Below are 72,089 nucleotides of genomic sequence, written 5' to 3'. Positions count from 1 at the left end.
TAATCTATGTCCTACCTTGGTATCGGGCTTTTATATAGGCTTTAATATCATTTTTTTAATGATAATATTATTATGTATTTCTCTATAAAGAAAAACTTACAAAATTAGACTTTTATTATTTTTAAAAGTCTAAATATGTCATTTTTTTATAATTTATAATACAATATCATAAATTATAAAAAAAATGTAAATACACGACTAGGGCAAGGTTCTTGCCTAGTCTAGAGCAAAGATCCTTGCTCTAGATTATTTCTCTTAATTTAGAACACAATGAGATAAAATCTTTCAACGATTTTTTTATTCGTTTGAATATTATCATAGGTACGGAAAATGATAAATTAGTCTAAACAGTAGACTCCGAGCAGTTAAATTTCTTTTGAAACCTATTATATATATTATCTATGTCATAGATAATATATATAATATTATATATTAAAATATAATATAGATATAATATTAAAACACAATATGTTATAATATTATATCTATACAGACCCGTTCTATTGGGGGGTCAGCAGGGGCATTTGACTCCCCCCCCCCTCCTCCAATAATTTTTCAAATAAAAAATTTTGAAGTTAGATTTTAGAAAAAAGCAAACGATTACAAATTAAGATATAAAAGAAAAAAAGATAGAATAGACCAAATTTCTTATCCGTATTTCCGGCGTAAGTTCCTTTGACAAAAATGTGTGACCTACTACTATTTAACCTACCCAGTAGAATTGCCCCAACCCCTAGTATTTCCCCCCCCCCCCACTGGCCCCCGGATCGGGGCCAAGGGCTTTTTTTTGAAGAAAAAATGAATTAAAAAAAAAAGGTCCCCCCCCCCCCCCATATAACTTTTGTTCCTACAGGCCTGCTATATTATAGTAGGTATTAGGGGTCGTCCATAAATTACGTCACGCAATTTTTTACCATTTTTGACCTCTCCTTCTCCCCTCGTCACAACATCTTAACTCATTAGTTACTAGTCGTCAGTAAAAGTAGCAGTGGATAAGAATAAAATATTGAGAATACAAATTTTTGATGATCTTGTTTCGTTCTGACGTAATTACAAAATATTGAATAATAAAAAATTATAACGGGGATGGTAAATTTTTTCCGCAATTAAACAATGAAAGGATATTAACTCTTCAATCAAAAAATTAAAATAAATAACACCGTTGAACTTGTATGAATATACTTAGCCAAAAAAAATTCGCAAAATAATCAGTTGTCTTTCCGTAAAAGAGGTTATATATCATCTTAGAAACCTGCTCTTACGCAACCTTCCCCCTATTTGTTTAAGTATGTAACGCTCCTCTTTGTAAGAGGTGCGCTACATACTAAAATAGTATATTTTAAATGTGTTGAAAAAGGATGTTTTACTAAAAAATTATAATAATTTGTAATGTTCAAGTCTCTAAAATTATACATTCTATATATATATATATATATATATATATATATATATATATATATATATATATATATATATATATATATATATATATATATATATATATATATATATATATATATATATATATATATATATAATCTGTTAATATAATTTTTTTATAAAGCATAAATTGTTTGTTTGACTATTTAACTCTATACTAAACACACTTTTTTATATAGCATAAATTTATGATTAGATTAAAAAAATTTTTAATGTTGTCATCGGTGCTGTGGCTTAGCGGTTAAAGCGCCTGTCTAGTAAACAGGAGATCCCCGGTTCAAATCCGGGCAGTGCCTTCTTTTGTTTTCTTCACCACCAAATTAATGAAACTATAGGTAAATAAAATTATATTAAAATTATTTACTAATTAAAATAAGACCAGTCAAAGCAAGGCGGCTCTCAAAGTAATTATTTGCATTAAATACTAAAAACTAGACGGGAAGTTTTCCATAGTTGCACTATGCGTCGCGAAGCGGAAATAATTAAAATTGAAAAAAATTTTCAATTTTAAATATTTTAAATATTTTTTAACGGAAACAAGTTAGCATTAGTTAATAAAAAAACGTTTATTTCAAATTTTGTTAAGGGGGTTGCCCAAGAAACCAACTTTTTTTGACCCTGTGAATTTAAATAACAAAATTTTGGAATATATAAATGGCCTTGACCAAAAAAATATTTTAAAGACACCAAACTTTTTTTTGCCTCGATTACTCTATTTTATCACTTAAATAAGACAAAAAAGTACAATATTTCAAAACACAATATCTGCAGATATGAACATGGTAACTACATCAAAACTTCAACATAGCTTCACGATGATAGTAAAATCCATTTGTCATACCAATTTTTTGATTGACTCATTTAGTCAAAAGTTATGCCGCTATTAGTAAAAAGAGTGCTAAAGACATAGCATTATTTGTATAAATGTCACAAATTAAGAAGTTATTTACCTCAACAAAAGAAAAGCCTATGATGTATGGATTATATATAATATATGAGTATTTCCTGAAAATTTCAACTTATTTCATCCATACAATCTTGAGATATCATGTTTCAAAATCTTAAAAATGATGTAAAACCATAAACATGAGAAAATCAAGTTTTTGACTAAAATAATAAAAAAAAGGTATTAAAAACCACCAGCCACATAAAATTCACACTTTTCATTCTCATTCTCTTAATCCATATATCCTTTTTGACTGCTCTTAATTTTTTTTTCTTTGTTTTTTAATGATTGGACTAGATTTAAAGATTCAACTTGTTTCTCCGCGCAGCGGTCTTGTTCGTCAAGGTTCGTGTTTCGGAGTTATAGAGTTGAGAGAGGGTTATAACCACTATTAAGTAACCTCCTCATCTGTAGTGGCCTTCTCGGCCTTCTCGGAGGTTAATAACATAAAAAAAAAAAAAATAAAAAAAAAAAAAAGATCGACTTTCCATTCTTGCAACACGTTTGCGATCTCGTGCAATCAATTTTTTAGCGGTTACCTTTCCACGTAAGCCAAAATGTCTCAAAACTGCATTCACTCCGCCAAACCAGTTGAGTTAATTGAACACTCAAATGTTCGTCTTTCAACGAAAACATTTTTGGGACAGCGAGTCTATACAACTGAGTTGAACGATTCATTAGTGATTTGAGTTTGGCCGTGAACGCATTTGTTCAATAAGTCATCTTCTGATAAACTTACGAAGATTGGTTTTAAAAGGCAATGAATGGGCATTGGTAAATTTATGGTGTTTTTGAATGTTTTTGTCTTGTTAGTCTTATCCAACTGCCATTTGCACCAAGAAGTGTCATTGTATGGACACATTCCATACCACTGGTTCTCATTGGTAAACGCAGTACAGTGAAACAACACTGAGCCGATTGCTTTTTTCATGGCATAGATATTTTCAAAGTTGTTTCTTATAGTTTTTCCATAATATGTTTGCATAGAGTTGATTATTTTTTCAGTCAACTTCCCCTTTCCTGATATGGAATTCGTTGTACCTTTATGTAATTTCACAAGATTTCCAAGACAAGTACCTGAGCGCTTATGAACATGCACAGTACATTCCAATTTGAGAGGTGTTATACCAAAGTCTTTATAGGGATTTGCTGCTATGACTTCTTTAAAAGACAAAAAATCTCCATCTCCTAAGTATTCTCTGTGAGTTAAGTTATTCTTTTCCACAGAACGTTCAAAGATTTCAACAGCACCAACTCCCTCCATAGCTCCAGATAACTTAACATGATTAATATTGCATACAGTTCTGCTTCACATCTTTTATAACCTGGTGACCTTTTTTGTTTCTCCCACAGAAGGCAACCCTTACAATGTTGGAAAAAGCTAGTAAATCTACGACTTTATCTTCAACGATACCAGTAACAAATCCATTGAGAGATGAATTGCCTCTTTTCTGCCACGCTCCGTCTATTTTTATACATTGTTGTGTTGGACCATTTGAAGAATCTTGAAGATCGTCTGCAGCTTTTTTCATGCTTTTTAAAGCTGCATCATTTTGACATTTTGGACAAGCTATTTCCGAAATAATATTTTTGAGAACAGAAAAGTTAAAATAAGGATATACTCCAAATGATTCTGAACACCCATATTTAATTTTTTTGCACTTTGTGCAAAAAATTTAAATATGGGTGAAAAATTTAAAAATTGTTTTGGCAGAAAGATCAATTTTTTCCTGTTTGCTAAACTGATTGGGAGGAGCCTTTCTTTTAACTTTTCTTGCATTAGTTTGCTTATTTCCATTGGCCATTGTTATATATTTATCTTTAAAATAGTTAGAAGTAATAAAAAATACAAATAAGTCATTACACCTCAATATACATTCATAAAAATCTAATAAATAATATATTTTATGTTGCATCACGTTGCTTAAAACGTAAGATATTCATTCAATCAATGACTTTTAGTTTATTAAAAACCATAAAATCTAAGATACACCACAAGACATTACGTTCGATACGGAGTTAAGGATTATCTGAGAGATAAACCCACGATATTTGACATTTCAAGAAGTTACAAATGAAGAAAAACGTGAAAAACAACAATGCAAACAAAAACCTTATATACCACTATATAAAAATGAGAAGAAAAAAAACTTTATATAAATTGAACATATATGATTTATATACCATTTTAAAGAGGATAAAATTCTGCTTATGAATAAGGTTTTTTTTTTTTTTTTGAAAAAATCAAGATTTATTTCTTGGGCAACCACCTTAAAGATTGCCTTTTTAAGTTCGGGATTTTCAGCGGTAAAAAAACCCGGGTTTTCCCTAAATCTTTATATTACATACGATAATTTCCAAATTCCCCCAATTTTTTTGTATATTATCAAATAAATGATACATTTTGTAAATTAAATACCAAGAAAAGAAAAAAAAAATGTTTGGATTATTGTTTTTGTGTGTCCGTAAATATTAATTGATTACACCATATTACTACAGAAGTAGCCAGTTTTTTATTAGTTATAAATTTTCTGCGATTAATAGACTTTTTAGAAGTGAAATAGTATTCTTGCTACCTCTATAGTAATATGGTATAATATCAACTCATTGTAGTGGGTTTTATTAAAAACTGTTTAGTTAATAAGTATAAGAAACAACACTATATGCGGAGCGGTACATTTGTTCCTAGTCTTCAAGTTATAACTTCTCAGTATAAGCGTGGTTTAATGTTTTAAAATGGTTACTTTTAATCTCAGCAAACTTTTGTTTGATGATTTCCTACAAGGCATGTTTTCATAAGGCATTTTCAAGGCAAATTTTCTTAGATCTTACTGAATGCAAAAGGCTCGTATCCTTAATCGGCGCTGATTACAAAATAATCATAAAAACACTGGCCCTTAGACCTAAATTGAATTTCATTTTGTCAATAGATCAAGAAAAGGCGTTTGACAAAGTCGATCGTGCGTTTCTGCTCCAGATTCTCCAAAAATTCCATCTCGGAGAAAATTTTGTATCCTTTATTAACACCTTAAATTCAGAAGTTTCGGCATCTGTTCTGAATTGCGGTTTCCTGTCGGCCTCTTTTACTACGGAAAGAGGAGTTAGACAAGGTAACCCCCTCTCTCTTTTGCTGTATGCTTTTGTCTCCGAAGCTCTTGCTTTGGTGATCAGAGCAGACAACAGAATAGAGGGCCTCCCATTACCAGGAACGCCGAAACCCCTTAAACTACAGCGGTACGCAGACTGTTCGAACTTTTTTGCCAGTGACATAAAATCTGTCCACTATTTTTTCTAAAAAGTAAAGCTGTTTGAAAAAGCAAGTGGTTCACTGATCAATGTCTCAAAAACCAAGGGTCTCGCTCTTGGGGTTTTGATCCTAAAATGTACCCAGAATTGGACAACATAGAATGGAACAAATTTTTTTTTTTTTTTTTTTTTTAAATATATCATTCTGTTTATGTAATAAGAAAATATAATTACAAAGAAACATTTACATACAAAAAAAAGTTGATTTATAAAAAACAGGCAGGGGCTCAAAGAAGATATGGATGACTAAAGTCACCACAATCTTTTCATAGAGCCCCTATGCGGGCTTTACAAGTTTAAAATATAATAAGGTTGTTAAAAATGCTATGTACAATTCCAATATAATAAAAAGATAAAAAACTTTCATAAGTATTTACATTTAAAGAAAGAAAGTAAATAGTATCAATATAATTTTAACGATAGTCATTTAAAAATACTGACAAATTATTTTAAAGATAAAAAATGAGACAATCAAACAAAAAAAATAAAAAAAATAAGAATAATGGAATTCGATGTTCATTTAGAAAAATTAAAAAATTATTTATAATGTTTAAAAATTTAATTTTATTTGAAACTTGAAGGAGTTTAGTGATTTTACCGTATTTAAATATTTAGTTTTTTGAAATGTGTTCCATAGTTTCGGTCCACGGTATGCTATTCCATATTCAGAATACTTGCTCCTAATTCTAACATTTTTCGTAAATTTATTATTAAAGGTTTTTGGAATCAGGCTGTTATTATATTTATACATAAAAATTTAGTGTTGGTAAATATTAACTTCATATATACTCATCATTTGCATGTCTTTCATTAGTGGTTTTGCATGCATGTTTTTGTAGAGAAAATATTTTTTTAAGTTTTGTTGGTTGAGTACTAGCCCATGTAATATTGGAATAGTAAATAAAACAATGTATTATGCCAAAATATACTAATTTCAGGCTTTCTGATGTTACATATGGGCGAATAGAGTACATCAAACCAATTGTTTTACTAATTTTTGATTGGATATAATTTATGTGAGGAAGCCATGATAAATTTTCATCAATAAGAATTCCTAAGAATTTTATTGACTCATTTTTTTCGATTAGTTTATCATCTAAAATTAAATCTGGTAATTTTAAGGGAAGGTTTTCCTGTTGATTTTTTATGGAATAGAGTATACTTTGTTTTATCTACATTGAGTGACAGTTTATTAGCCTTAAACCATTCATTGACATTCCTTAATTCATAATTCATGTCAGAGTAAAGTTGCCTAATGTCACTGTTCGATAAGAAAAGATTTGTGTCGTCAGCAAACATTATCGCGTTAAGTTTTGCTGAACCATTATGCAAATCAAAAACAGCAAGGGACCAAGAATTGACCCTTGCGGAACTCCACACATAATTTTTAGTTCACCTGATTTCTTATTAATAACATATTGTTTTCTTTCAGTGAGGTAGCTTTTTAACCAACCATAGATTTTATTTATTACTCCAAAGTGTTTAATTTTTTCTAAAAGAATGAGGTGATCAACCGTATCAAATGCTTTTGATAGGTCAATAAATAATCCTAGAGTAAAGTTATTGTTTTCGAATCCTTTAGTTTACTATTCTATGGTTTACTATTTCAATTATTGCGTGTTCAGTTGAATGGGTTTTTCAAAAACCAAACTGTTTTGTGTAAAATAAATTATTTTCATTAAAATGGTTATAAATTCTATTATAGATTACACGTTCGAATATTTTGGAAAATACGAAAGATACAGGTCTATAATTAGAGATTTTGATTGATCATTGTTTTTGTAAATTGAGCATAATTTTGCCAACTTTAGTGCTTCAGGGAAAATACCTTCATTAATTGAAAGTTTTATAATATGGATCAAAGGTCTGGAAATGTAATTTTTGTTTAAAATAACTATATTACTAGAAACGTCATCAAAGCCAAATGATTTATTTTTTTTAAGAAAAGAAAGGGCTGTTTCATATTCTTTAAGAGGAAAGTCGCTATCGTGAAGTATTACGTCGTTTAACAATTTAACATATAACTGAAATGAGTTGGGTGTGGTTATAATTTTTTTAGCAAGGTTCGGGCCAATGTTTGTAAAGTATTTATTTAACTCATTCGAGATTTTTAAAGGACAATAAATAACAGTTTTATTGATATTTATTCTTTGAGGCAGTAAAACCGTAGTTATTTTGTTTCTTCCCATTATATTATTAATTACATCCCATGTTTTTTTTTACATCAAATTTGTTTGTTGTAAGTTCTTCACTATAATAGTTTTTTTTAGCTTTCATGAGAAGATTTTCGTAAAACCGTTTATATTTTTTGTACATTTTTTCATCATCTTCACTACTGTTTTTCAAAAATTTATTGTAAAGTTTTTGTTTATTTTTTGAACATTTTATTAGAGTTTTATTCATCCAAGGATTTAGTATTGTTTTTTTTTTAACTATTTTTAATTCATATGGGCACGTTTTGTTATATATATCAAGAAATGTTTGTAGAAAAATATTAAAAGGTTTATCTGTATTATCACATTTAAAAACCTGATTCCACGTCTCTTGCTTTAGTTTATTAGATAGATTATTCTTATCAATTGTTGATAAGTTGCGTTTTTTTAGAGTTATAATTTTAGAATCCCCTTTGGATGTGACATTTAAAAGATTTATTTTAATGTATATTGGGAAGTGATCACTAATGTCAGTTTTAAAAATACCTGTCTCAAATGACGTTTCTATATAATTATTAATAAAAATATTATCGATTGCAGTTGCAGAGCTTTTTGTTACCCTAGTTGGTTTATTTATAACTGATAAAATATTACATTTAAAAAGCATATCAAAAAAAGATTTTGTTTTTGAAAATTTTTTATAAGTCAGAGCGTTCAAATTTATGTCACCAGCAATATACAAACTTTTTTTTTCTTTATTTGTTTTTAGGACCGTATTTTTAATAAATTCTTCAAAACATTCAATTTTACCACTCGGCGGTCGGTATACGCACCCAATTACAATGTTTTTGTTTTTGTCACTAATTATTTCAATGAATAGACTTTCATAATTAAGATTTGATGAGCATAATTTATTTTTTATTTTGTATGAATATAACTCTTAAACATATATACAAACGCCTCCTCCGTTTTTATTACTTCCTCGCGGTTGACTAATTAGCTTATAATTAGGTAATTTGTAATTAGAATTAGAGTCAAGTGTATTTTCATGCCAAGTCTCTGTAAGGGATATGATATCAAACGTGTAATTGATAATATTTAAAAATTCTTTAAACTTGTCAAAGTTTTGATTTATGCTCCTAATGTTTACATGTAATATAGAAAATGATTTTATTTCTTTTTCCCTCTTAAATTCATAAGGATCAAAATACGGCGTTTTCATTAAATTCCTTTGAATTTCTTGAAAAATATTTGTTTTATTTAATAAATTGTCTTCAAAAGGGTCAAATTTTATATTTACAAAACCTTGTTCAAAAACATTATTCGAATCCATTATTAAATATAGTCAATATGAAAGAATTTACCTATTAATATATTAATAAATAAACTATTCACCTTGAAATATTAAATTTTTTGTTCTTTCAGAGTTTTTTTGTTGAAATTCATGGACAATTAGTTTATTATACACAACTTTAGCATAATAACCAATTTGTCTATGAATTTTCGCCTTAGCGAATAACTCTTTTAGAACTTTTCTAGTTGTGCTACAATAATCTTCATTAATAAAAATATTGGTACCTTTTAGCTTTGATGCGTTATCAGTGATCGTTTTTTTGTCCTCGTAGTCATGCAGTTTTATAACAATTGTTCGTTCGCGATTCTCGTTCGAAACTCCCACTCTAAGCGCTCGTTCTATTTTGATTTCTCTTTTGATATTAAGATTTTCAGCAAATAACTTCCTTACTTTTTCTTTGGTTTTTCCCAATCTTTTTCATCTCAACTCTCAGGCAAACCATCAATACACAAATTGTTTCTTCAATTTCGATCCTCTGCATCAACAGATTTTAGCTTTAGGTTGTTGTTGTCTGTCGAAAATTTTCCCTGTATTATCTTTACGCTGGATAACTCTTCTTTAACTTTACTAATTTTTTCATTTACACTTTTAACCTTATTGTCGCAGACATCACCAACGAATGTCAAGCCAGCTTTGATATCGTCAAGATCCTTTCTTACTTCTTGAATGTTTTTTTGAACTGAATCAAACTTTATATTAATCATTTTAAGTGTTTCTGTAAAGAACGACAATATCGTCTCTTTTTGTAAGTTCTGCAGTTCTCTCACCATTACCATTGAAACAATATCAGTATTGCTCATTTTAATTTAATTTTGATAAAAAAATTCCGATTTTAAAGATAATTAAATACTAAAAACTCAAAAATACTAAGACTATTTTTTATTATTTCTTACGCTGCAAAAACACGTCCGTTCACAAAGAAAGCATGCCGCAAAACCACAATAACACCGGTTTCAAAATATTAGGTGTTACTTTTTACACCAAACTGAGTAAAACTACCAATTTCAACTGGCTAGTAACTCTAAACAAAGTAGAAAAAAGACTCAAGTTTCTGGGACTACGTACTTTGTCACTTAGGGGAAAGACTATGTTGATAAATACGCTAGCAAATGATGTCAAAAGTGTGGTTTCTGGCAAACGGGCAGCCCATTCTTGAATGGGTAATAGAACGTCTGCACAGAGCCATTTTTGAAAATCTGTGGCAAAAGACCAATTTAAATTCGGTTAAGAGAGAGACACTTTTTTTACCCGTCAAAAGCGGGGGTCTCGGAATTTTATCACCAAAGGAGCAAAGTCTTGCACTTCGCCTCAAAACGCTCTTTCAACTGAAAGAATGCAGACAGTGCTAAATCCACGAATATTACTACTTTTTAAAGCATTGGTTGGCAAGTTTACTTATAAAATTTACGAACCAAAACCAAAACTAGAATTTTTTTTTAAGGCAAAACACTTTTCCAAAACACTGGGACAACAAAACGTCTCAGTACTACAAAACAACAATTGAAATATTAGGTAAAAACGGACCCCTGTTTAACATCCCCCTAAACTCAACAAAAAATTTTTGCTTAGAGGTGACAAAAACAAAAAAACAGTCGTGCCAGAAGAACTTTTCAGGAATAGTTCAACAAAACAACTACGCCGTGGACCGAAATTTGGAAAAAAAAACTTTACCTCCCACGCATGCCATCCGACACAAAATATCCTCTTTCGTTTTTTTACACAACAGTCTACCTTCTGCGGCCTTGCTTGCCAAAAGCACAAGGCAACAAATCGTTAAAAATAACAAATGCAAAACTTGTGGTAAAATTGAGGACAACACTCATATCTTTACCTATTGTCCTCCTTCTGTTGAAATATGAAAGTATTTTTAAATTTGATTTCCTCGATTGAAACAGCGAATCTATCGGAAAAACTCTACTTCGCAGTTGCTGTTGACACTCAATGACCATCATGAGTGCAATATGGAGCAGCAGATGCCACCATATGTTTAGCAACACAAAAATTTACCCAATGGCAGTGATCAGGGTAATAATCAGGAACATCAGAAATATTATTACTTTGAAATATAATTATCATGTCCATATTAACACTGCGGACTTTTTCTGTCAACATTTTTGTATAAAGAACGTATTTTTGCAAGTAGAGAATGGGAATCTAAAACTAAACATATGAGCTAAAATAAAACAACGTTTCGAAGCAAGATCTGCATGTTTAGTAAAGATTTCCTCTTCTCTGCAAATATTTTTCTTTTCTTTTATACAACAAAATTATTGTTATTTATGATTAGACAATCACTGCTAGCCCTTATTTTATGATATATAATTTTAACATATAAGTGTTATCTGTAGTGTACGTAACGTAAAGTTTGTGCAAAATTCCTGTAATTTTTTTATTTCTTTTAATAAAAATTATTGTTCTTCAAAAAAAAAATTTAAATTCTCGATTTCTTTAAAAATAAAAAATACAAAAAAATAAAAAACAATAAAAATACCAAAAAAATATAAAGTCAAAAAACTAATATAACAATATAAATATATATTGTTAACAAATACAAATAGAGCCATGTATAAATTATGAAACAAAACAGTGTTAAATATTATAAAACCTTTTGTTATAACCTTATAAAAGCAGAATTTTATTATTGTAATTTAAAGTAGTATATAATGTTATTTCATGCAGAAATAGTTATTAAAAAATTGTAAGTATTTATTATTTTGTAATAAAAAATAAAAATATTAAAAAAAAAAATTTAACTAGTAAAAATGTATTTGCATGTGCTATATTTTTGCAGTCCACGTTTTTATCACTTTATGTTGGTTATACTGTGAGTTTTAACATTTTTGAAAGTCTGCCTTTTTATTAAATAAAAAAGTTGTTTTCTAACTAAATGTAAAACATCAAAAATCAACAAAGGAAATATCTCTTGTGAGTATAATATGTTCTATTTATTAAGTTATTATTATTGTTAAATAAGCTATGAATATTAAATGAATATAGGATAAATGAGGAGGAACAGCAATTAATAAAAAAATCTGATTAAACAGGGTAATCAACTTATCAAGCAGAGTGAGCGTAAACTAAAAGAAGGTGGTTAACTACTTCACACTTATGGATCCAATATAGGTAGGTATGCATAGATTTATATATCTCCCTATATATATATATATATATATATATATATATATATATATATATATATATATACATATATATATATATATATATATATATATATATATATATATATATATATATATATATATATATATATATTTATATATATATATATATATATATATATATATATATATATATATATATATATATATATATATACATATATATATATATCGTCTGTATACAAGGTAAATACACCAAGTCCAAAAACATCATTTTGAGATACTGAACAAATAAGTTTTTTGCGTAATAGATGAGATACCCTTGTCTACTGACGATAGATATATATATATATATATATATATATATATATATATATATATATATATATCTATATATATATATATATATATATACAGCGGTGGCCAAAAGTTAAAGACCACTCATTTTTTTTTCAAAATTTATTTTTAACCTTAGTATAATTTTATTTTGGAAAAAGGTATCAAAAAAAGAAAAACATTATTAGAAAGAATTTTTATTGTATTTTATATTTATTATAAAAGAATTTATAATTTTTTTACAAAATAATGTTAAAAAATTAAAAAAACTGACTAGTAAAAAATATAAATGGGAAAAAAAATTGGACAAAATTTTAAGACCAGTTTCAAAAATATTTCAAAAAGCAATAAAAAAATAATTTAGAAACGTGTTGTTCCTCCATTTGTTTTCAAGCACTCTTGTACTCGTTCTGGCATTGAATTCATTAAAGTTTTGATTACTTAATCAGGCACATTTTTCAAATGATGAGAGATAGAAGATTTCAAATCTTCCAAATTGTAAAGTTGTTCTTTACCAAGCTTGTGATCAAGCCACGACCATAAATTCTCTATTGGATTCAAGTCTGGACGATTGGCAGGCCATGGAAGCACTTGAATTTTATTAGAATTGAACCAATCGCTAACAACATGCGCTTTATGACACGGCGCATTATCTTGCTGGAAAATAAATCCATCTTGCAACTGCCATAAATCAATGCTAGGAATAAGCTAGTTTTCCAAAATTTTGATGTACCTTTCTTTGTTGAGTCTACCATCGAATAAATGAAAAACGCCAACTCCACAGGCACTCATACAGACCCAAATGCCTATTGAACCACTGCCTTGTTTTGTTCATTTCAAAATGCATGATTCATCGAACCGTTCGCTTGGAAGTCTACGCAACATTACGCAACCTTTTCTATTGTCTACCTCAACGTTCATTTCATCACTAAAGACCACACGGCTCCACTGATCTGTTGACCAATTTTTATGTAGTTTGCACCACTCTTTCCTGGCAAATTTTTGTTTTTTATTTAAGCGTGGTTTTTTTGCAGCAGCACCCCATAAATAATTTAAATTATGGAGGACCCTTCGCACAGTTCTAGGGCTTGCTTTCAGACCATTTGACAGTGTCCATTTCGTAGACAAGTCTGTAGATGATGCTTGTCTGTTTTCTTTCATTAATCTCACTAACGAACGAACATCACGGTCATTTGAAATGTCATTGCGTCCAGTCCTATGACGATCATTAATTGACCGGGTCTCTTTGTATCGTTGAACTATGTTAATAATGCAAGAGTGAGACCTTCAGAGCTTTTCTGCTATTTGCCTGATGCTATAGCCTTCTTCTTTTAATACAAGAGCCGCGTATCTGTCTTTTTCTTCGGTATTTGCACGCATTTTTGCAAAATTTTTATATCTTTGTTGCAATTCAAAAAATAAATGTTTATTTGATATTGAAACTCAGGTTTCCACATTTTATTTTATAGCCAACGTAATAAGCAATTAAGACAGTTAAAAAAAATAATGGATTATTATTTTTAATAACTGCAAATTAAAGATTTGAAAGTGGTCGTTAAATTTTGTCCAATTTATTTAAAGAAGATTTATAAGTACTCATCAGTTTTTTAATAAGTTAAACGCTATTTAATTAGAATTAGATTAAAAAAATTATACCACTTTAATCCGTATGTTTTAATTAACAAGATATTAAAAAAAAAAAAATTAATATGTCAATTAGAATCTTCTTAATTTTAATTTAAAGATTAAGAAACCAACTAAAAAATGAGTGGTCTTTAATTTTTGGCCACCGCTGTATATATATATATGTATATATATATATATATATATATATATATATATATATATATATATATATATATATATATATATATATATATATATATATATATATATATATATATATATATATATGTATATATATATAGACACACACAAATTGTTTTTACTATGCTTCACAAAAGCAATTCTAAGTTTGACATTTTTGTTGGTGTTGGTGGTGGTTGGTGTTGGTTGGTGTTGGTTGGTGTTGTATTTGCTTTAATGTATTTTTTTTATTATTTATAGTGTACCACAAGAGCACCTAAATAAGAATAAATAAGTTGTTTCGAGACTTACTCATTGACATGAACAGCATGATTACAAAACCAGATAGATTTTCAATCAAAAATCTTTGTAATCATTACTAATAACATTTTAAAAAACCATACCTTTGTCACAATCTGTACATGTAATTCATGGTACATCTTTTATTAGGTATTTTAAGTATCTTCCAATAGGTTTCTCTGATAGTGCTATTGAAGCCAGAAACAAAGAAAGCAAAAAATGCACGATTTAGTCATGCACGTCTAACTTTCTTGGCAGAAAACACTAGAGATACAGTTAATTATTTGTTTGTGATATTGATATGTACTTCTATTGAGTGTTTATTTGAATGTTATACTGTTGTTAGTAGTTAAGAATATTTTTATTAAATTATTTTTGTTAATTTTTTGAGAAACTTTGTAAAATACTAAAATTTTAATAATTTTATATTTAATGATATTGTTTATTATTAAAATGTGTTAATGATATAGTTTACAAAATTCTATAAAATATCAGTGCCTACTGTTTTTTGAATTAAAAATATCCGGACATAAGTAATTTTCCGGATTAGTCAGAAATTAGTCCGGATAAACCGAAAAAAATACTGTAAACTGTTTTATTATGAAAACCGGATATTTTTCTTTTAAATATAGAAATATAAACAAAATTTCGATGTCTTATGAAAAAATCAGCTCAATATGTTGAATGCTTCTTTATTTATAAGCCTATTTCCTCATTTTGTATTTGAGCTACGCATAGTGAGTTGATTGGCTCAGTGTTTTAAGTATATTATCCTCAATTAAAGTTTTAAAAATTGCTCTTTTAAGTTTTATAACTGTAACAATTCTTTTAATATCGAAAGAACATCGGCTTTCAGGAGGAGAGTGGTGTGTGGGTGGGTGTGTGTGTGTGTGTGTGTGTGTGTGTGTGTGTGTGTGTGTGTGTGTGTGTGTGTGTGTGTGTGTGTGTGCGTGTGTGTGTGTGTGGAGGGGAAGTGGGAATATTTTTGTATTTTGTACCACATTTGCATCTCCTAAAAAATAAAGGTTCTTCATTTCTAAGATATTTTAGGACTTTCATGTTGAAAGGGGGGATGCATACCCCCATTCACCCTGGATCCGTCCCTGAATTTTAAGTTTGATTTTTCAACAGTCAATTATAAATAGATTTGCTTTGTTAAGTTTGAGTTTTCAACAATTTTATTATTAACAGGTTTGCTTTTTTTCGAAGGAGAATAGTTGAAGTATCTTCTATTTTTAAAAAACGAATGCAGACAATTTTTACACTATTTTTGTTGAGATTAAAGCTGGCGACTTTTACCCGAGTACCGCCCAATGGTTAAGGTCTGGCAGGCACCCACCCATTGGTTAATTTTAACGTTAAATTTTACTTTACTTGTTATTATTTTACTAACTTTTTAGTTTATAGTTTTTATATAGTTTTTATTTTGTCAGTGTTTTTAAGATGTATTAAAATATTAACTTTAATAATGTCAGGAAATATTTAAATGCAATACTTTTCCTGAAAATGTGAATCAGAAAGGAAAAAAAAAATTTTAAACGGCTGTGTAAAAACTTTGTTATTGTTGACAATAAACTGATGTATTGCAAAAAAAGTATTAGCAAAGTGAGGAAAACTTAGTTTATGGAAAGAAGTTTTTAGTTAATTTAAAAGGTTTTACTCGAATAAAATAAAGTAGTTAAACAATATTTTGAATTATGAATTAACACAACATTTTTAAATTCGAAAATATATAGCTTTAAAACTCAAAATAATATAAAAATTTAACACTAAAAATTTTTTTTTATTGAAGGTGATTGTGGTAATAGATCGGGATTTACAATTAAAAATTGTTAAAAAAGTCCATGAAGGTCTTGGAACTTCTTAGAAAGCTTTTGCATTAGCCAGCCACTTAGGCATTTATGTTGTGAGAAAGCAAATTTCTTCAAGATTTTTTTGACAGTCAATTGTGGGGGATATCACCAAACATGTAGCTAATGTAAACGATGCCAAAAAAACCTCTAACAAAAACCTTAAAGTATCTCCTGCAAGTTATACAAGTTGGTGTAGATTTACAAGTTGGTGTAGATTTACTAAAATTACCTAAATCAAATGGATTTAATTATATAATTGTTCTTATTGATTAACGGGTGATGCGGAAGTTATCGGACAAATCCTAATTTCATTATTTGAGCATAATAATTAGTTTTTGTGGTTTTATGCGTAGGCATAAATGTTCTATAAAATATAAACTTTATTATTTGAAACACAATTATTTAAAATGAGGTTAAATGCAGCTGAACGAGAATCTTTTCGAAAGCGACTAAAAATGTTTTTTGTAAATAAACCTAATATAAAAAAAAAAAAATCGTAAATCATTTTGATTTGCTTGAAGTACAATATATGATAACCTAAAAAGAATTGAAACTGTTCAAACGTTTTCTGATAGAAAACACCCTGGTCGTCCGACATCCTGGACTAGAGAAAAGAAAGCCGAATTAACGAGACTTGTCAACAATCGAAAAGGGGTCAGTCAGAGAAAAATAGGTATTAAATTCGGTGTAAATCAATCGACAATTGGTCGTCAGTTAAAAAAAATGAATATTAAATATAGAAAACGTGAAAAGACTCCAAAATACACTCTAGAACAACAAATAAAGGCAAAGAAAAGAAGCAGGAAACTAATCACAAACCAACTCTATAACACAAAATCGCTTCTAGTCATCGATGACGAAAAATACTTTTGTTTTGCAGGGGACAACATGCCTGGAAATTAGGGATAATACACAAACAACAAAAAGACATGCCCAGAAAGTGTTCGTTTTATAGAAAAAGAGAAATTTCCAAAAAAATTGTTGGCACAGAAGGTTTATGAGGGAGATTGGCAAGCTTCAACAGAGCAAGTTTTGATTGATCGCATTAAACTAAAACTACAAGAAATTGATTTAAACTTTTTACAGTCGCATATGAAAGGCGTCAGAGCAAAATTGAGAATGGTGGTGTTTTTTCATATAAAAAATAATATATTTTTATTAAAAGATAAATGCTTTATTTAAAAAAAATATAATAGTAGTTTGTTTTTTTATTTATAAATAAGTTATTGACGTTTTTATTTTGTCCGATAACTTCCGCATCACCCGTTACATATTATCGACCAAAACAACAGTATCAGTAGAGGTCTTTCTCTATATAGTTATTTGCAGGCATGTTTGTTTTCAAATACAAATTAATGACTAAGGTCAAGAATTTGTAAATTCAGTATCCATTGCACTACATGATATGACAGGCGTTTAGCAACGTGTAACCTCTGCGAACCATCCCCATTCCAATGGCCTTGCGGAGAGACAATTAAGACAATCAAGTCAGACAATTAAGAAAGCAATTTAGAAATGAAAATGTTAAACGTTGGGCCTCAGTTTTAGATGGAATCCTTTTTGCTTTACGTTTTAAATTGCACGAATACCACTTTACCTTATGTATAACCAACAACCCTGTCTTCCAATTGATGTAAAGTACACAAAGGTACTCAATGGGGATAATTTCAATCCTGTATACGATAAAGAGGTTTTGTAAAAGTTTTACAAATAAAAAGAGGACTTAAAGAAAAAGCCATGACCAATATTGTTTGTTCACAAAAGAAGCAAAAAACAGACCATGATGGAAAGCATACAACAGCATCAAAATATTTTGTTTGTCAAAAAATACTATTGAGAAATCTTAAAAGCATCATCAAATGACGTAGTAAACATCATTTGATAAGTTTAAAAGTCATTTCATTCATCTTTTAAGTTTAAAATCATTAATCGTATTATAACAATTTAACAATATTAACTTGGTACGTGAAAGCAGAACTTTTTTTTTTTTTTTATTCTTTTATTTCTTCATAATAACTATTTCAATAAAATAAAAGAAAGAAGAATGCAAATAAATAAAAAAATTACAAATTTTGTTACATATAAAATAAGAACGCGGAGACTTGCAGAAGATCAGATGATCTTGTCATCAAAACCGCGTACAATCGTTACGTGTTTAAAACAATTTTTAATGTGTATAAAATAAATAAGGCAGTCAAATAAAGTTTATAAAACGAAAGTTAGAAGTAAAAATTAACGTTTTATATAAATACTTAAAATACAAGACTTGATAGGTATAAAATGTATAAATAAAATTAACATGATACACAAAAATAAAATTAACAAAACAAAATTTAAATATACAAGTATATAGTCAAATAAATATTTTTTTATATAAGAATTCGTAAAAGCATAAATAAATCAAAATAGTTAAATTTAAAAATATGTAAGTATGTTTTCAATAGAGAGAATGATATTTTTTAACTTCCTTTTAAATGCGAAAAAGTTCCAGTCTTGAGAAAAATCAAAATGTTTCAAAACTAAATTGTTCCATAGAAACGCCCCTCGAAAAGAAATACAAAACTTGCCTAAATTGGTTCTGAAAACTGGTTGAAGAAGAAAATTATCATTTCGTAAATTATATTTATTTTTTTCTTTTAAGGAATATAAATTGTGAAAAGAAACCGGAGCTGCATTTAAACATAAAACACAGTACATTAAAAATATTTAGTTGAAATATATTTAAAATATTCATTTCAATAAAAAGAGGTTTAGCATGTGAAAAACGGTCTTTAAAATTAATAAGACGTGTAACTTTAAAATTTTGTTGTTAAAAACTTCAGTAATTAAAAGATTTCTTTATTACCATTAGTTTTTCTGAAAAAGTTTATTCTAAACAACTAAAATGCTATAAGAAAATTGGTCTCAATAATTTGTAAAAAACAATTATAACAGTCTGCCCCCGCAAAGGAATCCCGCTATATTGATAGAGAATTTGACATGGGACAGCAATTTTTTCTTTCAAAATATTTTTCTTCTTTTTCTGAAAATCCCGTTTGTTTTAAAGCTACACAAATAGCTACTAGTTCTTTCTATAGGGAAAACTAGTAACAACTTTGAGCAAACTTCCAGACATGGAGCAAACTTTTGTATGTTTTTTTATTATTGTATATTCATTGATAAATATTAGGTTTCATATTATTATCTTTCAGCGTTTAAAAATTATCACTATACAAAGTTTAAACACCCCTCAAAATGAGCTCATTTTTAAATTACCAAAAACGATGAGTTTTTACTCTCTTATTTAACCAAAAAGTATAATCATTTTTAACATTTATTATCTATTATATTTAACATTTATTATAATAAATCTTTTAACATTTATTATAATAAATCATTTTTAACTTTTATTATCTATACTAGGGTATTTTAATTTTAAAATTGTTAGAACGTAAGTAAAAAGATTCTTAAATTTTAACTGGTCAGAAAAAATCTCTCACTTTATGTAAATCAGTTGCTTCTCCAGTTCTTTACAAAACTCAAAATAAAAATGCCGAAATGCTTTTTGGTCCACAAATCACAAGGAGTGCAGAAGCAAAAGCGCGTTGATTTTTTACATAGTTCGAAAATCATGATGACTATGATGACCCTAAATCAAATAGTTATCATTGTAACAATGATTTCAACAATCCTGAAAAACGGAACCGCGACTACTTGAACATGGCATTTTTTTATAACATTTATTTACATGTTCATTTATCAGTTGATTAATAGATTAATATACAGTGTTTCCACTTTGCATGATTTATCACATTTTGTAAGATTTTTTGACCTTTTTTATTGAGGATTATAATTTTTGATTTAATGTAAGATTTCATGGTTTTGTAAGATTTTTCTGTTTTTACTTGAAATAACAAAATTTTTCACAAATTTATGAATTAACTGTATAAATCTATTTTACTATCATGAATTTGGTCAAATAACACTGTACGCGCTAATTATCGCGCATGTCGCGCGAATTATCATGTCGATAAATTAGAGCTAGTTATTGCGTAATTTTTGTGCACGTTTTAATTTTGTTCTATCTCCATTTTCTTCCGAACTGAGAAAATCAAGTTCAAAGTTTTAAATGGACCTGCAGACCAAATAACGTAAAAAATGCAACAACAAAAAACAATTTGTATCAATAGCCCATATAGACTACCACAGTTTAAAAGAATTTATTTTAAAATATTTAAAGTGCAGGTCTCTGAATTGATTCGGAGAAAGAACAATGTAATACTTTTTTTGCAAAATACTTAGTTCAAAATTATTTTGTTCTCCATTTTGTGTAAAAAAAACATTTTACCAATTAGTATTTTGTGAAAATATTGTTGCAAGATGAATTTATATTTTGGAAATAAAAGTACTCTAAGGTACATATTTGTTTTCTTTGAAAAAAACTTTATTTTACACAAGTGAACAAACTACATGAATACGTTATTTTGTCTAAAATTCAATTCAACAGAGAAGATAAATAATATATTATCTAAAGAATGTACCAAGATCTTTAAAACGATGATAAAACTTTAGTTATAAGTTCCAATAACATAACATCTAAAGTATATTGTACAGTAAAATGACATCTCAAAGAATGAATAAGGCAAATCAAGTATCTCTGGTTAATTCATTAAAAATAAAACATTTCAGAAAGAAGCCCATTTAGCAACATAACATATAAAACAAATATTTTGGGTATAAAAATAAGTTATTTTAATATCTTTTTTATAAAATGCGTTAATTCATGCTTTTGAACAAACATCTGAAAACGACTATCAGTAGTATACATTATCTAAAAACTCTGTTTTGTAAACCAGATGCTTTATCTGGCTATATGGAACAAGCTTAAAATTGAAATAGCTTGCAACAGCTGAAAAATGTTTGAAATCCAATCTTTTTATTTAGTAGACAAAAAAAGAATTTCTTCTTCGAATAGCAAAAATTGCTCTGGTTAAACTAAGTGGACTTAATATTTCAAGAAGAGCTCTATAAATTTGATTGTGGATAATGTCAACCTCTTGTATACTAGAATGCCTTGGCTCACAAAATTTTTTGCTCAATTAGTCTAATTTTTGAGTAACATATTTAAAACTGACGGAAGGCAACGGACATGTGACTATTTCCGCTTTGGGGCACACAGGAATCGAACCATTGAATGAGTTTATTAACATCAGGGAGGTCAGTTATTATCTTTTTTAGCAAGAATTTTATACTACTTTTAAGGTCATTGCCTGCACAACCCGAAACACCTTCGCGTCAAAGCATACAATAATCTTTTTTATTTAGAGAGCAATGTATAGTTAATTTATAAGCTGAAATTTTTGTTTGTAAAAAAATGCTCCACATTTGATTTTGGTAAACTTATTACATTTTCAAGGTCAATGCTACTGCCACATTTTTATCTGTAATTTTTTGGTCTATATCTAGTTCTGTCCTCGTTTCATATATATACACACATATATATATATATATATATATATATATATATATATATATATATATATATATATATATATATATATATATATATATATATATATATATATATATATATATATATATATATATATATATATATACGTACATACATACATACATACATACATACATACATACATACATACATACATACATACATACATACATACATACATACATACATACATACATACATACATACATACATACATACATACATACATACATACATACATACATACATACATACATACATACATACATACAATGTGAACAATAACAAATTTTACTTTTAAAAATTTTGCGTGTCAGATAGCTAGACCTACAAAAATCTCGACCTACTAAGTTGTTCTACAAAAAGAACATCTACCAAAAAGTGGAACTAATTTTCAGATAACCTACTGAGACCTAAATTGTTTTCAACCAATTATAGTTTTTTTATTTTCAACCGATTTATATAGTCTTATAGTCTTTATATTAGTCTATTACTTTATATTATTATTTTTTAGTATTCTTTATATTAGTCTTGAGTTATAAAATTGAAAATACAGTAGGTTGAAAATTCAGTAGGTCAACGATTGGAAAATTAGTAATACGTGTTTTAATTAGGTGTAAATATATACGATTTACGAAATTTCAAAACTTGGTTGAGTTATAGGCCACCAAATTTTGTTGTTGTTTTTCTGTAATAAAAACTTTAGCAGCTCTATTTTGACGTAAATAACTTGTGATTGGATAAAACGGAGATAACACATAATTTTAATTTATAAATATTATTATATTTTATATTATAATTTTATAAAATGAAATGTCAGGTATAGTATATAAAAATTTTTCGTTTACTGATTTTTTTGTAAAAAAAAAATGTTTTATCTATAAAAAGCAAAAAAATTGATCTAACTCAATTTTTTTGATTTGTGGAGATAAAACAAATTAGTTCTAATCTCGCGTATTGTAATTATTAAGAATTATCAAGAGAGAACTTTGTATATAAAGTACTTCGTATACGTTTTAATGATGATTGTAGTTATAGTCAAGAGAATTTTTGTACTTTTTTTGTTGTACTATTTTTTGTACTAACTTTGTATATTTAAAAGTTTGTGTGATAAAGTAGATCAATTTAAAATTTAAAACATTAATCAACACGATATTAGCACAATAATGCAACACCTAGATGACAATATAATCAATGACAAAGTCTAATTCTAATTTCGATATGGCTGATAGTAGATGTGAAAAGTTTGATGAGCCATTATCATAAAAAAAAAAAAAGTAAGATGTGAAGCAAGGGTGATTTAGAGAGGCATGCTGATACAGCCTTTCATAAAAGTAACATAATAAAATTATTAGAAAATAACCAGTTACGAAAATTAATGGCAAACTATCAGGGATGCAGCCGTGATAAGGCTGTGGCGAAGTTAGAATTTAGAGTAAGTATTTTCATTGCTGAGAGCAATTTTGCTTTATCCTTTTCATCCTCAGAGTACCGTGATTCTGGAGGCAAACTTTGTCGAGCTTATTCATACATGTTCTTAAGAACGGAAAGCAAAGAAGGAAGAAAAGTATTACTGTGCACCTTACTATTTTTTCGGAAAATAGGATTCCGGAAATGGAATCATGCCAAAACCTCCCTTAGTGATCATGAGCAGACCACAGAGCAATTGCATGTCATTGCCGCACTTTTATCTCGAACTAAAACAGTCAAGGAAAAGATAGATTTAGAGTTCACCAAGTAATGCCAGACCGAAAGTATTGGAAAAAGTATTGGACCCAAGTTCTACGACAAAGAATCAAGCACCTCTCTTCTAGTTTTGTGCGTAATTTATCGAAAATTTAAGTGTATAAATTTTTTATTTTTTTTTAATTTTTATATATATATTCGTCATTATTAATATATGTTTGTACAACATTTTACCGTGAAATATATGACTGGAGCAGTAGAAGACAATAGTCTTATTATCTTGCCCCATTTTTGTCGTTGACAAAATATAAGAAAATTTAAATTAATAGTTATAAATACTTTAATTGAATCACACTTATCATATGATATCACTTATCACCCAATAATGCTGATTAAATTTTTTTTAATTTGAAAATAGTTGGATATTTTATTTATTATTCATTCTCAGAGGATTATCATTCCGCGGATCAGACGAAAAACTAGGGTCGATACGCAATGGAAACATTATTGGATGTATAGAGCTATAAGCAAAATTTTACTCTTTCCTTGCCCGACACTTGATAATTCATGGAAACAAAGGAAAGGGAAATACCTCGAACTTGTCTAAAGACGTTTGCGAAGAACTCATACATATGGTAACCGCCAATGTTTTGGGATTTATAGATAACATGATCATCCTTAAGTAACTTGTTGCAGTATGCATTTTTTATTTACTTCAAACATAATTTTTTAGTTAGTGAAATCAAATTTGTGAAATATTTCTCAATAATCGTTAATTCTACTCCCGGTGTGTCACACGTCGGCCAACTCTGGTTTGTTCTGCGTTATGTTTTACAAAACGGAGAACCAGTTGAGCAGAAATGAACTTTGATGATAAAATCAATGACTTAGTTAACAAAAAAGCTAGGAAGGCACATTTAAAATTTATTCCTGGTAAAGAAAAGTGACACTATTCAAATCTGACAACTGACACAATTCTATTGAGAGTGAAACACTATTGCTGAGTGTACACTGTATCATTTATTTATTTATTTTTATCGGTAATGAATTTATGACATTATTCAAATCACTCGGTCGTGCATCCTAAAAAGTTATCCTAAAAAACAAAGGTCCCTATGCAAAATTTTGGATTGGGCCCCGAAAATGCTACTGATTAAAACTTCTTTAATTACTACTAAAAAGTTTAAAAAGTTTTAAAGACTTCTAGATTATTTACTTTTAACTTACTTTGCTTTAAAATTAGTTAGACTTTTATATGGCTTCTTTTTTATTTATATGAATTTTATATGACTCTATGTTAAGGTAATTTTAAATCAAAAAAATTGATTTTGTTTTAAATTTTTTATTTAAATAGCAATATAATTTCTGTAGATGTATCGGTGCTGTGGCTTAGCGGTTAAAGCGCCTGTCTAGTAAACAGGAGATCCCCGGTTCAAATCCGGGCAGTGCCTTCTTATTTTGTTTATATGTTTTTGAATTTACATTTGTTTATTTTTGGGATCAAGTTTTTATTTTTAAATTTATATTGATTATTTTTGGTTTCGCATTTTTATTTTTAAATTTATATCATTTATCTTTGCAAAATGTGCTTCAAGAGGCATTTTGATATTTTTATCAACGGCTCTTTCGCGTAATGTAAAGGTGAGCAAGGCGTTACAAATTTATTAATTTTCGCATAAAGGGTAAAAATTAACTGACACTAGTAATTTTTTTGAATAAACGGTTTCATTTTCAGTAATAAGATTTTAGTAATAATATCTTTCCTTGTTTAATAAATATTTACCTTAAGTGGAATAAAAGTTATTATTGTTCAAATATTGCAACTTTTTTGTAAGTTTTCACTTCTCTGTTTTTCGCGATTTTTTGGAGAAAACTTGTTTTGGGCGAACTTAGATTTGAAAACTTATCTTTATGCTCAGTGGTGAGCTGGAAGCTTGATGAGTGCAGGTAAAGTTTTGAATAAGAAGTGCCAGAGGGTTTGCCGCGAGAGTGGCTGAAAGTCTCCTTTCCACTAGCTAGGATTTGGGGTCCGCTGTAAGCATCCTTAATGGGTTTTTGGACGTTGCTTCAACGTCCAAGAAGCCACTAAAGGAACAACGAATTTAATAAGAAATTACATTTACTTTGTTTACAAAAATTTTGAAAAAGTTGATAAGTTGGAACTCTTGATAAGTTCCGTAATAACCGATTTACTTTCAAGACTTTAAAATTTTAATCTCGCAAGCCATCAACATATATGCCCCCAAGTTTTAATAAGTTTCTACTTGGATAAAGTACGCTTACATGCAATCAGGGTACAACTTATAGTTAAAATAAACTTGTATAAAAATAATAAGTCATATGTTATATGAACAAGTAAAAGTCATATGCTGATATTTGCAAATTTGTGCATAAGCGTAAAAACACACTGATTGCAATATTTATATCTGTGCTGGGTTTTAATCTTGTTTTTACAACTTCTAATACTTTTTCTTCTCTTTCCTCTTTCATTTCTTTGTCTTCATTCAATTCATCTTTGTCTTTTTGAGCGACTGACAAGTCAGGGCATTTTTGAGAAAAGTCTAGTAGCTATGGTTTTAAACTTTGCTAAACCATTTTCTCAATCGTTTTGCTTTCATTTTGTTTACTATACAATGAGTATACTAAAGAACCAAGTTTGTTAATGTTCTAAGTTTGCAAACTTACTGAACTGATATTCTCTTTAAGGTTCTTGGGGTCCAAGCAAGCTATGCTGATAATAAGTTATGCTACCTAAACAGCAAAATTGGACTTGTAATCGACATAATGGGATTCTAGAAAGACTATGAGTTGTTCATAAACAGTAACGTTAGCATAAGTAACATAACATGTAAAAACCACTACCTGATTATTAACACTGACATCCTGAGTACTATTAAGTTGAATTAAAAATGAACCAACTCTTTTCACTTCTGATAGATTGACTGAACGAATCAAGGACTTTATGCAGTTATGACACAGTTTACTATTGACTTTGAAAGTAATGTTACTAAAGTTGCTCTTCGTTTTTTTGTGTCTGGTTTGTAGCAAGTTTTTGCTGGATTATATGTTGGTGGGTTGTTTAGGGTGAAACTCAAAGAAGGTTTAAGTTAGGGTGAAACTCAAAGAAGGTTTAAGTTAGGGCGAAACTCAAAGAAGGTTTAAGTTTTAAAAAAAAAACACACCTAAAGTTGCATCATTTTTTTGCGTTTTAATGACTTCATTTCTTTTACTTGAGCATATTCTCTTGAAATTAACATAAAGACTCTTTGCCGCAGATATATACAAATAAAATTATTGTCCTTACCCAGCTGGCATTTGGTCCTAAAAAGACCTCTTTTGAACGTTCAAATGACGTTTTTTGAAGACCCAATGCCGGCTGGATAAGTACTTAAGGATTAATATTAATAGGATTAATAAAAGATAATATTAAAGGATTAATAAGATATATGATTAAAATGATATAATTTTAAATATTATATAATATTAAAATAAGTATAACATTAAATATTATATAATATTAAAATACCCAGCGGGCACAAGACCTAAAAAAGACGTCTTTTGAACGTTCAAAAAACCTCCAAAAGGTTCAAAAGACGTCTAAAACGTTCAAAAGACGTCAAAGCGTTCAAAAGGTGTTTAAATTATGTCTTTTTTACGTCCCGTGCTCACTGGGTAAATAAAAAATTAAAATAAAAGATAATATTGAAGGAATAATAAAAAGAACATAGATCTTATTCTTTTTTCATGTGTTTATACTAAGTAATTCTGTTATTATTTTGACACAGAAATCTCTGATTAAGAGCAATGGATAAAATCAAATACGTAAGAAATCAAATTGGCACTATTGTGCTGGGCGGGTCAAGGGCCGGGAATTTCCGTTTATCCTGAGTTTCCAGTTCGCCTATGTTTATGCTTGTTGGTTGAAGTTCGGAACACTTATCAATGATTGTCTATTCTATCTAATTTTTACTGCAAGCCAATGATTTATTTGAAAAATTCAGTTTTAATGTATTTATTCTTTTAAATTTATTGCTTTAAAATGGAAAACGAAATATTTCTGTAACGTACAGCAAATGGTTTAAATTTTAATCCTCTTTTTTTTTTCTTTTTTTTTTAATTTTATTTAGGTGCCCAAAGAAGTCCTTACAGTCTTGTCACAGAGCACCGCGGATGAGCATTTAATCGGAAGTTCACGCCTCCTTCCTAACCGATGTCTCAAAACTTACCAAGAGGTGGGGTTTGAACCATATATCCTTTGTTTCTAAGGCAAGTGCGCTACCGCTGCGCCACGGCTGCCTAATATTGATATAAAACTTACATTGGCCTTATTTTGATGTAAACCAAAGAAGGGAGGCGGGGCACAAGTTTCAGGGTTTTTTATGGTTTCCTGACCCCAGTTACAGCAATTGTTTGCGAAGTATGATACAAGCATAGTCATACCAGAGTTTGAAGTTTGCTCTATTTATGAAAGTTATCTTTCAGAAATACAGCAAACTTCAATATAGAAATTCTAAAACACTTCTTTTTAACTATTTTTTTTATCTTAGGTGCCCCAAGAAGTCCGCACGGTCTTAAGGAAGTTCACGCCTCCTTCTTTACAAATGTTATAAAACTTGCCCGGGGTTGAACAAATGATCTCACTTGAAAAACGGATCTCTTCTGAGATCCGTTTGCTTCTGAGGCAAGCGCGCTCACCACTGCGCTACGGCTGCTTTTAACATCAAAAAGAGCTACCGCAATCACTATTATAGTACGTCATCAAATGTCTTCAAACTCGGCATAGTTAGTGAGAAAATTCTAAATTTTTAACATCAAAAAGAGCTACCGCAATCACTATTATAGTACGTCATCAAATGCCTTCAAACTCGGCATAGTTAGTGAGAAAATTCTAAATTTTTAAGATAATTTAAACGACTTATGTTTTTTCCATTCACCCTCGATTAAGCCAATATGATATTGGTCATCAATCTTTTTGATCAATTGGATATCAACCATATTGTTATATGATTGATATCCAAGTGTCAACTATTGTTTATCATATTGGCTTAACCGAGGGCGAATGGAAAAAACGTTATGCCAACCACAAACAATCTTTTGAACATAAAAAGTACTCAAAAGAAACAATGGTGTCAAAATATATTTGGCAACTAAAAGAAACAAATATTAATTTTAAATTAAACTGGTCTATTCTAAAAACTGTGCCTGCCTATAATAACATTTCAAAAAAATGTTCACTATGTTTACAATAAAAGTTTGAAATTATTACTCATTTGGATCTTGAAAGTTTACTTAATAAAAAATCTGAATTAATTTCTAAATGCAGACATGAAAATAAGTACCTTTTAAAAAATTATAAAAACAAATGACCAGACTAAAATTATCCTAATTCTAAATAATTCTTTTCATGATTTTTTAATTTTCTAATAGAGTTGATGCAACTTCCTGGTTGCAAAATAACTACTGCTGAAGAATAAAACTAGATAAGTGTTATTATAAATTTATTATTGCTCTATTCTTTAAAAAGATTGAGCACCCTATTTATAGCCCAGTAAACACACAAACGTCTATTAAACGTCAAAACAACGTTTCAACAAAACGTTCAGATTTGGTCGATTATCCGTTTTGAAAACGCATATTAAATTTATTAGATTTTGTCCAATTGTTTCTTTGATTTATTAACATAATTTCAATATAAGTTTTAAAACTTATTTAAACTAAAATTATGTCATAACTTTTTAACTTTATTAAGTAATAAAAGTTATATAGATCTTTGAATTTATAAATAAGATATTGTTTAAAAAGTAATGAAATTTATATATATATATATATATATATATATATATATATATATATATATATATATATATATATATATATATATATATATATATATATATATATATATATATATATATATACAAATATATATGTATAAGATATAGATATATATATAAAAGACCTGATCTTATTTTTTATAACTATTTTAATATGTTTATAAACTTATACTACTATACTACTTATACTATACTTGTATAATATAAAACTATATATAAAGTTATAAACTTATATAAAACGTTCTCATATAGTGGGGATTTAGAGAAAATATGTTTGTGCACTATACTTCATATGTTTATGCTTTAATAATTAAAAAAAAATTAATGATCAAGCATTTTCCAATGGAAGTTTAATAGTAACAAATTCTATCAAATATTTTTAAAATTTAATCTCATTAGCAGAAAATAAAAATTTAGATTAAGATTAAGTTAAAGATTACTAATAAAATTAATAAACTCATAAACATATATTTTGGATCACTGTTTTCTCTGGTTTATGCATTATCAAGAATCTTCCTAGTATTCCGTCTACCACTTGATTATCTTGCACCTGTTCTTGTGCGACATCATCTTCTACATTCGTATCCTGATTGTCTGATTTTGCCACCTGCTTTGTAACCGCAAAAAACTAAAATAGGGTGAAATAGTCAGCATTTTAAATGTACATTCAAAATCAAAATTTGAATTACACAGAACAACTTTACATATAGATGATTTTCTGAACGGAAGTTTTCCAAAATTTCCTATACCATTCATGTTTATTTTTGACATTAAGAAAATTAGTAACGTCGCTACATAACATATGCAGTGGTTTTTACCAGCTCTGTTCCGCCAATTTTCTTTAGCAAATGTGACTAAATTAAGCTAAAGTTTTCTTTTTTTTTTTTTTTTGTAGTTATTTTAGGTGCTCCCAGAAGTTCTTATGGTCTTATCACAGAGCACCGCGGGAGAGCATTTAACAAGAAGTTCACGCCTCCTTCTGTACCAATGTCGCTTGTTGGGCTAGAGCTGGCGTCGAACCTAGAACCTCTGAGCCGAAACTCTAACCACTGCACCATGGCTGCTCAAAAAGTGAAACTAAAATAAAAAAATAAATATTTAGTTATTAAATCTTTTGAAAATAGCAATGATGGATACCTACTGTTCCACAAAGCAAAGATGGACACCTTTAGCAAAGATAGATACCTACTATACTATAGCAAAGATGGATACTACTGTTCCACAATCATACTAGCGTTTACAAAATGAATTTTAACTGTTTATAAAACTTAAAGTTCTTGCAGCAGGACTTTCATAACAAGAGACTAGCAACTTTTTTAACAGTGTCAATGTGGCCATCAATAGTTTCTAAAACATCGGAATCCATTGATTTGTTGGCTTTTAGGAAGGTAGATTGTCGCGAAAAGAGCTTTTTAACCTCCATGAATTAAAACGGCGCACTCATAACTCGTTTATTATTTATTTATCAGTCGTTTTGCTCTCAGTTGTTTTAAGGAAGTAAATCTTGAAAATGCATTTAAGTTAAATTTCAGCAGTAAAACGAAAATATTCTTTATTTAACCGAGTCAAGGGTGCGTCGTTTTAAAGTCCGCCATTTATTTTATATATTTAATTAAAGTTACTACAACTGATTGTAGGTAGCCACACTCTTGTTATTTTTTAATTGTTTTTGATGCATATAACAGACTCTAAATTACTCTAAACTCTAGACTCTAATTTAATCTAATCTTATCTTTAATTTAGAGACAAGAAGCTTTACAAATTGTTTGCTTAATATATTTGAATAAAGTAATAAATAATATTGTTCATGAGGATTCATGACTTCAATACAAATATTTACTTATAATATTTTAATAAAATATATTACATTGAAATATTCAACCGATGTTACCTATTAATATTGGTGGCAAAAATACAGTTTGTTTAAATTACTTTAACATCTATATTTTGCGATACGATGCGTTTTATGAATGTCAACTTTCTAATACCTATATATATATATATATATATATATATATATATATATATATATATATATATATATATATATATATATATATATATATATATATATATATATATATATATATATATATATATATATATATATATATATATATATGTATGTATATATAAACAGTGGCTTGCTATATTATTAGACTTATCAAGAAAAAAACAAAATTACATAGTGAATATGATTTTCGTGGACAAATCTTTTTAAGGACATTTTACAATAGATAAATGAAAACCAATATTTTTTCAAGAACAAATCCATTTAACAGATAATAATAGAAAATAACTTTAAAATAGTTTATATAATGTCCCTTTGCTGCAATTACGCTTTGTACGCATACTCAAAATATACTTTTTAACCATTGTTTGCAGCTCTTCACTGTGGTTTCACACATATATTAGTTTTTTAATCAACTTCTGCTTCATTGTTATTGTAGTTTTGGCCATTTCCTGCTTAAGCAGCTCCCATACATTCTCTATCGGATTTAAATCCGGAGAATTTCCAGGCCAATTCAAGACATCAATATTTTTTTTTTCAAAAACTTTGTAATGATTTTAGCCATGTGACAAGGTGCACCATCATGCATAAAAATGCATTTTTCTTCGTTTGGGAACCTAACCTTGTCTCATTGTCCTTTTTACTATATGCAGTCTTCCAGTACTTTGAAAATTAGTTACCAACCACACCATGACAGATGTAGAATGCTTTACAGTTGGCACAGTACAATCTGAGTGAAATTTTTCACCCACTCTTCTTGTAACAAATCTAGATTTGTCACTCATGACCTGAAAAATGCTCTGATCTGAAAAACAAACCTAAAACATACACAAATAAGGTTTAAAAAAGTACCAAAATCAAGTTAAACTTTACCATTAAAGATTTTTATTCAACATTACGTTTTTCCAGTCATCCTCTGTAAAGTTTTTATATTTTTTTGCCCAGTTTAGATGTTTCTTCATCATAATGGGTAATAACTTTGGTTTATGTGCTGGCCGACGTGAAGTTAAACCAAATTCTTAAAGACGTCTCTGGGCTGTTCGTTGTGAAATATGAATTCCCTATTCATTGACAGTCTTGGTCAATAAGTTGACAGGGTGTTTTCTTTATTGCAGACAAATATCCCTAATTTATATATATTTATATAAATATATATATATATATATATATATATATATATATATATATATATATATATATATATATATATATATATATATATATATATATATATATATATATATATGTATTATATATTAATATATTATTATATAATATGCATTTATTAAACGTCGATCAAACGTTAAAAATAAAGACTTATTGTAGTCAATATTGTAAACGTCTATTTTTAGTCAATAATAGGTCGCTTAACGTTCTATCCATTTTTCCACTGATTTCGACTAAATATTGACCAACTCTGAACTCTGTGTTTACTGAGTAACTCCCCTTTTTCACTTGCAACGAGATTATAATTTTACTGAAAATCTCTTAATTATGAAAAATTTATTTACTTTTATGAGCTTTATTTTTCTGATTAATTTTAATTTTAATTTGCTTATTATTAAACAGTTTAATACTGTGCTCCTAAAGATAACACGCAAAAAGACAAATAACGTTTTATTTTAAATAGGAAACAGGAAATACTAAGTCAAGTTGACCAATTAATGCCAACATTATGTCTATACAATTGAAGGAATTTACCCAATGGGTACACCTACGTTGGAACAGCATTAAATAACGTTGTTATTTAGATTGTAATAACATTGAAAAGTTGGAAAATGAATGGATGGATTTTTTAACGTTATAACATTAGATTTTCCAACGTTAATTAATGTTGTAATTTTGACATAAAGTAACGTGTTTGTTAAGTAAAGGTTAGTAATCATCGGGACGCGATCACACGCTGAATAGTACATCATGCTATCCACTACGCTACACAATTAAGAAAATACACTGGTAAAGGGAATGTTTACTAATATATAGGAACATTTTATAAAAAAAATCAAATATAAAATTCACTTTTATTTTGGTGGAAAGTTAAAACCATTAATTATAATTCAATTTAATATTTATCTTCAAAAAATAAATATTCAAAAATGTTGATAGTTTAAGAAAATATATATATATATTACATTTTTAACCTCATAAATATTAACCTATATATATATCAAACTATTGACAAAGTCCTCGTCGAAGAAAAAAAGTGGAGTATTTATTAAAAATAATGTAAGTATAGCTTTTATAACGTTTAATAATGTTGAAGCCAACATTATTATAACGTTGTTATTCTGATGATTAATAACCTTAGTGCGACAAATTTTATTCCGATGTTGAAATTCTGATTAAAAAGATAACTTTAGTGTAACCAACGTTATTACAACGTTAGATTTAGTTGGTCAATGTTGCCCATATATACTTAAGTTGTTTTTATGTGAAGATTTCATTTCATTATATTATGTTCTGGGATACCATGGGTTCAGCTGCTAGCTTGTCTAGTTTTGCAGACCTAGTTGAGTAAAATTATCTAAAAAAGCACGTCTCTATGTTTCATAGATCGGCTAATTGTAACATCCTAAAGAGAATAATACATTCTCTAGAAGATGCTTACAATGAGAACATACTCGAATTACTTATGAGAAATTTGAAAACTCTAGAAAAGTTTCATCACTTAATTATTGCTTCTGTAATTTTTAACTTTAGATAATGTAGTGCTTTATGTTTTGCATATATTGTTAGAAAAAATGTTACAACTTTATAAGTTATTATTAAAGGAATATAAGACTTTAGATTGTCAGGCTGGTTCATCATTATCTTGTAATTTTTATCTAACAATGAAAAGAAAAAGTAAAACGTGGATCTCTAAAAGCTTGAATATTTTAATACAGTATTGAAGCTTTGCGTTTATTAGGCAATCAGGTTATTATTAATTCGGCCTAATAAATCAACAAGCGCATTGGATTATCAGAAATAAAAATAATTTGTCTGAATTAGAATGCGTATCCTGAAAATTCTCCAATAAAAAAGGCGGTAAAAATTGAGAAATGTGTGCTAGGATAAGATGTTTAATTACAATTAGTAATTACAAAGTAATATTGATTGGGTATAGTGTAGTACGTGCCAATGATGGTTTTACCAATATTGTAAAATTATTAGTGATTCCGAACAAAGCGTATTTGTAATATAAAGAAGTAGAGGTATTTAGTATGTCACAGCTTTATTTTATTTTTTATTTATTTTAGGTGCCCAAGAAGTACAGATCTTATCACAGAGCACCGCAAAAGAGCATTTATTTTGTTCTTTTATCACATTTTAAATAAGCATTTTGTTACAATATTTAAAATACAAATAATAAATATATATATATATATATATATATATATATATATATATATATATATATATATATATATATATATATATATATATATATATATATATATATATATATATATATATATATATATATATATATATATATATAATGATCGTTATTAATTAATAAAAGAACGCGGGGACTCGTAGAAGACCATACGGGCTTGTCGTCGAGTACCGCTAAGAGGTGTTCGTGTTAAAATTTATAAGATAATTACAAGATAAAAAATAAGTTAACGAAGTAAGAAACTTAAAATATTCCGTTAGAAATACAAAATACATTATTACATATTACAGCTGTTAATGATACATATATAATTTTTACAAATTCATGTTTAAATAAAGGGTAAAAAGGAAGATCACTAAAAAATATCAAATGCATATTATTAAATCTTCGATAGTAAAAGTAAGTTCTTCAAGCTTTTGTTTAAAAGAAAAATAGTTATTTTGATGAATAAAATCCTCAGTAAAATTTTTTTTAACTATTTTATTCCATAAGAATGGTCCGCGATAACCAATGCAAAATTTAAAAAGATTTGTTTGAAAAATGGGCTGCTTAATAAAATTATCATTGCGTAAAATGTATTTATTTTTATCTTTTGATTAACACAAATTATGGAAAGAAATCGGGGATAAATTGGTTTTACATTTAAACATAAAACAAAGAATATTAAAAATTATAAGCTCATATATATTAAAAACTTTCATTTCAAATAATAAAGGCTTGGCATGAGTGTAACGGTCTTTAAAATATATAAGACGTGCTACATGCTTCTGCTGACAATAAAGAGGTTTAAGTTTATTTTTATTTGTACTACCCCAAGTAATGTTTGCATAGTTTATGTGACAATGAATAAATGAGTTATATAATTGTATTAAAGTATGTTTATTTAAAACATTTCTTGCTCTGTGCAATATTCCTATACTTTTTGAAATTTTACTTGATAAGTTTTTAATGTGATTTTTCTATGTAAGATTTTCATCTATACAAACACCTAGAAAGTTGGTTACTGTTACTCGTTTAATTTGTATATCGTCAATAACTAGATGAGAGATGTTAATTGGCAGTTTATGTTTTTTGATAAGAGGATGGAAAAGAATCCATTTAGTTTTATCAATGTTAAGAGATAATTTGTTAGTCTTAAACCAGTCAGATATTTTGATTAACTCGATATTCACGGAATGAAATAGAGTAGGAATGCTTTTGTGTTACATAAATAAATTAGTGTCATCAGCAAACATAATTGTTTTAAATCCGAGGCTATGTATAGATCATAAATATAAATAAGGAAAAGAAGAGGTCCTAATATGGATCCTCGAGGAACTCCGCATGTATGTGGAGTTCCTCAAGGATCCGTATTAGGACATCACATTTGTTAAATATGTAATGAAACATTTTCATCACATATTTAACAAATGTGATGAAAATGTTTCATTAGCGTAAACAAATTGTTTACGATTAGTTAAATAACTTTTCAACTATTTTAAAACATTGCCTGTTATACCCTAATATCAAACTTTTTAGCAAGAGTTTGATGATCAATGGTATTAAACGCTTTTGCTGAGTCAATAAATATTCCCAATGTGAACTTAAAATTGTTAAATGAGTCTGATATACTTCTTGTAAGCTGAATGATAGCATGCTCTGTTAAATTGTTTTTTTTAAATCCATGTTGCATGTTATATAATGATTTAGTTGATAAAAGGTGATTGTATATTCTGTTGTACAAAATTCTTTCTAAAATTTTAGAAAAAACAGAGAGGATAGAAATTGGACGATAGTGTTTTACATTAGTTTTTTCTCCTTCTTTAAATATAGGAATAATTTTTTCTATATGTAAATCATCAGGAAAAACTCCCTGATTAATAGAGCATTTAAAAAATTGGAAAAGTATGTCTTTTAAAACGTCAAAACTGTTCATAATAACATTACTACTGACATCATCTGGACCAACTGCTTTATTTGACTTTAACAATTTAAAAGCACTTTCAAACTCTTTAAAAGACAAATCAAAAAAATTTAGATACGAGTTTAGAGGGTCATATGTTGCCTTTATTAATTTTTTAGGGTTTGGAATTTTTTCGGCTAGGTTTGGTCCTACAGATACAAAATATTTATTAAATTCGGAAGCAATTGTTTTTTGATCAAAAAAAAATTATTATCTACTTTAATAACTGAGGGCAAAGATTGCTCTAACCACTGCGCCACGGCCGCAATAAATAAAAAAATATTTTTCAAATATTTATTATTTTATAAATTAAATAAAAATCTTTTTTATAAATATTAGATTTAAATTTTATTAATAAACTACAGTCAAAACATTTCCAATAATTAAGTAGTTTTACGACTTTTCACTATGAATGGTATAGCTTTAACGATTCTACAAGGTCATGAGCATATTAATTCATGAAACTAAAATTTAGTTTGGCAAAGATGTGCACCCATAAGTATATTTTTATTATATGCAAAAGCTTATAAAATTAAATACTGTCATCTGACTAAGTGCTCGGATCTATGATATTATACTTTTTTTTATTTATGAGTTTAGAATTTGAATCTTTTAAAAGATCTACAAACAAGGTAATTTATTAAATTTTGAAACCATTTTTAACTATCACATTCAGTTTTACAAGGGATCGGCCAAATTCTTTCAATTTTTTTTTCTGAGGCTTTAGCCAAATTTTGCATGAATTAAAAGAAAAAAAAAAGGACCAGAACAACCCCAAAAATATAAAAAGGAAGGAAAAATAACACTTATTGCTAAAATTTCAGCTATTTTTATTATAAAAGTTAAAAAACTTATTTTCTCTATTAAATTACAATCATCCCTAAATTTATAACTCATGATTTTGAATTTTATATGAAGTACAACAATCGCAAAGTTTACTGCAAGTTACTGTTAGCGGATTTAATAAAAAAACTTAACAAAGCAGTTCAAACGTTTTGGTACCGTCTCCAGTTGTCTTGAGGTCCTTTAAAATTTCTTAGTTCATATTCATTCATCCAGTCAATTTTGATAGGCTTTATTATACCACATATTGATATGTTGAAGAAATCTGCTGCATTTTGCAATACGCTGTTGCTAAATTTAAAAAGCAATTGTTATTTCTCATCTTTACGCAAAATCAAAAAACAAAAAAAATATAAAAAATAGATTTCAAACGCTTATATTGGTTTAGTTATTAGTTTTTTCTTATGTTGTATGTCGTTGTATGTCGTGGTAGTGCAAAAAATTTAAAACTGACATGAAACGACGAAAGTTTAATAAACATCTTTCATGTTCAATAAAGATCAGCTTGTCAAAACTTACATGTTACAAATATTTCTTCATAACAAAGTGCTAATAGTTACATTGCAATAACTGAAGATCTTTGCAATTTTACATAACTATTTACATTAAATTGGCCAGCATCTGGGCCACTAACTATTTATATCGAATTTAAGTGCATATCACTTACAACTAAGTTAAACATTCAAACAGATAGGATGGAGATTTTTAAATAAAAAAAGTAAAAGAATTTATCTTAAAAAGTAGTAAAAGTTGTAAAGTAAAAAGTAAAGACTGGGGTATCCTCCTCCGAAGTGGGATATCCTCTTCCGATGGTATGACTGGGGTATGATTAGGATACTTTCCCCCAAATTTCTAATGCTTCATTAATTTTTTTTTTAAATGTTTTGTAATTATAACTTTATTTGTTGTATATATTTTGAACTTTGTATTTATATTTTAATATACTTAAATTTGATTGAGATTGTAAGCACGGTCTAGATTCAACCAATTAAGAGACTAATTATTTTTTGATTTGAATAGAAAAAGTTTATTTTTTATTAATTGATTAAATGTTTCCAGCTAAAACGCTAAAGGAATTCCTATAAAGATATTTATAGAACTAAACTTATTAATTGCATAAAATACCTGAATGGAGTATTTATAGAGCCAGTCTTTGGGTCAAGAAAGTGACTATATCTTGCTGCATTCATACGCTCATTAGTAGTCATCCCTAACCATAATACCTAAATTAGCAAAAAATATATCTAATATCCCCTAAACTCATCATCATGATGAAAATAAAATAATAGTATTAAAATAAATAATGAAAATTTAAAGATATATAATAAAGATAAAAAATATGAATAAAAATATATAAAAAATTTATAATCTTTTAAAAATAAATTTTAAATACTTGATAAAGATTGCATGATAGCAGAGACAACACCCAACAACTATGAAACACAGCCATTATAAAACCCCATGTTACCCAAGGAGCACACATAGCAGCTCTTAACGAATCTATCAAAATACCTTCTCCAAAATTTCCACAATAGTTAGTGTAATCTAAATAGAACCTTTTTCGTATAATTTTGTTCATTGTAACTTTTTTAAAAAATATTATTATGCAATAAGTATTAACATAAAATGCTTACATTTTGTTGTTGCCCAAATATACCAAACGTTCATGAAAAATAAAAAAAAAAGAAACCCTACAAAGTATGCATGGTTCTTCAATCCTAATTAAAAAAAAAAAATGACCAAATTGAATATTTTGTCAATTTAATTTAATGCAAAACAAAAAACAAAAAAACAAAAAATAATACAATAACAAATAAAAATAGCAAAAACAAATATAATAAAAATAACAAAAACAAATATAATAAAAATACAATAATACAAAAATAAAAAAAATAAAAATAAATAAACTACACCATTTAAAGATGTAATTGAGAATATGAAAGTCATAATAAAAAGATGTAAAATATAATTGTAGTTAAGAAAAGTTTATAATAGAGATACTTAGAACAAAGTTCTTTGTATTTCTGATTTTGTAACCTTAATTTACTTTGTAATTTTAGCTGCCTCTGACTAAGTTGAGCTAATGGGTTGGTTATCAATAAATAAAATATCAATAAAATAAAAAAATATGAAAAAAACATATAACGAGACATTTACTAGTAAAATCCCATCAGGTGTTTACAATTATTCAGATCAGTAATAAATAAAATTTATTTACAAAAAAATATGAAATTTAAATTAAATTTAAACAATGTCATTAAAAATCACTGCAATGTTTAGTTAAACACCAACTTGGACATCTTTCATATATAAAATCAATGCATAATGTGTGGTCATTTGTTGTACAGCACATGCACAATCACCTTCTATTATTGTATTATTTGCAGGAGTAAATAACTATTTTTTAATATCATATTTGTTGTTCCACAATCTTAGCACCTAATATGAGTGAATTATATAACTTTTTGTGTAACTTTTAATTTTGGACCAGATTGTTTTCATTGGATTTAACTTTGTAATATTTGACTTTAGGGTCCCAAACATAAAAACTGAGCTGGTGAATTTTCAAACACCCTTCCTGAGCATGACAATGAGCATTGTCTGTTATGACAACCGAATCCCCTAAACATTTCTCGAATATAACCCACTGGTGAAACTAGCCAACATCCACTTGTTACAAGAATCTGCTTTAAATGATCTTCGAATTTCTATCAAGACAACATTTTTTGTTGGTATAACTGCAATCAAATGTATGTTTAAAAATTTTGAAGAAGGTATTTTCAATATTGCTCTTCTAGCACATATTTGTGTTTTCTACAAAAAAAGTTAAAATTTGTTTCATCCAACCAGTTTTTTTCACCGGATAACCATTTGTGATATGTTCATTAATGTTCCAAAGGTAACCAGCTCTTTTTTGTTTGTTTTCATTACTGTTTATTGTATAAGGCTCCTTGGGCTTTTTTTTTAATGAAAAAAATCTGCCCTTGAAGTATATGTAGTATTCGAATATATTCGAAGTATATGGGGATTGTTGTTATGCTTATGTTAAACATTAATATATTTTTTTGATGGCCACCAATGAGAACTAGTTTCAATTCATGTTAACATTTCTTTGATTTGACCTCCGGTCAATATTTTTGGTAGAAAATTTTTTCAATGAAATTTGAACTTAGGCTGTGAACCCAATTGTATGCTGTTTTATATTTGACATGTAAAGTTTGCAACAGAGTCATCCATCATCATTTCGCTCAGTACATTCAACAACTCTTCTTATGTCACTTGGTGAAGATAAACCATAATGTTTTTTTTTCAACTTGTTCAGTTTTATGTATTTCATGCCAACAAATTGGAAAAGTTGGATCTGGTTGTTACAGATGAGGATGTAAACAAGTTTGGTGAAATAAATGTTGATAACGATTTAGCTTAATAACAAACTTTCGAATCATAGTGAATTGGCATGTAACACAACGATCTTTCAATACCATTATTACTGGCACATACAAATGTTAAATTTGATAATATTAACTTAGTTAAATTAATGTCCAAGAAGACCTTTTATAACAGCCTAGAAGTTTACATTGTGAATTCACAATCACAATTTATGTATTCTCAATTACATATTATGATTTCTTAATTAAACTTCTTAATCAACTTTTATGTTCTCAATTACATCTTTAAAAAGTGTAGTAGTCATCACAACTGTAAAACCCCCCTCTCCCAGCCAAAAGGGATTTGTATCAGATCATCAAACATAACATACATAAAAAAATTTAAGAAAGAAAAAAAAATAAAACGTACCAACACAATTATTAATCCATGGACAATGATGGTCCATTCGGGCAACACATCGATCACATAGAGGACAGTGCTTTGATCTAATTGGACGACGAACCTAAAATAAAATTAAAACTATTTTATCCAAAAATAGAATAGATTTGTATTTGAATAGATTTTGTAATCAAACAAAACTAAAGAGCAGCTAATAAAAAAACAACCAATAAGAATACAAATTTTAATTGATAAGATGTGTTTTGTCAAAATAAAATCTGTAAATTACAATCAAGTGTATTATTCATTTCCCATGTTAATCACAATGAAGAGTGTTGTCAGAGAATTAAAACATGAATTTTAATTAAAAAAAAACAAAAACAGCATAAAAACACCAAGTCAAGCTTCTAAAGTAAATTTGCAAAATGTAAAAAAACTGTGCAAAAATAATAAGTTTGAGTTTTAATATTTTATTAATAAAAAAGAAAATGGCAAAGAATGGATGCCATTTAAATAGAGTTTTTTAAGCTTTGAGGTGAAAAAGTTGTTTAGGTAAGTTTTAAAGTCTTGTTTTCTAAAACCTTAAACTAAAAACTACATAAAATATTTTTACAATAACATCATTTTTATACTGAAACTCTTTAGAATTAAATGCGCTCAAATAAAATATAAAGCTTGTAGATTGTGTCAAAGAAAATATTTTAAAGATTTGAAATTCTGACTAAAATGGAGAATGCAAGCTCCGACTAAAACCACAAAGTTATTCTTGGTATAAATTTATTATTTTATTTTTATCATAAATTTAGCAGAAATATTTTTTTTAAACATCTTTAATATGAGCACAACTTGTGTTGGGGATCCCTTTTTCTTGGCACTTGTTTTGGGGATCCTTTTAATAACTAGTTGTGGCTAATTTTATTGAATGCAGCTGATGATACAGCTAAAACATTTCTAGCACAGTAAATCTTTGTAGTAATAGTTGTAATGGTATAAAGCAAATTCTAATATGCATATGCAGCATCAAAGTAAAAACATTTTTTGGATGAAGCTCAGGTTTCTGAGTCAGTACTGGCTTTTAAAAAGGGTAATGGCACTTTCTGGTATGGGTAGTGGTTGGTGAGGTAGTGGCACTTTCTGGTGTAATTTTAGACATAATTTAGAATATAATAGAGAATAGACAAAATTTGAAGATTAGCTACAGATATGACAACAGTATTCCATACAAGGACAAATTAGAGATTTATAGAGAAAAGAATTGAATAAAAAAAGAAAGCGGCAAGCACATAAAAGAGATGCAAATGGATTTTTCAATGGATTTGATATATGGTCTCCAAGAAAGATCGGAAAAAAGGGTTAATCCTAACATAAAGTACTCACTGCTTATCACCTGTAACAACTTTGTCAAGCTAAGCTATAGTAAACTTTAAGGATGGCAAAAAAATGTCTAAATGCTGATTTTGTAAACTCAGAGTCAAATCATGAGGAGTTCCTAATTTTGAGCAATAATCAACAATAATCAATTTCTCCAATCAACTACATCACAAGCAATATTAAAATCGTTTTACATTAAGAACATATTATAAGAACCAATAAGAACAAGTAAATAATTTCATCATTTATAACATCATTATGTAATAAATGATATTATATTTGTGCATACACTTTTAATTATTGATGGTTAGACCTACTATAATAAAGATACTATACTTGTACATGCAGATTTAATTATCAATGGATAGACCTACTATAATAAAGATGTTATACTTGTACATACACATTTAATTATCAAGATATAACAATGGATACTTTATCACACATGGTAAAACTTTAAAAACAAACTTCTCTTTACTTACAAGACAAGTAGTGCAAAACTTAGAAAAATCATTCAACATATTTGATTCAGCTAGTTCAACAATCTCCTAAACAAATAATTAAATGAACAAATATAATACACATACGCACACACACTTATAATAATATTTTTTATATTTATAATATTAATAATTGTTATTATTTATGAAATAAATATTTATTATCACAATAACAACAATAAATAATTTAAGATGTTTATAAAATCTTCACAAGTTCACAAAAGTGGGCGCAAAAAGTGAACAAGTAAATCTATAATAGGCAATTTAACTTAAGTCAGCATTTTTTGCTTACCAAACCCTGATCTATATATACAATATTTAGATCAGTAAGTGTATATATATACACTAGAGTGTACCAGAAAAATACTTTTTTTTTCTACAGGATACCTCTGAAGTCTCCTGAAACAAAATAAACGAAAAAAAAAAAAATTGTTAAAAAGTGATATTGTAAAATTTAAACTGAACAAAATATACTTATCATATTTTTTAATAAAATCTGAACTTATGCTAATAAAAATAACAACATGCCTATCCGCTTTAATCAATTAAAAAAAAAGTTGTATGTGGTCTAATAAAAAGGATAATTTAATAATGTGTTGTTTGATTATACTACATTTTTATGAGATACGTACTACATACATATTTTTTTGTCATGATACATGCGTTCTACATATTGTTAAAAATTACAAAAAGATTTAGCAAATAATACAATTATTCAATGAATGATTGAATGAATAAATGAATTAATGTATGTTATGTAATTTAATAGTTTATAGTATTTTCTAATATGGGTTGTCTTCAAAAAAAAAGACACAAAGGAAAAGAGGGAGATAGAGATTAATCCCAGAAGGCTACTGTTTTTTTTCGCAAGTATCTTTAACCAGCTGCAACAAACCAGCTCCCCAAGATTGAAAATATGCTCAGGTGTATACAAACTATAAAATCACCCAGGTCTTAAGACCTGTTTGATATAAAATCACCCAAAGTTTAAATCTACAAAGTTTTTGTTGTAGTTTATTCTCAAAGGTATCCAGGCAAAGATCTAATTTGCAAATACAGACAGTGTAAAGATCCCAATCATAGATGAATGGATCATTTAAGAAACACCATAAGTCATTTTTGGACAAAAATGATGAAACATAGAATAGTGTTATATATCAGGTTTGATTGGAATGAGTAACAGGTTGGATTATCCTTGAGCAATATTGTCAGGGAGACTAGAAACTGGAGTCTGGCAAGAGGGCGAGAACCACAAAGATATTTAACAGGGCGGACTATAAAAAGCTCTGTAAACTAGGAACATTAACCTGGAGCATATGATGAAGCCATATACAGTTAAATATTATCAAAAATATTTATTTTTAGGGAAAAATACATTTATATGTTTCCCTTAAATACTTAATAATAATTTATTCTTATAGTTCACTGCAGATGCTATATACCTGCTGATAGATATAAGGATAACTGAGGCAGTACCTCAAGTAATAAAGAAAAGAAGGTGGTAAAGATAATGGCATTTTTTATTTCTGTATGCTATGGGTCCTGGTTTTAAAATTCCATTATGATGGACAACAAGTCAACTTTTAAAAGACTTGCTTAACCAACAATAATGTTTAAGAGTAGGTAAACATTGGAGAAGTTGGTCAAGTTCAATGTTCCTGAGCAGTTTTATATCTGTAAACCAAAGTTAACAGTTATTAGCAGGTTGACGATGCCTACTGAATTTGTAGATTCTGAGAGCTGGATCTTGTTTAAGATAGCTAAGATTCCTTTTGAAGAGATGGAAAAGTGGATCAAGGGCGATATCTGTCAAATATTTGAAAGGTTTATGAAGCTGATTGATACTGTCAATAACTGTGCTGAAAAGAATATCTGACTAATCAAGGACTTTGCTGGAGGCTACAGGTCAGACGACATGAAGCAGAGCCTCATGTGGGTCAACATAAAGAATTTTAAAAATGACTTGAAAAAAAAACCATATTTAATTTTTAAATACCGGAAGTATATATTAGTAAAAGTATTTCAAATAAACATGATTTTTTTCCTTAAAATGCATTGGAAAAAAAAAAAATTTGTTACAGGTATCATTTTATACAAATAAAAAACATTAATGTCTTTGGTAATTTTAGTCTATTTAGATCTTGGGAAAAACTTGAGAGGTTTCTTTTTTTGGTACACCCAAATATATGAATACAATATTTTTTCTTTTCAAAAAGTTATCATTTTTAAAACTTTTACACAATTTTGTTTAAATTTTCAAAGTTTGCAAGTTTTTTTTTTACAATACTAAACTCTAGGGATGGATCTTATACTTACACAAGTAAGTTTTCTTCTTTTACATAACTTTCAAAAGTAAGTTATGTAAAAGAAGATTACATCAAAAAGTAATTTACTTTTACATGTAAAAGTAAGTTACAAGAATAAGCTGTTCACTTATACATTTAAAAGTTAACTACTTTTGAAAATTACATTACATAATATAAAAGTTCCTTAAACTGTAATTTACATTTACCTATATAAAAGTAACTAATTAAAACAAAATTATATTATAAAGTAACTTGCATATAAAAGTAAATTACATAAAAGTAATATGCTACCAAATGTAAATTAAATGTATGAATAAAATAATACTTTTTAAGTAGGAATTTTTTATTTTAAAAGTAATAACAAATCTTTATTAAAAATAAATTATATAAAATAAAATTTAATTTGCATAAGCTTACATTTTATATAATTTGTAAAGTAAATTAAAAGTAATTTATATAAAGTAAATAAATTTACTTATATTTTACAATAACTTTGACAGGATCTTGTACAAAAGTAATGCAAAAAAGTAAAACTTTAAGTCACTAACATTTAGTTTGTCGCAACATTTGATTTGCGTGGTTTTTGGTATTTCTTCCCTGTAAAGTTTGAAAATATCAATAATATGTTTCTGCCCATGATTAAAAACTTCTCTAGTTCCAGTCCATGAGTTTTAGCTATAATAACCATTCTCTGAATCAAACCATCTCAGAATTATTCACACTCTGGCCAACCATTTGAATGGACTGAAATTTAGACAAAGCTGAAACAAGGCAGTTAGCAGAAGGCGCATATACACATGGGAGACTCAGAAAGAGTAGTTCATTTGAAAGGAAAGTAATTGGCATAAATTTAGTTCTTTTTTACAAGCTTTTTGCGTAAATGTATTTATTATTTAAAAAATAAGGAGAGAAAGTTTAAATCTGTCCTGAATCATGGGGGCTATAACACCATGCCCTGAAGATTAAGAAGCCCCGAACTATTTAAGCTGACGCTTTATATTGTAAAGATTTTTTCCAACTTTGATACAAAAAATGTCCACCTGCTCAAGAATATCCTTTGACTCTAAAAGTCTTGGTTTAAACAACTACGGTACTTTTATATGGGTATGAAAAATTTAGAACTTTTCACGTAAATATCTTTATCTGCTTATAGTATCAGTGGCCTAGATACCGTAAGGCCATTATAAGCAAAACTTACAGTCACATAAGCAACTGAACCTAGAGCCGCAAGGTTTAGGAGCCCTAAGATATATTTAAAGAGTTTTTTTTGTTTTTATTTAGAAAAGTTATTGTTCCAGAGAAACAGAAATTGTGCACCTTGGCCACCTATGTCTACTGACCAAAAATACTTTGCTACGCCACTGTGTAATATACGTATAACACGAGCTGTAGCTAAGCAATGATTTATACGTAGATTAAGAAATAATCTTAATCTAGTGATTGGAGCTTGCAAAAAAAAATATCCTAAAACATTTACCATCCCTACCCCAAATGTGAGGGCAACAAATTAGTAACTTTTATTTTTTATTTTCTTAAACTAAATTGAAATCAACAGGTTTTAAAATTCAAAATTCAAGGGTTGCGATTATATGAAGTTTACACCCAAACCAAATATGGTGGTTGTTTCAACATTTTCCTAAACAATCTAATGTAATATAAACAAGAACATACTTAAGTTTAGCATTTAAATATGTTTTATTTACCAAAAGTATATTTATTAACCAACATCGTTGGTTTTTAATTATAATAATATTACATCTCAAAATTTACGCAAATAGACATCATTATATTATTGGTTACCATAAAGTCTTTAAATGAGTTTAAAATGGTTTTTAACAACACATTAAAAGACCTCATTTGTACGTAACTATTAATAATACTATTAGTTAAAGATTATGTTGATTAAGTAATTCTAATCGGTTTTATGATAAAAGGAATCGCCACAATTTCAAGTTATAAAAATCTTTTTACATTGCTTTTCATCTGGTATAATACCACACAATACTTGTATTTAAATCAATTTAAAATTAAATCTTGTATTTTGTTCAATTTATATTTTCATGGATAATATTTTTTAAACCGTTTTATTTATATGTTAAAAAATTAAATTATTCAAATTTTTTAGAAAATGATTTCTTTTTCCCTAAAGTAACATACTAAAACAGAAGAATTTGGTATTTCAGCTACAAATATTAATTTTTTAGATATATTCCCAAAAAATACAAAACTATAATTGTCAACTAAAATAAACTTATTAAACTTATTAAATTTTGTTATTATTAATTTGATAATTATCAAATTAATAATAACAAAAATAAGAATAATTTGAACAATATTATAATATTGTTTGAAAAATATAAATGATCTTAAAGACTAAAGTCACTTATAAAAACTTAATTTTATTCGTTATTCTTTAACAAATTTTAAGTCTGCATCATTTGATTACTTATTCACGAAAAAAGAGTTAAATTAACTTTTGCTCTGAACTTTTGAATGAGGAACAGAATTTGATTGTCAGACAAACTTATAACTTAGTTAAAGATAATATTTTAAATCCCCTAAATGATTGGGGAGGTTGTTCAAAATATATATGGTCATAGTTTTTGAACACTAAGAGATTATTGCATGACATTAGAGACTTGTTAATGAACTTAAATTTAGTTTAAAATGTAATAGGGGTTTATTGTTAACAGACTGCGATTATCGTAATACTTTTGAAAAGCTTTACATAAATATGAATATATAAAAGTTTGGAGTTTGCTCCATGTCGTTACATAAAGTTAAATTCTCAAACAAAAACAAAAAGCTTGCTACAGGCCTGATTTTAAATATGTGATTGGAATCTGGTTGTTTAAATATTGTGATTTGCACTTTTGTTAACTTTTTTTACTTTAAATTTTTGAAAATTTAAAGTAAAAAAAGTAACAAAAATTTACTGAAATAAAAAGAACTTAATGTTATTTCATCTGTATGATAAAATAACATCAAGGCACTTTTCTTTACAAACGACCGTATAATTTGAAATTTGAAAGCGTGCTTTTTTGAACCACCCTTCTAAATTTGCTATATTCAATAAATTAAAATAGACGGTTGTTGTGGTTATGAAAGGTTATAAATTTTTTTATTAAGTTATTTACTTTTACTTTTTTAACTTTATTATTATTATTTTTTTTTTAATTAATCTTGATGTTATTTACATCAGTTATTCAAAAGTTTTTTAAAAAGATTATCTGGTTTATTGTTCTTGCTTTGGAAATGGCTCTGCATTTTGCAATTTTATTTTAAGTTTTGTATTTTGGCTTCTTTTCTTCAGCATGGTTGTTGTTAAAAACCAATCTAACCAAAATGAAAGTCATTTCTGGGAATGATAAACTAGAAAAATTGTTAGATAATAGAATAATAATGAACAATAATTGCTCATTTACTTTAAAGCAATTAAATATTAACTAGAAACAAATGCTAAATATTTGACATTAGGTTTCACTTTATTTGATTATTTGCAAAATTTTGAGTACTTAAAAAAATTCTTTTTTTTTTTAAACTAATAAATAAGTAGTATAAATAAGTAATTTTATTATTCAAAACAAAAGTTAAAAGTTGGAAATTTTACTTTTATGCCATTGGCGATTAAATCTTTTTGACAAAAAAAAAAATTGTAATGAGTAAGTAAATTGATTGATTTTGGTTTAAGTTTTTTAGAACAAGTCGACATGCTAAAATTTTTATCTATTTTATCATTTGACATAACTATAAATACTTATTTTTAATAACTGGATATTGTAAAAGTTATTGAAAAAATATCTGCTAATGTTTATAAAAATTTGTGACCACGCTGTATTACGCTAATAGTTTTGCCAAATTACAACAACAACAAAAAAAAATTATAAACTTTAAATATATATACTTTTATAAATATTATTTATATTTTACTCTATACTTTTAAAACCTTTAAAAATATAGACTCATCTACTTTTACACGTTTTAAAGTTTTAAGCGATTAAAAGTTTAAAATGTTTAAAAGTTAAAAATTTATTTCATAGTCATAGAAAAACAACCGCTCTGTCAAAATTTTTATTTTTTCCAAAAAAATTTTTAAATAGCCAATAAAACATATAAAACAAAACTTTGATGTCAAATATTTAATGTTTGTTAATATTTTGATTGCTCATTAACTTGAAGACAAATGTGCAATTATTTTCCATTACGTCTTCCGTCTCCAATTTGGCGGCCGCAGCCAGCTGGGAGGCAAAAATTTTAGAGGTTTTGCCTCTAAGTTTTCTTCTGGAGGCAGCCACTATTGGCTTCCAACTCTCTATTGGCGTTGGCCTCCCAAAACATTTTGCTTCAAAAAAAAACTCTGACTGCAGCTGCCAATAGATAGGCGGAAGCCACTGAAGGGGAATAAAGAAAATTTTGCCGCTAAAAATTAATTGGGAGGCAACCGCCATCTGCTGCAGAAGAAAAATGGTGAGAATATTTATGCTGTTTATCAACACTGGTTACGACCAGAGCCGCCCTGAACGGGGGGTGAAGGGGATATGTCCCCCCCTCCCCCAAGCAGTTATATATGCATTTGAGTTAGCACATGTGTACATTTAGCATTTCAGTTGGCAAGTTTTGAAGTATAGTTGGTAAATGTCAAATATGGAGGACCTTATTTGTTGTGTGTGTCTCTAGTTGGCAAAAAAACACATACGATCCCCCCTCCCCAATAAGAGACCTCTTCGGGACAGCCCTGACAACAACCACACTGAATAAGAGAAGCGAAAAGCAGCAGCATCACTACAAATATGCCTGGCTCCTTTATGGTAAATTTTTATCAAGGCCACCAACCTATTTGCTCCTGACAAAAAAATTAATACTAAAACAAATAAATCAAAAAAATGCCTTTTCAAAGTTTTTTTGCAGAAAACCTTTCTTTCTAAAAATTTATAAACCCCAACTTTAAAGAAAAACAAAATATTAGAGAAAAAAAATAAGGGTACGACCTTCCTTGCTCAGGAAACAAATTTAACAAGCATGTTCATCGGAACTACACAAATGCTGTCAAGATAAAGTAAAATCAAAGTAAAGTCTGAAAGATCAAGAAAAATCAAAAAAAAAAAAAAAAGATTCAAAAAAGTGGAGTTCTCCAGTTGACTCTGAAAACAATTTTAAGATAATTTTATTAATGATAAACACTCCTATAATCATTTAAATTATATCAGATAGTTTAAATGACTTAAAATTTTTTGAAAACTGTTTTAGCAGTTGATATCCTTGCGGATACCAAAATTGTTATATTGCGTCATATTACCATAACAAAATACTCTAATGAACAGTACCATTACTAAGTCACAGCTCTAACGAACAGTGACTTAGTCAAGGTTTACACATGCATGAATTACCCATAGTTTAAAAATTATGATTTTCAAATATTATATTTACGTAAGTTTACTTCATAAATAACTTATTTTACATTTACAAAGTAAATTACATTTCAATGTAAATTTTTTACACAACTATAACCAAAATTACTTTTCAAAGTAATTTTCTTTACACGACTTACCATTAAAAGTAAGTTACATTTACAAGTAAAAGTAAAAATGCAAATAACTTTTACTTGTAAAAGTAATTTACTTTTTCAAGTAACAGTTACTCATTTAAAAAACTTAACTTAAGTAATTAAATTTTACACGTTATATAATTTATGTAAAAAAAAATGAATTACTTTTAAATGTAGATAAATTATATATTTTTATATGAGTTATGTAAAGTAATTTAGGCTAAAAAGCAATTCGCGTTTTTACATCAAAATAAGTAAAAGTGCCATCCCTATTATGAACCAGTCAAATGTGTAGGAGATTTGGGCAACTTTTAAAAAAGTATTGAATTCGATGTTATTTATATAGAACACATTCTCTCTTTCTCTCTCTCTCTTTCTTTCTTTCTTTCTTTCTTTCTTTCTTTCTTTCTTTCTTTCTTTCTTTCTTTCTTTCTTTCTTTCTTTCTTTCTCTCTCTCTCTCTCTCTCTCTATATATATATATATATATATATATATATATATATATTTATGTATATATATATATATATATTATATATATATAATATATATATGCGTGTGTGAGTGTGTGTGTGAGTGTGTGTGTGTAAACTTTAAAATGACATGGGAATAAAGTAAAACCATTGGTGTTTTTTTTTTTAAATCAACAACTGAACATTGCTAAAAATCATAAAAAATATCTCTGACCTTTTTTTGTTGTGATGGTGATGTCTTAATGTAACCAGGATCAAACAACCAACATTTATAAAAACAGTAAGTCAAGCCTAATGAATTTAACCAAAATGCAATGTGGACATTAATAATATTGACCACTAAGCACTGAATTAAGGAGATGTTTTAATAAACTTTTTGTATTATTTAGTAATATATTCTTATAAAGTTACTTAAATATATTAAAAAAAAAAAATTCAATAAACCAACCTTCTATTAAAACACATTTGTTTTTAAAGAGTCACCCTTCTTTCAAAAACAATGAAAATAAAAATAGAAACAAAAATAGTATTAAAAAAAGTTTAAACTAAAAGTAAAAATTTTTTTTTCTAAAACTTCATTTTCAACTTCAACTTAACTTTTTTTACATTTTTTTTTTAGAAGTTGTCAAATTTTATTATTATTATTTTTAATTATTTTTATTTCAAAGTGTTTGAAAATTACATATTTATAGTTATTTTTTTATAATTTTTTACCCTAACCACAGATAATATGCTGCCCACTCATATTTTTTATGCAATCATTTGATGACCACCCACTCAGCTTTCTTTGTGATTTGAAAATGATAAAAAGTTGCGAATTTATTGAAATTGTTAAACTAATAACTTTTACATCAAAATTGTCTTTCAATAAAACAACATTTTACAAAAAAAGTTTGCAAATTTTAAAATTTACTACTGAATCAATTGAATTATATTGTGGCAGAGTCAATATCATCAAGAGCAAGAAAAAAGAGCAGAAAAAAAAAAAGCTTTTTGAATACAAAAATTAGATAAAGAAGAGTCTGGGAAGAGGTAAGATTCTTTTAACTAACTCTGGTTTTTAATTAGTTTTTAGTTATTTAGTAAAAAACATATATAAAAATAATTTATGCTATACTTTACTATTTTAACTTAAAATTATCAAAATCTAATTAAGATATACATTGGGGCATGCAGTGGCTTGTGAATTTTAACTCCAATAAAACTTAGTTATTTACCGCAAACAAATATTGCATAATTGTCTATATTAATGAATAGTAATCTTCTTACTGAGCCCATTTCTTTACATCTTCTTTAACTATCATTCACTGCTTCGGAAATTATATATCAATACATTTATTATATACATATACAACAATCCATTGCAATACGTTTCACTTGAACCAATTTCAAACTTCAATTTCTTATGTAATTAGTAAATTGTATGTTTTACTTCTTCTTTTTTCTCTCTGCTTAATTGTTTAATTGTTTCTTCTTTGTCTATAACCATTTCTCTATTATCATCTTCCATACTGTTTTTTGATCTATCATGAATTCCCATTCGTCGGAATTTTTTTTGGCAGTGGATGTAAACAAGCTGACCTTTTTTGAATACCATTATCAAAACAACTACATAGACAAATATTGAATAGTTGATGTAACATCGGTAAACCTGATTTAAATATTGCAGACCAACACTCTTCTTCATTTCCAGTAACTTCTGGAGTACCTTAAGGTTCTATCCTTGATCCTGTTTTGTTTCTTATCTATGTTAACGATCTTCCCAATAACCTTACATCTAAAGTAGCTTATTTTGCTGATGACTCAACTTTATACTCCTGTCTTGTCAAAAATTCTTCTCTTTTTAATTGCTTGGAACAGACAGTCTCAATTCGGATCTCACTGCTGAAACAAATTGGGGCTTTAATTGCTTGGAACAGACAATCTCAATTCGGATCTCACTGCTGAAACAAATTGGGGCTTGCAGTGACTTATGAATTTTAACTTGAACAAAACTCAGTTATTTACTGCAAACAACTATTGCAATGCTGTCAACATTCCTATAATAATGAACAGCAACCCTCTCATTGAGTCCTCTTCTTTACGTCGTCTTGGATTATTGTTTACTACTGATCTCTCATGAAACCATATATACAATTGATTGTTAAATTAGCATCCACTAAGATTGCTTCTCTTTATTCTGCTCGCCATTTTCTTACTCCCGATTTCATTCTCTATCTCTTGTCCCTGTAATGATGCTCTTTCTTTTCCAGACAAGGTCCATATACGTATTGAAAACATAGTTGGACCTGCTTTATCTTCTAAGCTTGAGCATCTTTTTCAACGCCAAGGTTGCATCTCTTTCTCTATTCTGCAAATACTATCATAGCCACTTCTATCTAAATGAGCTCTCATCTCTAGTTCCATCAACCAAAACTTGCTTGGACTGTCATTTAACAAAGTTGTAACCCTTTACTGTATCTGTGCCTATTTATACTTTCCCGACTCATACAACCTTTAACTCTTCAAATCTTCCGTCAATCGTTTCCTTTTTCTTCAAAACTATTCTTTGTTTTCTAGTAACTATCAACCGAATAATGGTTGCTCACAGTTTGTTGGAATTGAATTAAATTGAAAAAAACTAAAAAATATGATAACTTTTTTTTTCTTTAATTTAATTCATTTCCAATAAATGAAATTTCAACTGATTACACAAGATACGATGTCATCAATAGTTTGTTCCAAAACTTTTAGTATCAAGTTATTTTAGTAAAACTTTCAATGAAGTGTGTAAAGACTGTCTAGAACTAATTAATTATAATAATTAAATATTAATTATAATAATAATACTCCTTGAAATATGAAATTTTGGCAATAACACCTATAATAGGACATTTTGGCAATAACACCTAAAATGTCACATTATGACAATACTGCATAGAATATGAAATTTTTGATATAAATACTGATTAAAGTATGATATTTAAAAAAAAAACAATTTTCTACTTATATAAGGCTATATTAACATTGCAACACTCTAAAATAAAAGAAACTTTACAAAAACCAAGAAATCTATAAAATGAGTAAAATAAATATTTTCAAAGATACAAGGCCAGAAAAATATAAATAGGGTGGTAAACATATACAGCTTTGTTCCAAAGTATAATCCCACTGCCAAAGGATTTCTTTTGTGATCATGAAGAGTTCTAAAGATTCATTAATACAATAAAAATAATGTAAACATAAATTGAACATAAACACCAAAAAAACAAACAGATAACATACCTTAAAGATATATTTATTAAACCAGTGAGAGCAGTAATCATGAGAATTGTGTAGACCCAATAAGGAGAATATTCAAGTATAAGACCAATGATAAACAACGGAAGTGAAGACAAAAGAAACATTGCTTTATTTTTTGAATCCTAAAAATAACTATTTTATAATATATCAAAGATGAACAGTAAAATTAAAAAAAATTACATCTAAATATTGCAAAAACTTATGATAAAAGTCATATCAATTGAATAAACTATTTAAAATCAATTATTCTTTTTATTGAAAACAAAATTATTATTTTATGTTACAAACCACTGTGTTGTGCATTAGCTATATAATAAAATTTATATAAAACCTAGTTAATACAGAAGCTTTTTTTTAAATTGAAAAACAAAGTTAGAAATAAATTAATTTGATAAATAAAAAATTAGCCAAAATAAAATGTTAACTAAATCAGCCTCCAGTTTTCAAATTGTGGTGCTCGAGCAATTGACCTTGTTTTTAGATAGCCATGATCTTTAGACAAAATATACGGGTTAAAAAAATCAGCATTATTTAAATAAAAGTTTACACTTATCAACAAAGTTTTGGAATGCGGAGATAATTACAATAATATGATCACTTCTTGTAAATAAAATGGTGGATCTAGTAGAAAAGAAACTGTCAGATTTCAATTTGTCAATGAAAAAGCACGTAATAGCAAATGTCATTGCCAGAGTATCTGTAATGAAATAAATGACAGATAAGAGGTATTGAACATCATCTGTAGTAAGCCCTCTGACTTCTTTAGCGTGTTATGTTCTTTACAAAAAATCAAACCATTCAGAGGGAAAATGTATTGAAGGTGATTCACAGTTGTAAGATTTCGATGACAATTTAAGTGATTGTGATGAGTATGATGATGTAATTACTTTTGATAAATTTGGCCATAGTGATGAGTCATACAGTTCAATAGGTGTTACATTCACTGATGATTTATATGCTTACAGTTATGATATTAAATGCTTACAGTTTTAATAGAAGAACTTTTAATTAATTTGTTGCAAGTGAAACGTCTCATAGTTTTATATAATATCTATATAACCTATATAATATATATAACATAATAGTTTTGTGTCTATATAATACAATAGTTTTGTGTTATTTAAAAACCAAAACTTCTTAGTGTATGTCATCATTAGTTGTTCTTAGCTTATAGTTATTTAACTAACTCACTCTACAAAAGTACCATTTTATATTAAAAACATTCTATTTAATATGGCAAAAAGCTTTTTAATCTAAGTATTTAATTTCATGTAATCTAAAATATGCATTGTATATTATGCTGAAGTAAAAAATTCTTACTGGATTAGTAATGATATTTCTAACAAAACTAGATTTCCCAACACCACGATGATGCTGTTCATCCTTTAACTTGTAATTTATCCATGTATTTCCACGCTCCATCGCTAATGTTAATGGTGTTTGACCTTGCAAGTTTTTGCAATCAATGTTTGCACCTGCTTGTAGCAAAGGAACAATAACATTTGTATTGCTTGATAATATAGCCCAATGCAACGCTAAAGAAAATAACTCAAGTTATTTGCAACACTTGCACTTAATAAAATACAGTACAATCTCATTCGAATTTTATGGGGGAAAATAAAAGTTTGAATCAGAAAGATTTTTGAATTATAGTTGACTTTTTTAAATATTCTGGTTAAAGTAACAAATAGAAATGAAACATACAAACAAATAGAGGTTCTTAGGCCAAAATACAAAGCATATATTTGTATTTTAAACTTTTACAATTTCAAATAGCCTGTATTTGTAGATTGTCTTTTATGAACTTGTAAACCAATATCAATTACACAATTTCCTTGAACATAAGTGCTTTGGAATTCTCTCTAAAAAGCCTTTGTCAAATCATCTCTAAAGATAGAACAAAGAACAAAGACTGTAATTTTCGAGTATAGAGATGACATACATTGCTTTGTTCAAACTTGGTCGTGTAGCATTGTCAGAAACAAAAATCAGTAGAAAAAAAAAAAAAAGTCATAACAAACATCAACTTTTTAATTTTCAATTCAAGAAAAAAATGATGATTTAAATTGTGTTTTTATAAAATGTTATGTACTTGGTATTTCCCAATTTATGTGTCATATTTGTAAAACATTTAATATTAAAATCTCTTGACATTCAAAGTTAAAAACTACCAGAATAGCCAGAAATTTTGCAATAAACAAAAAAAAAAATTTTTTTTCACCCATAATTATTGCAATTTTGTCACTTTGAAAACTTTAAGTAGATAAAACAAGCAGTACAAATGTTACAAAATAAACTTAATATAAATTTATTCATGAATACAATAATTATTTGGTTAATATAAATTTATTCATGAATACAATAATTATTTGGTTAAGTTGTGCTAATATTTTTATACCTAAAAATCTTAATAAAGATTTTTGATTGTTAAAAACAAGTTTCGCAAATAAAATCTAAAAAATCAAATTTAAAATTTGATTTTAATTGTGTTACAAATATTTTTGGATATTTTATAGTAAAAAAGTATACAAATAAATATGATTTGCTGATTGTGGGAGAAAAAAAAAGCTTAGATATCTTTAAAAAAAAAATTCTACAATAACATCATATACTGAAACTCTTACAAGTTAAACACAAATGAAATAAATTATCAAATCTCTAGATTGCAGTGTATATTATAAAGACTATTATAAATATTAAAAATAAAATATTATAAATATTAAAGAATATATAAAGAAATATATAAGGCTATTAAAAAATATTATAAAGATTTAAAATAAAATGGAGAAGGCAAAATGACAATTTAGCTTTTATTGATATATATCTATTATTTAGTTTCAAAAAAATTTGCATACAAATATATTATAAACATATGCAGATATTAATTAAAAGGTTTTATTTATAAGTGATTGAGGTCACAGGGTATAAGAAATGTATAATATATATCTAGTTAATAGCGAGATAAAATAGAAATTTGTTTATTATTACTTTTTAGTTATTAAAACGAAAACCATAAGAAAGCACAGTTTTATGGAGCGAGTAAGTCTGGTGATAGTCAAATTGTAAAAAAATATGAACTTACTGGATCCACAAAGATTCAAAAACAATCAAGAAGACCATACAAAACAACATATCTCTAGGATAAAAAGATATCTCCATATAGATACCAACATATCTCTAGGATAAAAAGCTTCTGATAATAAGTAATGAAAAATGGCATTTTGACTATTTATTTAAATAAACAAATGAAACATTTTTATGGATTGAATTGTAGCATTTCTACTATAAAACATTGTTTACACCAGGCAAAAAGACGCCCAGCCAAAAAGGCATTGATTTTCTTGAAAAACTGAAATGCCAGAGAAAAATTAGTACCACATCATCATATAAAGTGGTTTAGTAACATTGATAAAGATTCTTTTTGGTGATAAAAACGAGTTTATACAGTTCAGATCAGATAATGATCAAAATATGATCCTAAATCACAACTGCTTACCGTAAAACATGGAAGAGGTAATGTAATAGTTTTGTGATTTTTTAGTTGGAGCGGTGTTGATCTGCTTCATAGATATGTTGGAATTATTGATTAAGAAATATACAAAAACATATGTAAGAGCTTGTGTTATCTTATGCAAAGGATAAAATGTCTTTTGGATGAATGTACCATCAGAAAACAATCCAAACACACAGGAAAATCAGTTAAAGAATTCGTCAAAAAAGAATAAAGTTCATATTTTGAAGTTGATACCTCAATCAACTGGCTTAGTTGAGATTAGATGTCAATGATTCATATATTTATAGAAACATGGTGACCGTCAAATCAATCATTTATTCAGAAAAATTGAATAAATACTACACTCAATTCCCATTGATGTTTACAATAGTTTAGTTGACTTTTTTGAATTCTAGGCTTCAGAAAGTCATAATACTGCTGCAAATACTACTTATATACCATTTTAAAAATTGACTATTTTTGAAAATTAATCAGAATAAAGTCATTTTTTGAGCAAAAGTTCATTGATTTATGACAGGAAATTAACTATTTTGCAAAAAGTTAATAAGTCATAACCCTAATATATATATTATATATATATATATATATATATATATATATATATATATATATATATATATATATATATATACATACATGTATATATCTTAATGATGATTGAGATTTTTTTTAATTTTATAGTCTTTTGCCTCTCCACTATGCTTCAAACACAACCTTTTGGATTCAAGCAGGCATGAAAACTTTTATTCTGTTTCAAGTCAACCTTTACTCTCCATCTTATTTTCTTCACCAAGGTGTTATTTCTAATTATAGTTATTTCTTTTACATTTATTTACACAAAAACAAGTCTCTTAAAAACAATGGAGTTTTTATTATTAGAAAAAATACATTCAAAAAGGTATTGTCTAATACTAAGGTAACTCATACAATACTCAGATAACTAAAGCTTGTATTTTATCTCAGATTTTAGGTATCTTGGCTCCAATTGCTAAAGTTTTTTTAAAACAAATTCACACTACCACAAGTAACCACTAATAAAGTTGCAAGTTAATAAAAAACCAAGGGAGTTTAAGAGTAAAAAAACATGAAGATAGAAGAGAATTTCAAAATAGTTTTGAATTTTACAAATACTCAACTAATCTGTTTTCCTATTTGTTTGAAAATGACATCTGTGGTTCCAATTTTGAAAACTCCAGTCTTTAATCTTTAAGTCTTTAATCAACAACTTTCTAGTATTTCATCTTGAATTAAACAACTTACTCTTCAACAATTTGATCGTCTTGTTCTACTGCTGACTTAAAGGTTTATAACAGAAAGACTGTTTAACGGTTATAACAGAAAGGTTTTATTGTGCATTAGATGGTAGCAGTGAGGCAAGAACTATCAATCTGGACACACAAAAGGCTTTTGAAAGTCTGACATGTCTTATTTATAGGCTCTCTTGATATGGTGTATATGAGGAAGATTTCAAAATCATTTCTTTCTAACCACTGTGTTAAAGTTGTCATTGATGGAAAACACTCTTCTTCATTTCCAGTAACTTGTAGGGTACCACAAGAATCTATCCTTAGTTCTTAGTTGTTTCTATATTAACAATCCTAATTTAGCTTTTAAGATCCATTTGCTGATGATAAACTCCTGTCTCTATAAAAAGTCATCACTTCTTGATCTCTGAACATCTTGAATACGTTCTTTCTTCAGTGACAGCTTGGGGCTCTACTATCTCCTTGAAGTTGCAAGCCACTATAGTCAAGAAAAATACTTTTTTTTTTTTAAATGTTACCAAAGCTCTTTTCAACTCTTTAAATTAAACAAACTTTATCTATACCAATAATTATATAACTTAATTACTCTATGATGATACCTGTATTCTTACAAATATCCATATTGTTATATATCAATCATCAAAAAAAAGATTTCATTGGTAAACTAAATCAGATACCTGTATTGTTATGTTTGGAATCTGCGAAGTTAACAGAAGCACCAAAATTCAGAATCAGCCGAGTTGGATCTACACTAAATAGATAATTTAGAGATTAAATTTTGTACTAGTTTTTATTCAAAATGATGAAAACCAACCAACAAATTACAAACAAACATAGTTTATTATAAAAGTTTAAAACCTGAAACTGCGGTATGCAGACCACATTAGTGGGGTCATTCCATTTTTGTCTAGTAAATCAACATCCTAAAGGTTATAAAAGCTAAAACTAGTATGAAAATGCAGTGTGTTATAAAAGTGAGATTTATTGAATGCAATTCAGATGCAATCATAAGTTTGTTGAGTGTAATTAAAAAATATGTAACAATTAGTTTTTAACTTATATAGTTTACATTTTTAGTTGTTTTCTTTTTAATTATTTCCATGTAAAAATTACAAACAATTATATGTTTTTATGCAAATTACTTACAAGACCCTTGGCAATAAGATATGCAACAATAGACGAATGTGCAAGCTGTGCTGCAACATGTAAACAGCTACAACCTACGTAAAAAACACAGTCTTTATTTTATGACAAATGATTAAAAATAATAATACAAAAGTAATGCAAATACCTTCAGAATCTTCTATCAATGGATCTGCTCCATTATTTATCAATAGAATTGTCATATCAAGTAAGCCTTGCCTTAATTTAAAAATCAAAAGACAACTTTTTAGGAATGTCAGTATTAAAACAGATAAAGAATCTACACAAACGCAAGGATCTCATTTTTTATAAATGATAGTCCTTTTTTTTAATTAAAATATTTTTTTTACCATCTACAATTATTTTTTTTTTACCATCTACAATTAATTTTTTTTTTATCATCTACAATTAATTTTTTTTTTACCATCTACAATTAATTTTTTTTTTAATATACAAATGCACTAAAGTCAAAGAATATTAAAGTTGAAGTTACTAAGAGTGAATGAAAAAATAGATAATACAATACATTCAAAGAGCATAATAGAAATTAATATAAAACTTTAAAAAATGCAAGAAATAAAGCACAGAAAAAGCACAGATTTTTACAAGAAAAAAACAGGCAAATAGCTTTGAGCAAGTAAGATCAATTACTCTAGGTAAATGAAACCAAGTCACACAAAAACTCTAGGTAAATGAAACCAAGTCACACAATTACTCTAGGTAAATGAAACCAAGTCACACAAAAAGAAAATGCAGAACAAAAGTTTCAATAAAATATCTTTTAATATATTAGAGTTCATATTGCTTAATTATTTTATTGAAAATGGTCATATTAACACTGATTAATTTTTATTATCATATTAAATAAATAATAAAAATTAAAAAAAAAACTTTGAACAAAAAAACTTTATTAAGTAATTTAAACTTTATTTTTCTTTATTAAATTTGTATCAAAAGTTGAAGCCTTTTTCTTTACAGCATTTCATTCCATTCAAAAATGTTATAAACTTTGTTGCATTTCTATCCTCTACATCTATCTCTATCCTCTACCACTATCCACTAACTCTATCTCTATCCAATACCTCTATCTCTATCTGAAATACATTTGAGAGAAACCACTAATTTTTACACCATTGAAAGAAAAACATCAACGCATAATTGTTTTTTTTTGAATTGTTTAAAACATTTGTGTTTTTTAATTATATATATAAATTTAAATTTTAATTAAATATATATTAAAGTTACTATCAAACATTTAATGTAGTTTAAACTAATTTTATAATACACGTAGGCATATATCTTCAAAATGTATATACATATATGTACCGGATTGCCCAGTGAAGTGCTGTTGCATTTAAATTGCCACCAAGCTTATCAACTTGTGCTCCTTTAGACAAGTAATATCTTGAAAATATATTAAAAAAATGTAAATTAAACACTTAAAAAATTAAAAAAAAAAAGATCTCAAACAAATTATTTTACAAAAAAACATTAAAGAAAAATTTATAATAATAAAAACAAACTTTAAATAGGTATACATACTGAACTATTTCTAATCGGTTATTTATAGCAGCCCAATGAAGCATATAAACATTTTCTGAATCTGGTTGGTTAATATCAACTCCTTCAATTTCTACTAACTCTCTAACGCGACTGAAGTTACCATATTGTGACGCCTTAATATGTTAAATGTTATACAATTTTATAAATGGCAAAAAAACTAAAAATAAAAACAGATTTTCAGTAAAAACTAATTTACCTTCTTGATGTCAAATTTATCATAATCTGGAACTTGATACAAAGATGAGATATTATGACCACTATGGTTATGTGGAACAAATGTGTTTGTTGGATACAGCTTGTGTTCTTTATTTGGATTTACAATATTTAAGTATGTTTCTTCTGCAACTTCTCTGTGATTGTGGCTACTCTATGTGTATGGTAATATATATATATATATATATATATATATATATATATATATATATATATATATATATATATATATATATATATATATATATATATATATATATATATGTATATATAATCTTTGAAAGGCATTTTCTTGTTATACGTTAAAATATGGGTAGAATTCAATAAATACGGCTGCGTATAAACTTTTTTTTAAATATATATATATTTTTAATAATATATAATTATTTCAATATTTCGCTGATCTATCGTGATCAGCGTCATCAGGTATAATAAATAAAATAGTTACAAAGAAATCGTTATAGTAAAAACATTTGTTTTTACTATAATGATTTCTTTAACTATTTTATTTATTTTACCTGATGACGCTGATCACGATAGATCAGCGAAATATCAAAATATTTATAAATTATTAAAAAATATATATTTTTAAAAAAGTTTATACACAGCCGTATTTATTGAATTCTACCCATATATATATATATATATATATATATATATATATATATATATATATATATATATATATATATATATATATATATATATATATATATATATATATATATATATATATATATATATATATACATATATATATATATATATATATATATATATATATATATATATATATATATATATATATATATATATAACACAGATAATACTTTTCCTAAAACATTTTGTGCTCTGTAATTTTTCATAAAAAAAAATAATAATGAAAATATGATTGTGCACTAGTCCAAACCCTCAGTTGATGTAGCGGCACTACATATATTTTATATATAATAAATGAAGCAAAATTAAATATTTTATATATTATAAAATGAAGCAAAATTAAGATTTTGAAAACAATCATCATATTATAAGAAATTTATTATTTTAGATTTTACTGAATAAAAAAATAACATAAAAATAAAAGTTTTTACCAAATTTTTGAATGACAGAAATAAAAAATATTTACCAAAAATTTTTATAAAATTATTTAAAAAAATATTTTAGAAATTTTTATCTAACTTTGCTTCATTTGAGACTCATCATGATTTGAAAGAATTTTATTTTTTCATAATATATTATAGCTCAAGATACTCATTATATATAACAACATTTTTTATGATATATAATAGCTTAAAACTCTTAAACATTTAAAGGGTCCCTTAAAATGTTTAGTGTATGTATGTAATAATGATTGCTGTGACAACACAAACCCTTAGTTGATGTAGCAGCACTCCCTTCTATGTTCTACCTAAATAGTCAGTTGATTTATGTAATAAATTTAATTACTATGGAAATATTTGTATAATTAGAATAGAAATAAATAATTATATAATATAAAAACATATATGTGTGTGAAACCTAATAAACAGTAAGGGTAAAAGAAAGGGGAAAAAAATTATTTATAATAAACTGAGCAGCAATCATATTCTAATAATATTGGTATACTTTTTTTACTTGTTGAGTGAAGGTTTTTCAAGTTCAATACTTTTTAAGTAGTATGAGGCCTTTATCTAGCTCTTTGACTGAATGGAAGTGAACTTGTTAATATGACTTTTGATACCATAAGCTTTAACTCTAGCTTTCTGTCTGCAGCATGTAATAGAATCCAGGACAAACTTTAGTATATACTTTTGTAATTACCACATTGGCAAAGTTTTATTACCCTTTGAATTCAGAATCATTGAGGCATTAAATTTGTCTGATCCAATACAGTGATGATCAATTAAAACCATCTCATACAAACAATAGGTAGAATTTTTTTCTATCTCATGTAAAAAGCTCATTGACAATAGCTCTGGCACAATTTACAAAACCATAAAAGTTATATATATATATGTGTATATATATATATATATATATATATATATATATATATATATATATATATATATATATATATATATATATATATATATATATATATATATAAAATAGAGAATGTATGCATCATAAAATAGAGAACATATGCATCATAACTGTAATAAATGTCCTGGAAAATAAAAGAGGTTTTGTCTGATTATATTGGCAATTTTTTTGATGAAAATGAAATTAATGAAGTTATTTTTTATAAATTTTAAAAATCAAACTTCCAATGAACTTTAGTCCCAGCAACTTTATCTAAATGAATTTATTGAAATGGTTTGTGAACAGTGAGACAATTCATGAGAGCATCATTTTATATCAAAAAGTCAAGCCAACTACTTTCAACATTTAAAAACTAACTTAAAAGAAAAGCAAGCTTCAGTTCTCACTTTTCCTCCAGAAAACTATAGATTTCTAATTAGGATGCAGCGCAAAGTTTCCACTGGAATAATGATGAGGCAACCTTGCACTCCTTTGTTGTTTATTTTCTTAAAGATGGAAATATTGATAGTCAAAGTTACTGTGTTATATCAGACCATCGGAAACATGGAGCAGACACTGTTCATTGCTTTATCAATAGATCTATTGATAAAATTAAACATTTGAACACAAATCAAAAAAAAAAAATAGTGTCATGGATTTTTTATTTAAAAACTATGTAAATTTTTTTCATCACTTTGATTTACAAATTGCAAAACATTTTGTTTTTTGTTTTAATAAAATTATGTTATAAGTAGGAGGTTATAATTTTTTATCAATTGGAGTTATAAGATTATAAACATTTATCTATATTTTTTAATATCATTTTATAAGAAATAACGTTATTTAATTCAATAGAACTTTTCTAGAGTTTTTAGAAATAAATATGATTTAATGGGTGGACACAGAAGCATCCATTCATTTTAAAATTAAGATTTCTCTAAAACCATAAAAGTTTTTTATTTCAAATATTTTTTTTTATTAAATGTGTGTGCAACAATTAGGGTTTTATCTTAATTTAATGGGGCTTGCAAGGAATTGAACTTTTGAGCAACTTGATGTCATCATTTCACTGATTTTTTTTTTTTTTACTTTGTTGGTCGCAATGACCAACTTTTCTGGAAGTTTTTTTTCTAACATTTTGTTATTCAACCTATCTTTCAAAGAATTTCTTTAATTATTACCCAAAAAATCTTCAATCTTCCCCTCTTCTGGAAGGTTTGCAGGATTTACACCTTTAGGAATAACTGCCACATTATTATCTTTATATACTCATAGTAAAATTGCAGACCAGGAAGTTAAGAAAAATCCCTCTTGCAACAAGTTTTGCATTCTTCAATTATGTGCATACTTTTACCCGCCATTATTTTGAATAATCTCTTTTATTTCATTAAGCTTTTCTTAGGTCTATTTTGGAAATCATTGCTTTGTAAACAAAATTTTATATAAGTTATAGATAAGAAAGTAACACTTAATTGAAAAAAAAGAAATAAATAGCTTTTATGATTTTGGAGAAATCCTAATTTAAATTTGACCAAATTTTTCTTTAGATCTCAATACATCTAGAATAATATTCAATAGCGTCGAACTCAAAACTCCTCATTTACGAAGCAAATATTTTAAAACTAGACTATTTCTGCATAATTATACCGCATAAGCAGACTGACAAAAGCTACAAAGAATAGATCATAATTTAAACTTAACTTTCACAACAAAGATTTAAATGTTTACCACTCTTATTGATAAACATTTAAATCTCCACTAGAATTAAGCATACGTTCATTAACCATTGAATGATAGAAAAATTAAGCATAAAACCCTTGTGAACAACTGGAAATAAAAAAGCCAACACAATCAAAAGGCCAAAAATAGAACATAAATTAAATTGTTGGTGTTAAAAAAATATGTAAATAAATGATTAGAAGAGCAACAGTTATTTATGCATAGGTTCATAGTTATGGGCATAGGTTCAACAAACTTCGTATTACCAATTATTTTAAATTGTATGTTTCTATATTATAATAACAATAATAAAAGCCTAAACTTTTTCAATGTCATTTAAATTTTTCAAATTTTCATAAATGCTTATTAATATTTAGAATAACTTTAATAAAAAATGCGAATAACTTTTATTAACATGATGAATATTACAAAAGAAACATAGCCATTAACAACTGTTGGGTATTTTCATGCCAAAAGTATTCATTTTTAAAATGCTAAGTACCATTTAAATTTTAGCTTATTTTATATTATCTTATATTTCATAACAGAAAAACATCTTTGAATGAATTTATATTCAGACATATAAATTTCAAATTTACAGAGGATTTCATTTGTATAAAAAATATTTAAGAAAATTTAATTACATCATTGCAATCCCCATTTTGACATCCATTCTTATGTATTGTATTCATTTTAGAGTAGTCAGATATCTTTTATGTAGCATCGTTAAGTCTTGGAATTGTTTATTATTGTTCTGTATATTTGATACGGGGTAGCGTTAGATAGTAGTCTAATTTAACAGAAACATCTTTATACGCCGTTTAAAAGGACAAGTTTTTCGATAAACTGGGGGCCAGTATTTAACAATGTATATAAACAAAAAGTTGCGAGTTAAAATGATAAAAACTTGGGGGCTCAAAGCCCGGCTCAGCCGAAAAACAAAAAACCAGACCAGGTTAAAAAATAAAAGTTAATTATATATTGATACGCAAATCAACTAGCTTAATTATTATACTAAATTTACAAGTAATGAGAGTATTTGTTTGTAACGTTTCTTTTTAAAATAAATATATAAATGTCATTAAATAAAAAACATTTACTTTTTCAAATACAGGCAGGAAAATTTAGGGAAGATTATAGTTGGATTCACCACTGTTTTGATAAAATTCCTGAGCTAAGCATTTGTTGTTGCACCAAAAGTTCTGAGATTAATTATCGAAATTAATCATCTTCTTCTACTTAGCACAGAATTATCTTGACAAGCATTTGGTAAATGTGTATTGCTCCAACAGCCGGGAGTTTGCTTTGTTAACGCTAGATTCATCATTAATGGTAGTATGTCACATTTGAAGCAGATATTTTTAAACTGTGCTCAACTCCTTTGGCTTTACATAGAAAAGTTGTTCGGTTTTCTGAACTGCTTCAAATGAGGATGCTGTTCTCTGCAATTCTTAAGCGATTTTCTGATAAAACCAGAAAATCCGTTTGGGTCTGTAGTTATACCATTAAATGTCTAAAATAAATGACGCTTATATTCTTGAAAACGATTTGTGATGCGTATCCACATTAAGCCACAACAAAAATTTGTAAAGGTGAACAAAATTTAATGATGATTTAAATTTGTACAAATAATGTCTATACATACAAATAAGAGTTAATACAAAAAGTAATAATAGTAAAGAAACATTTTTTCTTTTTATTAGTAGGGGAGAGTGGGACACCATAAAACACTTTTGGTTTTTGATTTGAAACAATTTCTTTAACTAGTGTTTTTTTTAGGCGATTGATGCAACTTGTAGATTAAACTTATTGCTTCAAAGTTAAATTGATTAATAACCAAAATAAAACAGGTTAAACTTGGGAGACTATTTAAATTAAAATTAGAAAATTGTATTAAGGTACCCCACTAATGGGGTACATTGGTACAAGCTATGAGCATCATTAAAAATGCGAATAAAATGTACAGATCTTAGTGAAGATTTTGGTAAAAAGACAAATAAATTCTTAACTATAACCTAAATAATGCATCACAAGTGGTCTAGATTATATTTTAGAAAATCATATAACAGTTGTTTTAAATGTCCTTTTTAAGCGTTAATAAGAAATGGCTTTTTTTAAATTTTATTATTTTATTTAGTTATTAAAGTGCTCTAAGAAGTCTTTAAGGTCTTATCACAGAGCACCGCGGAAGAGCATTAAACTAGGAAGTTTACGCCTCCTTCCTAACCAATGTTACTTATCGGGCGAAAGCCGGCGTCGCAAAAAGGAAAAAAAGTTAGAGTATTCTTACAAAGTAACACATTATGGTAGAGGCGTTAATTTTATAAAAATACAAACTGTATTTGTATTTGTCCTTACGGACTTCTTGGAGCACTTTAATAACTAAATAAAAAAATAATAATAATAATAATAAAAGCCATTTCTTATTAACGCTTAAAAAGGATATTATTATTATGTTAGGGCCATCTTGAATTGAAATTTTAACACAATGTTAAAATTTCAATACAAGATGGCCCTAACACAATAATAATAAAAAAAATCGTGTGATTTTATTACAAATCGAACAGCAAAATAACTATATTGGTAAATAGAAATGCATAAATGAATAAAATAATAAATGAGGAATTAGTTAATCATTCATAAACACAGTCATTTAGACGCATCAAACATTCACCACATTACATAACACCACCACACCACATCCACCACATCACACATACACTCTACTCTGCTACAGTAAGTTTCTCTAAGAATAGTGATGACTATATTATAGTCTTCTTCGGATAATGAATAATCGCCACAACCACTGATTAGAAATAAAGCATCTACTAAACTGACAATGTTTTCCGTTTGGTTATTTATCTCCTCGGAAAAAACTTGCCAGCAAAAAGTACTATTTACCTACTCGTTATTTATATAATTTTAAATTGGTTTAAAACTGCAGTGGCTAACGAAACAACATTATCTATTTCTTGATCACATCTATACATTAAAGTAATGTTAAGAAAGTCGATAAGTACTTCCCTTGTCCAGAAGCCACAGCTTCCGCAAACTTTTTGTTTAATAAGTTTTTTGAGCAAACATACTTGCGTTCTAATTTATCTTTGGTAGTATCTTCAAGAACTTCCAAACATTCGAACTTCCTTTTTAATCTACATTTGTTGAACTTTAATTAAGAACTTCGACTACATTCTCACTACTTCTAAGAGTGCAACATCTTTTGTGAAACAGATTATTTTCATCGGAGTCAAGTTTTTCTCTGGAGTAGCAGGTGTCAGATATTTTTGTTCGTGTTGTGTTTTTGTTTCTGTACATTGATTAAGCAGTTTCTTGTTTTAAATGAGCAAAATATAGCATTTCACAACTGAAAATAGTTAATCGTATTTCTTTGACATTGATAAGACGAAATATATTGGTAATGCCCTCAAAGTGGAAGATTATTTTCCTTCTATATTTAGGTGATGAGGATGAAAGCATATTTGAGTGGTCAATTTTTGCTACTAGCTAGTTTTTTTGTAACCCTGATATCGGAGATTTTTAATATACGACATAGGTCCAACTAATTCTCATCTGATGGTATATTATATTATTAATTATTTCGCAATTGTAATCTAAATATACATACTATCATGTCATAGAGTTCCACTCTCTCTCTAACTGTTGACTGGTATTTGACAAAGTTTTAAATCATAAAAATTTACACAAAAAAACATGTTTTCACAGTAGGCGAGCCAAAATAACAAAACAAAATATGAATATATATATATATATATATATATATATATATATATATATATATATATATTACCCCATCCCGTTTTAACCTCAAGAACAATTTTAATACGTGGAGTGTCGTAAAATATTCCCAAGGTATTATTTTCGTAATGAAATTTTTTTATTTTTTATTTTGTACTATTTATACTCGGGCACTTTCAAACAATCGGCGCGAAAAGAAATTTACAAATCATTAACTATATAATAACGTCATTACAAATAATGGGAGGTTTTTTATCTATACCAATTATGCGCATTTTTTTACTTTTATTTTTGTGAACTGGTGGTATTTTAAAAACGCCCAAATTCGTTATGAAATTAAAAAAACGTGGTTTTTAAACACGATAGCATTGAGGTCCAATACAGAGCAATTAGAAATTTGTAAGATGTTTTTTTTTCTCATACAGTTCAACCAATTCAAGCCCCGGCTATTTAACAGGGGTTTTTACAAAATTAGCTAAGTTTCCTGACCGATTATTATAAAAGGTTAAAAAATATTAAAGTAAAGATAAAATTGCTTCACTTTAAAATACCAATTTGCAAAAATGAATGAATAAGTTTCTAATTTTAAAATTAATTACATTTAGACTTTTGAGAAATGCAGAGGTTATTGTGAACTTGCGAAAAAAAATCAGACTATTAGGTGAAAATTAACAACTATGGAGCTGTTTCACACGTCTTGAATTTTATGAAGTTCAAGTTGCATTTCTCTAAAATCAGGCAGGTTTTTATTCTGAGTAATAAAATACTCAAAGAGATCAAAAATAAAAGTAAAAAATTAGATTAACTGACTAAATTTCTCTCTCTCTCTCTCTAGGGCATCGTAGTTTTTGACCTGCGACTTTTTTGATTCTGCAATTTTTAAAGTAAAACCTAATTTCGTAAGTTTTGATATTTTAATCTTATTATTTAAGAATAATTTATGTCATAAAGTAACAAATTGCTTAAAAACAATGGTTTGCAAAATGGTTTAAAATCAGATGAAAAATACGAAGAAAATAACTCTAAACCAATTTTTTTTCTAATAACAGACTTTTCTTAAAATCAGTAGAAATATAATAAAAATGAAATTAAGTAGAAATAGCACTTTGATTTTATTTTATCAAAAAAAAAATGTAATAAGTATTTAGCTTATTTCATTTACATTGCATTATTTTGTAAATTACACTTTTAAGATCAACAAGACTATTGGCAGATGTATATTGTGCCTGTTGCAGAGGTGAAATTCAAATCATGGTAAAACCTTAGAGGTGTTTGGTGCTGGCGTTAGCATCTTTCGACCGAGATCACAATGTAAAAATCGTAAAAAGTTCTGTATTCAAAAACAAAGGGAGGTTCAAAAAAATGTAAAAACGGGTAGAATCAAAGATGAAATCCTTTTGAAAGCAGTTTTTATGGATAAAGACCAGCCACGAGGTCTTTAGTTGTATATTTCACCAGGCTACTGGTTAATTTTTGATACTCTAAGTCATAGTTTGAAAAATTGATTACGGATGAGACTCCCTCAGACTTTTTGAAAACAATGAATTCCAAAACTTTTAAAATTTTTCAAAGTTGCGAACAACTCATCAGAACTCACAGCAAAATCGTAAATCTACTGACCATAGTTTAATAGTTTAAAAGTTGTAAATCTATTGACCATAGTTTAAGAAATTTATTTCTCAAAACAAGAAACGTATTTCTTATTTTAGAAAAATATTTCGTAATAAAAATTTTTTATTTAGAAATATTTTTCAGGGGGGCAGGGCGATAAAATTTTAGGGCTTTTTTTGTTCCCAGCCTCCATTCATCGCAATATCTTGCAAAGATATTGCAAATGTTGGAGTTTATGCTATGTCTGTTAGCTATCTCA

The 72,089-nt window shown here is 27.3% G+C and overlaps 1 protein-coding gene and 2 non-coding genes across 3 annotated transcripts; 2 read left to right on the top strand and 1 right to left on the bottom strand.

Annotated features, from left to right (window-relative positions):
* Positions 1-1,663: 1,663 nt before the first annotated feature.
* trnat-agu (transfer RNA threonine (anticodon AGU)) lies at positions 1,664-1,736 on the top strand. The gene has a single exon. It is a non-coding gene; the product is annotated as a tRNA-Thr (tRNA).
* A 23,432-nt stretch (positions 1,737-25,168) lies between these two features.
* trnat-agu (transfer RNA threonine (anticodon AGU)) lies at positions 25,169-25,241 on the top strand. Its single transcript has one exon. It is a non-coding gene; the product is annotated as a tRNA-Thr (tRNA).
* A 12,521-nt stretch (positions 25,242-37,762) lies between these two features.
* On the bottom strand, positions 37,763-67,356 carry LOC100213942 (palmitoyltransferase ZDHHC17). The gene is made up of 18 exons (XM_065791521.1): positions 67,108-67,356; positions 62,724-62,894; positions 62,507-62,640; positions 62,291-62,368; positions 61,113-61,183; positions 60,968-61,041; positions 60,680-60,744; positions 60,499-60,572; positions 56,363-56,577; positions 55,025-55,164; positions 54,848-54,945; positions 51,975-52,099; positions 43,421-43,486; positions 41,598-41,691; positions 39,434-39,517; positions 39,193-39,344; positions 38,925-39,022; positions 37,763-38,090 (listed from the first exon to the last, which is right to left on the bottom strand). Exons 1-18 carry the CDS (start codon positions 67,153-67,155, stop codon positions 37,943-37,945), a joined length of 1,935 nt encoding a protein of 644 aa, XP_065647593.1. The 5' UTR covers positions 67,156-67,356; the 3' UTR covers positions 37,763-37,942.
* Positions 67,357-72,089: the final 4,733 nt, after the last annotated feature.

Source organism: Hydra vulgaris, chromosome 02 (assembly GCF_038396675.1).
Source record: "Hydra vulgaris chromosome 02, alternate assembly HydraT2T_AEP".
NCBI lineage: Eukaryota > Metazoa > Cnidaria > Hydrozoa > Anthoathecata > Hydridae > Hydra > Hydra vulgaris.
This window is presented reverse-complemented; position numbering and strand designations above follow the sequence as displayed.

Excerpts from the sequence above, each read along its gene's own strand:
- LOC100213942 (XM_065791521.1), bottom strand. The coding sequence starts at position 67,155 with ATGAATACAATACATAAGAATGGATGTCAAAATGGGGATTGCAATGAT. Across the intron at positions 60,745-60,967 it reads ATCTTATTGCCAAGGGTCTT|GATGTTGATTTACTAGACAA; the intron begins GTAAGTAATTTG and ends TATAACCTTTAG. Across the intron at positions 39,023-39,192 it reads TATCATGCAATCTTTATCAA|GTATTATGGTTAGGGATGAC; the intron begins GTATTTAAAATT and ends TTGCTAATTTAG.